At 35.5% G+C, this 72,089-nt stretch overlaps 1 protein-coding gene across 2 annotated transcripts; it reads left to right on the top strand.

The window, feature by feature from the left end:
- Positions 1–38,725: 38,725 nt before the first annotated feature.
- Positions 38,726–47,566, top strand: LOC121268459 (expansin-A6-like). Of its 2 annotated transcripts, XM_041172750.1 has the most exons (4): positions 38,726–38,979; positions 39,322–39,640; positions 40,226–40,551; positions 47,529–47,566. In XM_041172750.1, exons 1-3 carry the CDS (start codon positions 38,832–38,834, stop codon positions 40,533–40,535), a joined length of 777 nt encoding a protein of 258 aa, XP_041028684.1. In that variant the 5' UTR covers positions 38,726–38,831; the 3' UTR covers positions 40,536–40,551; positions 47,529–47,566. The 2 variants fall into 2 exon arrangements, with proteins under 2 accessions (XP_041028684.1, XP_041028683.1); XM_041172749.1 differs by lacking the exon at positions 47,529–47,566 and having other exon boundaries at positions 40,226–40,821.
- Positions 47,567–72,089: the final 24,523 nt, after the last annotated feature.

The raw sequence follows: 72,089 nt of genomic DNA, 5'->3' as shown, positions 1-72,089 counted from the left end.
AATTTATAAATTATAATAAGAAATTATTTCATATATGAATATATAATTATATATATTATATATAAAAATTTCACATAAAAATTTATAATTATACATAATATATAAAACTTATATATATTAATATATATATATATAATATTTTGTATAAAACTTATATATACAATAATACAAATATTATTTTATATATGTATTTTTTATCAACCGGTCCGATCCGGTCCGAAAAATCCTAAAATCGAAACCGGACCGGAACCGGCCGGTTTTTACATTTTAAGAACCGGTTCCGAACCGGACCAGTTCAAAACCGGTAAAACCGGTATGGTCTGGTTTTCCGGTTTGAATTTACACCCCTAGTTATTGGAGATGCAAATCGAGGACTATCTTTACGGGAAGAGGCTCAATCTTCCTATATTGGAAAAGAAGCCGGATAGCATAGGCGATATTGATAGGAACTTTTTAGATTGACAAGTCCTGGGGGTTATTCGGCTGACCTTATCAAGATCAGTTGCACATAATGTTATTAATGAAAAGACTACAATGAATCTTATGGAGACCTTGTCAAGCATGTAGGAAAAGTTGTTGGCGAATAACAAAGTGCACTTGATGAAAAAGTTGTTCAACCTTAAGATGGTAGAAGGTACGTTAGTTGCCAACACTTGAATGACTTCAACACTATCACAAATCAATTTTCTTCGATCGAAATTGAGTATGATGATGAGATTCGGGCATTGATCATGTCAGCGTCATTGTCAAATGGTTGGGAGGCTATGAGAAGGCTTATGAGTAATTCTGCTGGTAAGATGAAGTTGAAGTATGACGAAATCTAAGATATGATTCTTGCTGAGGAGGTGAGTAGAAGAGACTCTTGTGAGATCTTGTGTTCGAGTTCTGCCCTGAATATTGACACTTGGGGCAAGGGACATGATGGATCAGGGTCCAAGAATAGAAGCAAGAGCAAGTCAAGATCTGGACAGCAAATCACTTGCTTGAACTATGGCAAGAAAGGCCACATCAAACGAGACTGTTGGAATCCAAAGAAGACTGAGGATGACGTTGTGAACCTGGTGATTGAAGAAATAGAGGATGCTATATTTCTTGCATTACACAATTCAAATGACGATTGGGTATTGGATTCAGGACTTCGTTCCATACCACTTCACACTAAAAGATCATGCTGAACTATGTTACTCGTGATTTTGGTAAGATGCACATGGCTGATGGAGAAGTATTGGATGTAGTGGGAGTGTCATACTCACAAACAGGAATGTGTGGACTTTGTAGAAAGTCAGACACACTTTCGAGTGGAAGAAAAACCTTATCTCTGTGGGATAGCTTGGCGATAATGGTCATTCGGTTGTCTTTTCTGGAGGTATGTGGAAGGTCACAAAACATGCAATGGTTTTGGATTGTGGTGAGAGAACATATACTTTGTATTTGACATCAGGATCCAGTGATGTGCAGAAAAATATAGAGTTGTGGCAAAGCAAGCTTGGTCACGTGGATTGGAAGGGGAAGGCACTTCTGAATGTGAGGATGGCGAAGCAAAAGGGAGTCAGCTTTGTAGTTCCTCATGAATATGTAAGCCTAGGGAAGGTTCTTGAGACCATGATGCAGAGCAAAGGTGTGAGAGACGAGGATAGAGTGTCTAGTTATCTAGGGTCGTCTACAACTACAGTTGTTGCTCGTAGGGCTCCCAGGACGACTAGACCTCTTCAATGGTATTCACCTATCTTGAGTTATATCATGCTGATTGAAGATGGTGAACCATGAAACTACGATAAAATCTTGCAAGATGGGAGATAGAGCGAGTGGGAGTTAGCTACGAAGAAACTAACTGGACTTCCAGGGCGGAAGCAGAAACTGCACAAAAGGTGGGAATGTCGGCTGAAGATTGAACATGATAGCAATATGAGGAGGGATCAATCACCCAAGTCAGAGAAGGGGGCCTCAGCAATAGGTTCTCAAATGTGTGTCAGGGTCGATACGAGACAATGTATTTCCAGTGTAGTGGGAGTTGTGAGTTGCCCTACTGATGCGTTGACTAAGGGAATTGCATGTGAGGAACTGAAGTTGTGCATGACTTCAATTAGATTTTTGGCTTAAAGACCAGAGCTGTGAGCTGTAAAGTGCTAAGGGCAAGCAGTGGAAATAGTGGTTAACGATTATGGTTGAACCAGTCTCCAAATGAGAGAGTGTTAGCTTTGAGGAGCCTAGTTTGTGAGCTGAGAGACCGTTAGACATAAAATTTATTTGACAGTCATGCGATGAGTCTCTAGAGTGAAGCTCAGTTAGAGAGTTCGCTCGAGACTCGCATGATAGGACGCTCGAGCGAAACTCAGACAGAGAATTTCCTCGATCTCACTCGACAGGCCACTCGAGCGAACATCCGACAAAATGTTTGCTCGAGCCGCACTTGACATTCCACTCAAGCAAATAACCAAAAATATATTTTTCTTGGATTTCTGCTGCATGACTATATATATATATATATTTGTGTGTGTGTGTGTTTGTTTAATTTTGTTTGTTTTTAAGTGACTTCCTGAGGTGGGTTGAATTGCAAAAACAAAGAAAAAAGAGAGAGGCAACCCTTGTCTGTCAGAAAGAGAAAAGGTGAGGGAGAGATATTGTATTGCTCCATAGTGTTCCTATTTTCCTCTGAATAAAATCTTCTATAACTCTATGGACATAATCACGTTGCAAGTAAATCTTTGTGTCATGTGATTGTTTATTTTCTCAATTGCCTGTTATAGCAATATTGTTGGTGTGAACCTGAGTTGTTAATTTTCTCAACACTTGGGTTACTACTCTTTCCAGCCCTCCAAGGATTTCCACGTTTCTTGTCTACATAAGTTCTTTTACTTTTTCTTGTCTATTTGCTAGAACCAAATTGACTATGACTTTTAAGCTCTTTTATGAATTTATTTTAATTGGGTTAACCGCAAATAGTACTTTTTAATATTATAATTGGGTTAGCTGTTTGGATAGTGAGTTGAAACGAGATGAGTTGATATGAAAGTTAAATAAAATAATATTAGAATATTACTTTTTAATATTATAATTGTTTTGAGATTTGAAAATTTTGAATTGTTTATTATATTTTGTCTGAAAATTTAGAAAAATTGTAATAATAAAATGAGATAAAACACTTCTTATATCCAAACAGGATATTTATTACTGTCATTAAGCAACTGTATGTGTTTATGGCTGGCTCTAGGCTAGAGAAGATGAGGGATCTAGATGTGAGTAAAGAGGTGCACAGCTGATCATGAGTTGCAATTGGTTGCATGCAGGGGTTTTGCATTTATCAAATATGCTGAGCCTTTTGGTGATTAATCGGTTTTCTAATGAGACTGTAAGTTCAAACCAATGGTATACTATTTTGCGAGAGCACCAAGATACGTCCAGCGTAACTTCTAATCAACCAATGGGAACTAAAGTTTATCATGCAGGTTCTTAAGATATTGAAACATACAATAAAAGCGCTGAGATAAACTGAACTTCTTTTCATGACAATTCTAGCACAACCCAAGTGGTTGTTGTGGCAATGGGAAGAATCAAAATGCACAATCAAAATGGCCTGAACTTCTTTCCGTGACAATTTCTTTTCTATGTTAAAAGACATATTTTTTCATTCTTTCAACAATATCTATGAAGAATAACAATATAAGTATATAAATATAGGTTCCAAAGTTGAGTGATCTTATCTTGGGTTGTTGACCTTCTAATTAATGCATGTAGCTAAAAATCATATAGTTTAAAATGTTGCCATTCTTTCTGACTGGCTGAATCATCATGGTTACATGAACCTGTTGGGATATATGTGGAGACTAGTTTTAGAGCTGAAAAAGTGTTTGATGAAAGTTGGCTCGACGTCGCTCGGCATACCGCTCAAGCGAACCTCAAGTCCGAGAGTCCTGCTCGAGTACTGCTCGACACGCTGTTCGAGCGAGTGTTCGCTCGACACTCCGCTCGAGCTAATGTTCATTTGGCTATTCGCTCGAGTCACGCTCTACAACACAGAGCCTGCAAATGATCCTTATTTCCGGTGTCATTATTTGAGTTGCGTCCCAACATCAAGATGGAGCCACAACACAGAGCCTACATCTTGCTTGGTACCTATGCTTAAAAAAGAAATATTTTTTCCTTTTTGTCTCTGTAAAAAATTTCCAAGTGAAATAAAGTTGAGGAAAATGTAATAGAAATGGACCAATTTCTTCTTTCCTGAGTATGAGCCACATCATTTCTATTTCAAAACCAATTCTTGATGGGGCAAAATGGTTGGCTTATGTATTTGTATGGTATGTCTGATTTATTTGAATATGATATGTTAATTGTATATTAACTCATAATAAATCAAGAAAAAGAAAAGTGGAAGTATGTAAAACACACATGTTTCTGTACATATTTGAAAATATAAATTTCAAGTGTTTGGCTAGCATTAAGTGACTAAGATGATAGACATCTTCTTTAGTTTGAATTTTGTGAGTTGTTGAATGTAAAATACTTTAAATTTATATGTAGTCTGTAATTAAGGCTTGTTTGGATAAAGAAACGATATCATCTCTTCTCATCTTACTATTACAACTTTTCCAAATTCTCATACAAAATATAATAAACAATTCAATTTTTTCAAATCTCAAAATAATAATAATATTAAAAAATAATATTTTAACAATATTTTATTCAACTCAAAAACCATCTCACCTTATCTTACTATTCAAACTAGCACTAAACGTTTTAGATAAGTCAAAACAAGTAATTTCAAGTCTCAAGGTTCTTACCTTATCCATTGAAGAGTTTTAATTTGAAACAGCTACAAGTCTGTGGAGATAATTTCTTGCTATCAGCAAACCGTTGCGACAGATTCAATCTTTAACTTCATATGACTTGAAAGCTTGCATCAAACTTCAAATGTCACAATATATTCTGGCACTACAAGAGAAGTGAATTTTCCCGACGATTATTTTTGTTGGGAAAAGTCCTATAAAACGCCGCCCCCACCTCTTCCTAGCAATTTACACCTCGCTGCATGCTCACCGGTATTATTCCTCCACTTCTGATCTACCTAACGGAAGCTAAAAATCGTTACTAAAAGGTTATCTTTATCGGCGATTTTATTTATCGCAAAAGTACAAAATATCGCCGCAGTTATGATCTACGATTCAGTTCATAATCATTGGGAAAGACTTTTTTTGGCGATTTTTTACCGTCACCAAAAGGACTAAAATCACCACAAATACACATTTCCAGCGTTCTCAAAACATCGCTGCAACTGACTAATCGGTTTTGAAGAATCAATTGCGGCAATTATAAAATCGCTCTAAATGTATATTTCCCATCCTGCAATTGAGTTTTTGCTTTCGAATATCTAGATGCAGCGATTGGAAAATCACTACTTTTGATCCATTCCCATCGATTTAAGAATCATCGCAAAATTATTTTTGGTTTTGTAAACTCAATTGTAGCGATTCTTAAATCATTGGGAAATATACATATCCAACGATTTTATAATCACTGTAATTGAATTTTCAATTTTCAATTTTGAATATGCAATTGCGGCGATCTTAAAACTGCTACTTTTGATCCATGGAAAGCTTGATAGAATGTTAAAATTAACGAAGCTGTGGATTTAAAAACTCTGGTTCTTAAATCAAGATGACAAATACGAGAATTAATTATTTTAGCAGCTGTTCAATAGCATTGTGCATGTGTGTGTGTGTTTTCAGCAGTTGTTTAGTAGCATTGTGCGTGTGTGTGTGTGTGTGTGTGTGTGTGTTCAGCAGCTGTTTAACATGCCAGTCAAAACTTCTAGATGCTTTATATCATAAAAGTAGTAGCGTACATGAAATGCAATTGCAGGATGTGGAACAGTTGGATTTAACAGCATAACTATGATTTCCTTGATATGTATAAGAACATTTACATGTGCATTTGTTTATGCCAGAAGAATCAGAAAGCTCATCTGCAACCAAATAATCAACTTAAGACAAACTCTTCATAGCTTTTATATGTAGATGTCACGTATTACTAAGAAGCAATGCTGGGGAACTTATCATTTAAAATATGAAAGCGCTTCACATACTGAATTAATAGCAACACTATTTGCCACAAATAGTTGAACATAGTGAGAAACCAATGTATTCTTTGGTTGAACTTTCCATTCCATATTAATATTACCAATTATAGGTTTCAATTCACAGGATTTGGGCCATTTTAAGTTTCACAAGCTTACTGGGAAACATTTTCGTCTAATTTCCAATTGTTATCCTTGCAATAATGAGAGATAAATTGAAGTGATTATATAACTGTTGATACTAGCCACAATGAATCTGCTGAATCCAAATCAAGCTGCTGAGATAAGCAATGGCAACTGCTGATGAATATGTAATCGATGGGGATATATAATTGTTTATATATTCCCACCCTCCCACTAAAAGGAAGAAAATATGGCCATTAAATATAATGTTGGAAATCATCACAACTTTGCACTTCCTAGTTTTACAGATGAATAAAGAGAGAATATCTACAAGATTATTGAACATAGTTATGTGTATTGTAAAACTATCACACCTTGTATTGCATACATGATGAATATATATACACAGCTAATGCTAACATAAAAGGAAATAACATATTAATGTCGTTTTGCTGTACATAATATTACAAGAAACAAAATAGGTAAGTAAAATCAGAGTTAACGCCAGGAATGGTGCTTAGCCTTGATCACAGAGGAATTATTGTGCATAATTTCCATCATCATCTGTTACGCCCCCTCAAGATGGTGCTCCCACAGTGACACCAATCTTGGATCGTAAAAGTTGAACACGTGGCCGTGACAAGGCCTTAGTCATTAAATTAGCAAGCTGGTCATTGGTAGACACATGGGCAACTTGCAGAAGGCCTTGGCTAACATAGTCCCGTATGAAGTGTAAATCAATGGCAATGTGTTTCATCTTCAAGTGGAGCACAGGATTGAGACTCAACTGAGTGGCACCAATATTATCACAGAGAATTTTTGGAGGAGACTTCATGGTGATCCCAAGCTTACGGAAGAGTGATTGAAGCCATGCAAGATCAGAGGTGGTACTGGCGAGTGCACGGTATTCAACTTCAGTGGATGAACGAGCCACAGCTCGTTGTTTCCGAGTGCACCAGGAGATAGGATTAGCTCCAAGAAAAATAATGTAGGCTGAGGTAGAGGTTCAATCATCAATACTCTCTGCCCAGTCAGCGTCTAAGTATGTAAGAAGTCAAGGTGCAGTTAAGCGACGAAGCTGAATGCCATGATAAATGGTATGTTTGAGATAGCGTAGAAGTCTTTTGACTGCGGTCCAGTGAACTTCAGAAGGAAAGTGCATGAATTGAGTCAACTTATTGACAAGAAAAGCTATGTCCGAGCAAGTTAGAGCAAGGTACTGAAGGGCACCAATGACACGTCTGTATGTGGTGCTAACAGCTGGGCTTGAACCATCATTGAGCTGAAGTCGACTTGAGGTGGCCAAAGGAGTAGTAACATCTTTAGCACCTTCCATTCCTATTTTATACAGAAGATCACACACATATTTGTGCTGTGTAAGAAATAGGCCATCTGAGGTTGGAATAACTTCAACGCCCAAAAAGAAATGAAGTGGCCCAAGGTCTTTTAGAGAGAATTGAGCACCAAGTGTCATAATAATATTGGTGATGAAGCCAAAATCATTTCTTGTGAGAATCAAATCATCAACATACACAAGAAAGTAACCTATAATGTTGTGTTTGTGATAGATAAATAGGAAGGGATCCGAAGCAGATTTTTCAAAACCAATGCCACAAAGGCAGTCATGCAGAGCACGATACTAGGCTCTCGATACCTGTTTCAGTCCGTAGATGGACTTTGGAAGATGGCAAACATGATGAGGATAGGCTGAATCAATAAAACCAGCTGGTTGTGCCATGAAGACATCTTCAGTTAACTTGCCATGAAGAAAAGCATTGTTCACATCCAGTTGACGGAGGGACCAACTATTCATTACAGCAAGTGATAAAATAATTCTGATAGTGGCTGGCTTTACAATAGGGGAGAATGTTTCAGTGTAGTCGATGCTAGGATGCTGATGAAATCCCTTCGCAACAAGGCTCGCTTTATAGCGATCAATTGAGCCATCTGATTTACGTTTAATGTGAAAAACTCATTTTGATCCAACTAAGTTATGTCGTGAGTTACTAGGAACCAACTTCCAGGTACCATGGTGTACAAGAGCAGTGAACTCCTCACTCATGGCTTGGAGCCAATGAGGGTCCTTGAGGGCTTGCTAAACACCAGTGGGTTCCAAAGTGGATGGAATGGGATGCTTGGTAGCAAGGTAGAGCCTTTTTGGTTTATGAATGTTGTTCATGAAGCATGTGACTATGCAAGTTGGTTGAGGAGGCAGTGTATCAACAACAGGATCAGTGGCAAAGAGAGTAGGGGCCATGCGTAAGGTAGCACTATCAGAGGAAGAAATCCGATGGGCGACACTAGTGCAAGGCACGGATTGCAGTTGGTGTTGGCCAGCATCTTCTAGAATGGGACCCGAGATAGGTGGACCATGAGGCACAGAAGTGTCAAGTGTCAAAAGTGGTGGGGGTGGTGCCACGGATTGAAGTGGTGGAGAAGTTTGGGAGTTGGAAAAAGGAGGAAAAATAGACTCATCGAAACGAACATGGCGTTATAAGAAAATCCTATGAGTGATGGGATTGAGACACTTGTATGCACTTTGGGAGGTAGAGTAACCAACAAAGATACATGGTCGGGACTTGGGTTCCAATTTGTGTTGAGAATATGGTTTAAGCCAGGGAAAGCACAAACATCCAAACAACCGAAGTTTTAGATAATTTGGGTGAGACTTGAATAGAATTTTGAAGGAAGATTTGAGAGAATGCAGAGGTGTGGGCATTCTATTTATGAGGTAGACGGTAGCCTGAAATGCCAAACTCTAGTAGGTGGGGGGAAGATGGGCTTGATGGAGTAAAGTCATGCCTGTTCCACAATATGCCGGTGACGGCGTTCAACTACTCCATTTTGTTCAAGAGTGTGGGGAGAAGTTGTTAGATGACTTATTCCATGGTGGCTGAGATAGCCTCGAAGTGCAACAAACTCACCTCCATTATTAGAGTAGAGATGTTTGATAGGAAGAGAGAATTGATTTTCAAGTATTGCTTTGAGTTGAGGAAAAATAGTGAAAACCTCAGATTTGAGTTTTATGGGAAAATACCAACAATATTTGGTGTGATGATCAACAAAGAGAACATAGTATCTATATCATTCAAGGGAGATGTGAGGTGCAGGACCCCAAACATCAGTGAACAAATATTCAAGGGGCAAGGAACTCGAGATAATAGAGGCATGAAATGGTAACTTCTAACTTTTATTAATAGAGCATGAAGTACATAAGGAATTGGAGACACGATTATTAGCTGGTAATTGAAAAGCTTTGATTAAATAAGTGACAAGTTGCCGAGAGGGATGACCCAAATGGCTATGCCAGATTTCAGAAGAGGCTCGTTCAATGGTAAAGGCTGCCTTCGGATTTCCAACATGACAGGAAGAAGCTGGCAGTGTGTAGATGCCTTTGTCACATGGCCCTTGCATTAGTGTCGCCCCCAACGTCGGATCCTTCACAAAGAAGTGATAAGGATGAAATTCAAGAACAAGATTATTTATTTTGGTAAATTCATGCACGGAAATCAGATTTTTATGAATTTTAGGAACACAAAGAGTATTGGTGAGAACAACACTTCGAGTAGGTAACTGAAATTTGACAATGCCAAAATGTGAAATTTGCAAACCTGATCCATCACCTATTATGACCTCATCGGTTCCATCATACTCTGAATGTATTGAGAGTTTTGACATATCAAACGTGATATGATGGGATGCTCCAGAATCAACCACCCAAGACTTTTCTACAGAGGAACCAGTAGTAGCACAGTTTGCAGTTGGAGAAGATGGATTCCAAAATTTTCTGCATTGGTGAGCCGTGTGACCCGGTGTAGCATAGAACTGACATACTATGGAGGACCTGTTTGAAGATGAATTGGAGTGTTGTTGTTGTGATGATCGCTGATGAGGCTACGAGTTGGTACTGCTTCGGTTGGGTTCGCCTCGATGAGATGAAGAAGAGGGACCTTTCTTTTGGTGATAGTTGGCAGTAGCAATGGCAGTTTGCTGCAGGGTCTCAAGGCGATGAAGATAGGTCTCATGACTGACAAGCAAGTCATGCAGCTCTTCAAAGGTGAGAGGATTTTCACGTGTGCGAATGGATCCTGCAATATCATGGTATTCAGATCCCAAGCCATTTAGAATGTAGAGCGTGAGATCGTCATTAGTGAGAGGTGAATCCACTAGTGCTAGTTCATCAGCAGTAGATTTGACTTGCTGAAGGTAGCCTGTGACGCTTTTGGCACCACGATTCAAGGACGTTAGCGTGTCCTTGAGTTGCATGACCCTCGTTCTGGAACGATTGGCATAGAGCCAGGTCAGTTTGAGCCAAGCTTCTCTAGAAGTGCTAGAAGCAGCAATAAGTGGCATGATGCTTTCAGAGACTGAAGCGAAAATGCCATTGAGGAGAAGTTTGTCTTGGTGAATCCAGCGATTGCGAGCAGCAAGAACCTCTGTAGTGGGGGAACTCCGAAGCTTGGGACAAGGATTGGAACCATTGATAAAACCCTGTAGATCATACCCAATGACAAGACTGTCAAGTTGAGCACACCATGCAGGAAAGTTGGAGGAGGTTAGCTTGTCAGGAAGTTGGGCATTTGCGTTAATGGCAATGATGTTGGTTTCGGGAGGAGAGATGGGGGAGTTGGAGTTGGTGACAGAGGGGGATGTTTGAGCCATAGCAGAATTAAAGAACAAAGGATCAACTCGTTTAAGAGAGAAGGGCTCTTGATACCATACAAGATTATTGAACATAGTTATGTGTATTGTAAAACTGTCACACCTTGTATTGCATACGTGATGGATATATATACATAACTAATGTTAACATAAAAGGAAAGAACATATTAATGTCGCTTTGCTGTACAGAATATTACAAGAAACAAAATAGGTAAGTTAAATCAGAGTTAACGCCAAGAATGGTGCTTGGCCTTGATCATGGAGGAATTGTTGTGCATGATTTCCATTATCATCTGTTAATATCTACATCAACATCTTACAATTGACAGCAGAAATTTACGTCATGTAAAAGCAAATTAATCATATGGTGTGTTCCAAGTCATTCTAAACTTTCAGTTCTTTTCCAATCCAACAATAATCCAAACCTCCATATCTCTTCACGGTTTTCTTCTTTTCTCTTCCATGAAAGTTGCAAGTCAAAGAAGTCACACAAAATCACACAAACAGCAGGCAATAGAAAACCAAAACAGATTGCACAAAAAATTGAAATAGACAACAACAAAAACTATAACAAATAACAGTAAGTTCTTTTCACTCTCATGTTCTTCAAGTTTTCAACATTTTTCCCTTGATTTCTTTAAACCTAATAAATCAATTATAGTCAAGCAGGTCTTTAAAAGAGAAAAGAACAAAATCAAGTACTGCCTAAATCATTTACAAGCAAAAAAAGAGTTTATATATTATTATCCATATATGCATTTCATCCCTTTCTAGGTGACAGAAAGTTAAATCCATGATAGTTACTGGACTTGAATATAGATATCGATGAAGACAATTCAACATAATAAAACACCAACCTGTATATATCCCATTTTTTCAACATTAAAACATTAGAGGGGACACATCCCTGTAAGGAACACCATTATAAAATACAAGAAAAAAATAGAGAAGAAATTATAATAAATATAAAGCAACAAACATGAAAATAGGAAAAGTAAACAATATCTAGACATCAGACTTTGTGCAGATACTCATATCAAGGACAAACATCAAATCCTTTAAAGTGCACCTTCATCCATCACTATGTTGCAAGCCACGTCCCATCACTCCCATCACGCATCAGCTGTTCAATAGCATATATAGCTTAAAGGCATCGCTACCCCACCTGCCACATAACTTGACCCATACAAGGGGGTCCACAAGCTAGTCCCATTAGCCAACGCTTCTTCGCGGCTTCCATATAATTGATAAATCTTGTGTAAGTCGTGATGGCAAGAGTTGAAGCGCTTACATAGTTGCTTTGTCAACGTCAATCAGTGGGTTTCACATTCCCAATCGAACACGAAGTCACGCTACAATTATGTGTCATCCCGTAATTTGGGCGACAATTATACTACATAAACCACTTTCAAACAATTGGAATTAACAAACCAATGACTTACACGAACACGGTCGATGAGCTCCTCTTTCATGGTTTGTGGGACATCAAACTATCGCTTGTAACTCATGTTGCAATACTGTTTAACAATCCATGATACTCATGTCATGAACATAGAAGTGTGTTCACAACACAGGGCAGTCTCGCCATCGTTTATCTTCAAAAATACTTTCTCGTGCTTCCACAGCTTCTCAAACTCGGTGCATTTAGTGGGCCCACAAGTTCGTTTCCTCTGTTCATGCATTACTACGGCCTCGGTTGGGGAATCCGCAGTTGTATTTCGAAGTTCACTAGATTAGTGTTTGTAAGTGTAAGTAATGTGGAATATTCAAACTTAATAACACATATAAATAGGTCAACACATTCAATATGTATTGGAAAAATACGCACCAGTTGGTGATTGTTCCCGTGCTGGTGAGGGTTCTCGAATATGTTCTAGTGGGGGAATTGGGTTGGCACATGGTGGGGGACTTGAGGGCTGTGTGGAGTCATCCAAGGAGGATTGATTACACTCCTCAGTGCTGTGATATGAAGAGATTTTCACTCCACGTGGTCAGATGTGGCGACCTGAGTACGGTACATGGCGCTTGCATGAATACCTCAAAGTCTCCCTCCGCCACTAGAACTAGGCCCCGATCGGTCACATGCATGTGTACGAGTTAATAACATTGTGATAAATGTCAGGTCCATTCCACATAATAATCTCAAAGTCATAGGTAGGTTTATAAAAAAGATCATTTATCTACCATTTTCAATTACTTGTGGGTAGACTAACCCATACATTATGAGCATAACATAGATAGATGAATAACTGAATTGTCAAATTACATACCTTGATAATTGATAGTGCTCCTCTTGCCTTCAGATTGAAGATGGGATTGCGCTGACATGCCCACACAGCTTACCGCCTGCTAGTTTAACACAGTCATAAGAGGTTAAAGGCTCTCAAAACTTAATTAATTCAAACTCAATATTAAAAATAGAAGATCTTCTCAATATTAAAAAGAGTAGAAATAAATAGCAATACTCAATAAGCCTACATTTCAAATGACAGCAACCAACTACCCCAAAACAAACCCGCAACACATATGCAGAGAAAAGAACCACAACTCAGATGCACAGAAAAGAACCACAACTCAGATGCACAAAACAGAACCACAAAACCACAACTATCATGTGTACTAAAATCCCATTGCACTAAAACAAAACCACATAACAGATTAAGTTTGTAGCGCAAGCTGTCACAAAGGCTAGTAGAATGCAAAAAACACAACTGAAGGCCACTTCTCTTTCTTTATATTTTCGATATAAATTTTAGTAATTTGAAATATAAAATAGATGTTAAACATATGTAGAGGATTTGAAGGCATGTTTCTTATTGTACAAAAAACAAAGAAATGCACTAAAAATATATATAAATATTGATGGGTGGAAGCTCATCTAATATTCTAATGGGATGCACTAACTTTAACAATATTTAGTAATATTATTCATCTCGATGGAATGTGGCAGCTTCTCACTGCATGGGAGTTTTAAGTGATCATCATAAAAGACAATCACTAATATATACTGGTTTTGTTTTCTTGCCTCTTTTGTTTTCAGAAAACATATCATCTTATCTTATCTCATCTCATCTCATCTAATCATTACAACTTTCTCAACTTCCCATACAAAATAAAATAAACAATTCAACTTTTTCAAATCTCAAAATAAAAATAATATTAAAAAATATATTCTAATAATACTTTATTCAACTCATCTCATCTCATTTCATTTGAAAAACAAACGAGACATTCCATGGACTTAATGTAGGTCGATGAAGTATACGAGGCCAATTATCAACATAGACCCTTTGTCCCTACCTCAAATAAAAAACATAGTATATATAACAAATCTTGCAGCTAGGGGCGCAACTACCTTAAGGCTTGGGGGGGCTAAATTTTAAAATTTGATGAAAATTAGGTTTTAGAAGGTGTTTTTATAAAGTAGACTATATAAAAATTAGTATTTGCCCCCCCCCCCCCCCCCCCCCCCCCCCCCCCCCCCGCCCCCCAAACTAGATTTTCTGGTTCTGTCCCTGCTTGCAGCTTCAAAATGAAGAATGAAAAGGAGAGCTTGAAAGAGTAGAAGGATGATTCAAGTTAGGAAATCCATTAGAGACCATTTTAACTTACCAACCACCTGTTTCACATTTTTCCTATCAAACTCCTAGTACTCTTTCTCCCATATCAAGGTCAAGCTTTGAATATTAAAAAAAAAATATTTGTGTGTGTGAGAAATACCTTAACCCAGCACAAGCATCTCGACTCCTGCATCTCAAGTTTGGAAATTCATTCACATGTTTGCATCAAGAAAAAATAAATAACCCTGGAAAGTCATCTACCATCACTTACTTTAATTACATCTGAAATAGATGTAATTAAAGACAGAATCTTTAAAATTGTGGCATGTATTGGGAGGAAGCAGGAAAACCCCATTTATAAAATGGAAATGAAAATGAAAATGAAATTGATTTAAAAAAGAAGGAAAAACAAGCCGCAGCCTGTTTGTAATTTTTGCTCAAGAAAGGACAACAACAACACCAATACCACAACCACCACAATATAGAAGCAGCAAAAATAGAGGTAAATACGCAAACCATGCACTTCACAGTAAAAATGTAAAAAATTCCAGGAAGAAAAATCAGAGGCCAAAAATATGGGAGACCCAATCCAAGCAACCCGCAAGACCAACCACTTGACAAAGTGAAAAAATTGCTGTACAAAACCTGATCTGAAAACTTTATTAGAAATCATTTTAAGTAATCTGATGAAGCTGAAATGACTATCAGTTTACCTAAATGAAGTCGGTAATTAAGATGTACTACTCTGGAATCTTAGCAGCGATTGAAGATTTAATGTTGGAAGTGAACATCATGTGGCTAGAAGTAAAAGGAGAAAGGGAGAAGTTGAGACACCAGGATGTGATAATCAAAGCAGTTAATCTTAAAAGATTGGAAGTTTAATGTGGTTGAGGCAAAAAAACATTGGATATAAGAAGAGCTTGCACAAAATGCACTACCTACAAAAGAACTGGTTATGCATAAGAGACAGGTTGGTCCAAATGATAAAAACTATAAAATCCTTAATACTGATTGGCGAACAGTACTGCATACATAAAGACAATGCCCCGATGCATAACATGTCCTCTGCTAATGGTTGTGTAATGCAGAAATGGACTTCAGAAGGTGGATGATGAACCTTAAAGCGAAAAGTAGAGTCGTCGAAGAGAATTACTCGAAGAAGAGACAAGGTAGATAAAAACAAAGGTCTAACAATGGAGAGTGGCTTTTAAATGTGGGGGTACTATTTATGTAACTATATATATATATTAACATCATAAAATTATTGTTTTATGATGTTACAACGCCTCTAACCTTTAAAAAATTAATTTTATGCTATATATAACATCAAGCAACTAATATATAAATTGAATTTATTAGAATTTAGGGAGGCACAAAAGATGAATGAAGGGGTGGATGCAAGAGAGGTGATGAACAGAGAAAATACAAAATGGATTGCACCAGATGAAGACATCACAAAAGCTAATTTTGATGTTGTAATCGACAATGAAAACAAGAAGATGGGAATTGGTCTAATAGCAAGGAAAGATATGGGTGATATTTTGTTCACAACATGTACAGGTAGACCTTTTGTTGGAGATAATTGCATGGCTGAATGTTATAAAATTTGGAGGGCAATGGACTTATGTAGAGATGTAGATATTAGAGAGGTGATTTGTGAAGGTGATGCAAGAAGTGTTAAAGATGCTTGAAAAGTGGTATAATCTCCCACTATATATAAAGTTGATTGATTAGGATCATTAAATTGGATGCTTTTCATACCCGAGATTTCCATTCATATTCTCCTCCACGGAATTGCTATAATTATAAGAAGATTTTTATTTTTTAATAATGAATCTTATGGTTTTCAATGAGATTATGCAAGACTTATACACTCTAATATAGTTAAGATATATTTAATATTGCTCCTAACTAAAATAACTAGAAATTAACTTTTATGATCTTATAAAATTAGAAAAATATGAAGTTAGTCGTCTAATAAATCTGAAACAGTTTTTAAAATCCATCAATTTGTCACTTATATGAGCTAGCCCTACCTGAAGTTGGCCAATATAAAACCTTTTAGGGGTTTAATATACGAAATTCATTCTAGCATAATATACTTGAGTTGGTTTTTTCCCTTTACCAAATTAATATTTGTTCTTGTAGTTTGGTACATTTTCCTATAGGATTTTAACTGTGAACTCGAATCTGGACAAATTTTGTCGGTATTGCGTTGCAACAGTTCGATCTTGAGCTTACTCCTGATCTAAATCTATATATAAACACTAAACACAGTAATATTACACAAAGAAAACCAGGCATTGTTTTCAAAATCGGCACTTAAACTGCAAAAGTCAGATACACAACATTTTGAAGCAAATAGAGGAACATGCACATCAGTTTTGCATAAATAAAAATTATTGACCAACAAAACTTTTGCAATGCAACCTACACATGAAGGGGAAAAAACAAATAAATTGGCAACAAGAGATAACTGTATGGTGGTGATATTCCCTGGAGCAGACGGCGATTATACTGGACTGTTGCAAAAGTTCAACTTGGGAAACGAAATGGAGGCACAGAACCTCAGTTGTAAGGGAAGGAAATGTAAGGTCACAGGTCGTTACCAGCTGAAACGAAGGGAACTTTATTTTTTCATTTTGCAAGTAGCCGAAAATGGACAACCAACAACGGAAGGGGGAAGGGTGCAGGAAAATGGGACAGTGAGAACAAGGTTTTGCTGAAGAGGGAGGAGATGACGCCATGTGCAAACACAAGGAAGGGGCCAAATGCAGGTGCTCTATAATCGAGGATTCATCGAAGTGCAGAAGCTGGGTGTTGGGGGAAAAAATAAAATTACTCTTCGATAAATAAGAGATTTGGAGCCCCACACAATGTATTGCAACGTAGGTTAGAGCGTTGCAAATTAAATTTTTTTTCAAGCGATTTTAATCGCAAACGTAGGTCAAAACGTCGCAATAGCCCTGATTAATGGTCCCAATGTACGATTGATTATATTTGATTTTAAAACCCACGGCGATTTGGAAATCGATGCAAAAGAATACCTTTCCCAACAATATTATTTACAGCGATTTGGCCGGAATAGCCCAATTTCTTGTAGTGTGGCATGTGCGAGTTAGGATTAGTGCTCACAATATGTGCTGGTGCGAATTTGGATTTTTTTTTTGGAGTTTAAGTATTTTGAAAATATTTTACTACTATTTATTATTTTTTTATTATTTTTCTTCACTATTATTTAATATTCTATTATTATTTTTTTACTATTATTTATAAAATATTTTAAAATATCTCACTGCCTAAATATAATCATATTTTAAGCTGAAATTTAATCGATCTTTGTCTCTTTTAGCACCATCGGCATGCAGACTGACAGAAATTCGTGCCTGACCTTCCCAATAATGGTCGCAATTTTTTAAACTTTTTACCTAATTACCTTCTGGTTGGAAAGAGAGTACGTAGACCTCACTGAATTTAATGCTCATGTGGATAACATTTAGGATTCTTTTGACAGGGAGCTAAAATAATTTTAGATGATTTAAATAAAATTTTGTTAAAATATTATTTTTTAATATTATTATTTTTTTAAAATTTAAAAATGTTAAATTATTTATTATATTTGATATAAAAATTCTAAAAATATTATAATGATAAGATAAAATTAGATGAAATTAGATAATTTTTGTATCCAAACTATCCCCTAATGGCATGCAATATTTATTGCAGTGGAATCTGCATGCAAAAAGTGTCTGAAGTAAATTTATAAGATATCTCAATCCCCTAAGCATAAATTTGTTCGAATGGTTCAAGCATATTGGTTAATTAAACTTTTGTTAATGGAAAGAACCCTATTGGTTAATTCAGTTTTTTATTAGTATTTTCGTTTCTCCAAAGTAATTATTTTAAGCCGATTTTGCAACAGACCATTCTTTGAATTTAGTATTTTACTTTAAAATCCATATTGAGATTCGGGGGGGGGGGGGGGGGGGGGAAAAAAAAAAAACCAATAACACAAATAATTATTGAATCGAGTCCAATTATCCAAATATCAAAATACAAAAAAGAAACTCTGCATGCTATATGTAAGGAGCTAGAAACATTGGAATGATATAGAAACTTCTTATTTTTCTTCCATTTTCTCTCTCATTTTCTTAGAGGAGCTCCTTCGAAGAGAGCAAATCAGTGTTATCTTATTTTAATCCTTAAGGTGTGTTACATAAATTTATCAAAAACTTAATAAAGTTTGAAATTACGCCTAAATCAACGAAAAAGACAACTCTCCTAAACAACAAAAGTGGAGATGAAAAGCAACTAGACTACCAGTGTCTTGCTAACTAGGAATCTAGAATTCACCCACCAAAAGTTTTAGGAAAATGCTATATTGCCCAATGCATTTGATCGATGTCAATAAATTTCACTGGTATCGGTCAAATACATCGATCCCTATGAGGTACAAAAGTATCCAAAATCAATGTTTTAAATTTCATTACGTACTGATTGGAATGGCCGAAATTTCTCTTTCCGGAATAGTAACCGGCACGGTTAAGGGAGTGTTCCGTTTTGGGTCCAATTCCGATCGTTTCGATCCATTTTGGCCGGAATACATATTTCGGTCCAAAATAAATTAATATGAAAATTTGGTAAATATTTGAAAATGAGAGGGGCAAACTTGTAAAACCGATGTCTCATTTTCTCCTCTCTGCGACAAGCCGACAAGCCGACATGTCACATTTCTTTTTCAAATTTTCTCTACTCTAGTCTCTCAATCTCTCCCAAATGCCTTCAGTAGCCCAACCTTCCAAATAGGTTTTTATATTGTTTTCTACTGCATCAAATTTGTTTTTCTTTTTTAAGAAAATATATGTATATTAGATATTCTTAAGTAATCTTTTTCATATATATATATATAATTATTTTTATATATAATTTATCCATATATTGATTATCTCGAAACGGTACACCAAAACGTACCAGTACCAAAATATTTCGTTCCAGTACCTCGACTGAAATGGTCATCAGAACTGACTTCAAAACTTTGCCCAAAACCCAACAATTCCAGTAGTACCCAATACACACGAACCTTTTAGCTCCGCATGGCCAAGGACAATTTGTTTCTTAATATCACACAGATACTCCCAAAAAACCATACAAAGAGTTTATAAAGAGGTCAGGGTAGTAATATGTGACACGACCCCAATACGAATACATCTCGAAATTAGCAGTTTAGGTTTGATGTTAACTAGTTCGGGTCAAAATGGATTGAGCCGTTAAGGTACAATTTATAAATAGGCCAATAAAGGGTCAACCCGCTTAACCTGAAATCAACCCATTTAGATTTTATTTCAAAATTACAATTTTATTATTATTACGTTGTAATATTGATATTTCTCAGTATGCTTATGTTTTTATTATTGTGATTGTAATTTTAGACATTTTTTATTTTAATATTTGTAATATTGTTAGCAATGAGTCTTATTTTTTTAAAATATTGTGTTTACTAATAAATAGAGATTTTAGCTTTTAGTAAAATTATGTTTAAAAGGTCAAATGAATTACGTGTGTTAGCTCTACATTAAATGAGTTTAAATGAGTTGTGTCATGTTGACTTATTTATAATTAATAATTAAACGTGTCAGAATGGATGACACAACACGGCTTATTATCTAAATGAGTTGGGTTATGGTTTGAAAGTTTGACACGTTTAACTTAATAGGTTAGGTTCGGATTGATCTATATAATCAAATATTCATGACTTAACACAATATGAACACAACCCAAAAATACGATTTGTCATCCCTATAAAGAGGCAATCATATGCCTGATCTTCCAATTGTTTGTTGCGTAATTGTTTTCCAACTTCGGCCACATTGGCCAATGATATGATTAACTGCTTTTGGCCTTCGAAAGCTGGAGAAAGGAAATGTAACAAAAATCCATTTAAACATCACGAGGACAACCTTGTGAGTGTAGTGGTGGCTCATAAGGGACTAGTGGCCCAATCTGGCCACAATGGAGTTGACCTTGTAAGCCACTTCCATTGGTGGTCTTCTTGCAAGGGTAGCTTCTTGATTACTCGATCTAGGCAACTTAGTAGTGGCTCACACTAGAACCAACTTGTGGTGTCTTGATCTAGTAACAAGACAGCAACCAACTGATGTCCACCTTTGAATCACTCAAACCAAGCCACCCAGAGATGGCTCAATCTCAACCACCTAGAGGTGGCCTTCATGAGGCAACTGACACAATGGCCAGATCGGGTGATGATATTGGAATGTCTCTTCTGCTAGCCACCACTAGGAGATCTGCCACATGTGGTCATAAGGTATACCCCATGACTAAACTTTCATTTTCGTTGTCACATCTTTTGGTTTTTGTATTTTTAATTTGCATTTTTCCCATGTAGTCTACATTCAAATTTTTTTTATTTTTTTTATTTTTTATTCTCGTACAACTTATGTATTATGCACTACTATAATTATCCTTCTTACTTAGTTGTTGAACTCGCCACTTATTTATAAGATCTCGAAATTATAACTCATTTGAATAGTGAAAGTGTTTCATCTCATCTCATTTCATCTTAGCATTACGACTTTCTCAAATTTCATCACAAAATATAATAAACAATTCAACATTTTCAAATCCTAAAATAATAATAATATTAAAAAATAATATTCTAACAAGATTTTATTCAACTTTCAACTTTCATCTAAAACCATTTTATCTCATCTCACTATCCAAATCATACCTAAATAATAGTAGTTTTTATTATGAGAATTTTGTCATAAATCAATGGTTTGTAAAATTATACTTTTTATTTGTCAAGATCATTTAGATTTTTATTTTTTTTATATCGAGAAAAAGACTCAAATCACTGCCTGCTAACCCTCGAAACTATAGTGTAAAAAATATAATAACAATCTACTAACATTTTTGTCTATAGTCAAATTACAACCATTTACTAGCTAGATGTTATATTTATATAGTAAATTGTGATATTAAATATGTGAATTTTTTGAATGCGGGTTATTATTTATTTTTGCGAACCTCTACCACAAGAAGATGCATTTGTTTAGTGGTAAGAATGTGTTGTCTCAAATTAAAGGGCAGAACTATGAAACTCCACAAGTGCACTTTGATTTATTTTGTGAAATAAATGAAGTATTGAATTTATCTTGTGCATGGGCCAAACAGTCACAACCATTGGGCGGTTGCACTGACCACTTGGCTAGTCATGCCTCTTTGTTTTTAAATGAAACATTACATCTATGGGTGAAAGAAAACCGATGAACCAGACCAAACTGGACTGGTCTAGTTCTAAATAGGTTTGGTTCGGTACCGATTCCATTTTTTTAAAATTGGTTGAGATCGGTTTAGTTCCGGTTTTCTTTTTTCTAATACTGGACCAGACCAGTTCATATAAATATATATACTTTAATTTTTATATAATATAAAATATTCTTATATGATTTTTTATATTATATTTAATTTTTATTTCTAATATATATAATTATATATAAAATAATCTTGTATCATATGCTAAATTACTAATTAAAATAACACTAAATTTTAAAATCCTATATAAATAACTATATATTATCACTATATTATTATATACTATAATATATATATATATAACATATTATATATACTATATATATATATATATAATATAGTACCGGACTAGAACCAGTAAAACTGAAAGTACTGGTTTAAGGGTATAGCTGGTGCGGTATCGATTCTTCAAATCTCAAAACTGGTATATATCGGTTCGGTTCTAAAATATGTCTAAAACCGGACTGAACCAGACCAGTTGCACCCTTAGTTGGATAACTAGTGCAAGTGATATTAAAGCTACATCTAGTTGGATTTTCACCCTTGATAGTCAAGTTGTTTCATGGGCTTCTAAGAAATAGACGTGTATTTCACATTCAGCATTGGAATATGAATTTGTAGCCTTGGTGACAGTAGGCAAAGAAAGAGAATGACTAAGGAATTTGTTATTTGACATAAAGTTGTGGCCACAACCGATGTCAGACATTTCTTTCCACTGTGATAGTGAAGTAACTATGTCTAGGGCTTATAGTAAAGTCTATAATGGAAAATCTAAACATATTACCTTAAGACGTGAATATATCAAGCAATTAATAAGTGATAGTGTTATCACTATTGTATATGTGCGGTCAAGTAAAAACTTGACGGATCCTTTCACAAAGGGACTCTCGAGAGATTTGGTAAATAGTACATTTAGTGGAATGAGTTTGAAATCTTTCTTTTAAAAGTAACCTGTAATAAGAATCCAACCTTACACTATTAATAAAGGAAAATGTCACTCTCATCGAGAGTGACTACCGATAATTCTCACTGATTGTCTCTTTTTTTCTTTTTGCTTAATGATTAAGGAAATGTTTTTTAATAAGTTTATAATTTTTATTATTTTTTGTAAAATGTTTAAGGGGCTTAAAAAATATTTGAGAAAAAAAGCAAAAAAGAAAAAGAAAAAAGAAAAAAAACCTGTTCGGTGAGGATTCTTCGGTGGCTGTAGCAGCCCCTATTAATAAATTGTTTAAGGTTTAATGGGTAATAATAAGTTACAGTTATGTAGCTGAGATAATACTGAAATTGAATTTAATGTGAGAAACCATTTTAGGATGGTCAGTGCTATACTCTTAATAAAGTTCCATAGTTGTATATGTGTCTGAAGTAATAGAGACACAAAATAAACTTAACCTATGTGAACATAAAAGGTGAGGACAATTTCTAGCAAAAGTTTACTTTTTATTTTTATAAATGTTCATGAATGCCAATAATTGGTGAGTTATCTCACTAAAATTGGATGGAATCATGTATATGGCATTTTCGTTCTTAAAATATAAAGTCTTGCAGTAATTGAAGGTTTAAGTCAAAATATACATTTTTGTATGCATGAAAATATTAGTATTTGAGTAAAAAATTTAATATCGCAATTTAAGTGGAAGATTGTTAGATTTATATTATAGATTGTGATATTAAATGAGTGAGTTTATTAATTTATTTTTGTGAAGCACTACCACAAGGAGATGTATTAGTTTAGTGGTAAGTATGTGTTGTTTCAAATTAAAGGGTAATAGTTCGAATCTCCACAAGTGCACTATGATTTATTTTGTGAAATAATTGAAGTGTTGGACTTAGACAAACAAGATGCTTGGGCCGGACAAACCTTGCGCGTGGGCCGAACAGTCACAACACTTTGGTGATTGCACATGGCCGAATTTGAATAGGTGTGAAATAATTGAAGTGTTGGACTTAGACAAACACGATGCTTGGGCCGGACAAGCCTTGCGCGTGGGCCGAACAGTCACAACACTTTGGTGATTGCACATGGCCGAATTTGAATAGGTGCAATACTTTAAAAATTAAATTACTGAAATGACACTTAAGTAGACTAGAACCAGTGCCCTCCCTTCTCTAAGTAAGGCGCTGACCACTTGGCTAGGCAATGCTTCAAAATTATTATTCCTTTCGCTTATTTTTTCAGTCATTTTTTAGAGTGAATGCAGTTATCACCTTAAAGATGATATTCTACACGCTTCAAAGTCGCATGCATTTATTTTTTCAGATTACTGTATCCGCTTAAATTTCTTCAACATTTAGCTAGGATTGCAGGTTTTTCAGTAGTAATGAAATTCAGAAGATAAAATGACCTTGGACTTTATATATATATATATATATATATATATATATAAACAGTTTGACAATGGCGACGACAAACGTGGGCAATCTGGAAGGAGTTTGGGTCGTTGTTGTGATCAGCCTGTGGATGGCTGGCCCCAAACACCATAAATTTGAAAACGAAATGATGATGCATACAGAGATATGAGAGATCACATGCAAGGACGAAGAAATCTGAATTGCTATGGATGAAAGCTCATGCATGGGGGAAAACAGTCTCATTTGGCGTCTATTGTCCCCTTTTGATAAGGTTCACGATCTCTCCCACATGCATGTTTGATCTTTCTTGTCATGAGACTGAAGCCCATGCACTCTTGCTCCAAATATACATGGCATCTCTCTCTCTTTCTCTCTATCACACACATGGGATGATTTCTTCAAGCTTTAACAGCAAGTTTTGGCCCTTTTAATGATTATTTTAGGACTCGATCGATTGGTGCCTTGAATGATTGTATATATATATATATATATATATATATATATATATATATAATAACAAGGGAAAAAATATGTTCAAGTTCGAGAAAGGATCTCAAGTAGAAGGAAGGAAAAGACACATGAAGTGAGCTCTATAAATTTATTATTGCTCCCATGAAATTTTCTGAGGAAAATGCTAATTAGCATAATATTTGACAACTTTTGACAGACCTTTTTAGTCTTTCTTCTTCTTCTTCTTTTGCAATTATTGAATTCTATTAAATAAAATCTATTGACAGACTGAGCTCTCGTTTGTTTTTACAATTCATCTCAATTTATTTCATTTTATTTAAACATTACAACTTTTCTAAATTTTCACACAAAATAAAATAAACAATTCAACTTTTTCAAATCTCAAAATAATAAATAATATTAAAAAATATATATTCTAATAATATTTTATTCAACTTTTAATTTTAATTTCAACTCATCTCATCTGATCTGCGAAAACAAACGAGGTCTGACTGATCTTCTTATGAGAAAATTTAAAATTTTTAAAAAAGGATAAGAAATAAAATTAGCAAATCCATTCAAAAGGTTGTCAAAATGTTACTGGGCAAAAATAGTATTAAATATTCAATAAATATTATAAGATCCATTTTACATATCCATGTCTCTCCCACTAGAAGTCATCGACTCCGAGCTGTAAGAACTCAAGAAAATCTTGACGCGATAATAAGAGATTGGAAGAGCTCTCATCAAGCATGTGGAACTTTTTAGTTTTACCTCCTAGAGAATAATTAGTACTTTGATCAGCTGAATGAAAACAGAGATCATGGGCCAATACAATAGTCTTATAAAAATTGAAATAAAATTGTAGAAAAAGACAATGCAAGAAGACGACAAGTGCTGCATAAGAAATGCGTTACTTAATTAAATACTACTTATAAAGTTGAAGTGCACGTACGATATATAGGCCAGCCAGGGGGATTACATGACATACTACACATACTTCCAAAACATTGAGATTTTAAGTCTTGAAAATAATGATAATCACAGAGTCAAATGACTCAAATGGAATCCTTCGAAAAAAAATAAATATTTTGAAACTCAAAATCAGTACGAGATCAAGTACTGTCATCAACATCAAAATGCATGCATGCATGTGAGTATATTCCAATATCGCAAATTTTCATGAGTACATGTTTACCCGATGAGTATTGCTATAATCATAAAGAGATTATATAAAAATAATCTTATAAATTGACATGGTTTTATATAGTCTGTTACATTTACTTTATAATATGACAAACCACATCATATCACATCAATTTATGAGATTTATTTTCTGTAATCTATTTGTGGACAGAGTATTTCTTTTATTCAATACAAAAAATGTCACCGACAATATATTTCAACAGCATTTGGCGATAGGTAAAACAGGAGCATTAAGTTACAATTTGGCTTAAGGAAAATGATACTTCCACCAATGATTGGTATAACCGACAAAGTGTATTGATCAATATTTTTTTCTTAAAGTATTTGTGTGTATTTATTTTTTAGTATTTTTTTAAAAATACTAATACTAATACTAATACAAATGATTTAGAAAAAAATAAGAAAAAAAATTAACACTATCGATACACCATTCTGTATCATTTATCGATGGCTGTAGCATTGTCCTTGACTTAAAATACGTATTGTTCTTTGCTTGGAAATGTTAAAGAATTCCTGACCAGATTCATGATCAATATAACAATGATCATCTCTCATAATCTACCTGACTTGTATGACATTCTTTTTGGCTCCACCCAACTCATACCCTATAGAAAAGGAAACCTCATGCATGTGTGGAACTTATTTTTTATTATATTCTGAAGACAAATGCCATTAATTAGCCATATATATTATATATTCAAAGGGAGAAAGAGAGAATCTAGTCCACAATCCCGGCATTTCATTCTAAATTTTACATTAGACAAAGTTAAGATATAAATTAAATAATACAATTAACATCTTCCCATCAAAGCAAAGGTCTTGATGAGTTTAAATCCTAATTTTATACTCTATCACATTTAATTAATTATTTCACATATTGAGTCTACTTATTAAGGAGGAGCCTACACCAAACATGAGAGAGTATTAAAATAAAATAAATAATAAAACATACATATTCCGATAAAATAAGACATGATTCTACAATATTTATTATTGTCGGTATAGATTTTCGAACATTAATAAATGCTTAATAAAAAAAAAACTTATATATTATGCAATGTGCAGCATACTCACCGACTTTAATTAAAAAACAGAGGAACGCATGATTAGGTAAATCTTAATGGCATGCATGATCGTCAATATAAGAGTCCTAAGTCCACACTTGGGAAAACAAAATCATAGGATTCCATGTGAGTTTGGATCCCTAGAGGCCATTAGACATAAAAAAAAGTCAAACTCTTGAGGTTAAATCATCTCAAAAGATGATACAAAAATAAGGGGAACAACCATGTTGTTTTGGATTTATCGATGTTCATCTTCCTCGAGTTCAATGCGCGCAGTGAGATAGTTTGACTTTTTTTTGCTCACTTCATTTCTTTAAATATAGGCTACCTATAGCCTTATGCATATGGTATATAGTTTACATAAATGTTTTGAATTTGGTTTCGTAATGGTCGAAATATACATTACCGACTAGATAGTCGGTACAAAGAAGTATATTATTTCATACCGGTCTGAATTTCGACCGATACTGGCCTATATATCGGATTTCGGCCGATATATAGATTTCTGACTTTACTCTTTTTTTTTTTTTCATTTCTTCAAACTGCAGGCTCATTTTTAGACCTTCAATTCAGATCGGACTATTTATAATTTATATATAATTTATATATATTTATATATAATTTATTCATATCTAGATTATTCTGAAATGGTACCGTACTGAAATATCTTGTTTCAATACCTCGACCGAAACGGTATTTAAAACATTAGTTTAGAGTAGAAAAATAAAATCATATATAGTTATGGAGTATGAATATAGTCTAAAAATAAAAATAAAGCTGATTCGAGTTGATCACTTCTCTGAAAAATTCCCAATCCCAATTTTATTTTTGAGAAATTAATAACAATGGGAATTTTGTAAGTAATTATTATATTAATTAAATAGAGAAAATTATTGGATATTTAATAAAACAAATCAGAATATATTATGTCATTAAAGTCGTCTATATGCTATGATTTTATTATAAGATAAGTGTCTACACTTTGAAACTACTCAATTTTAATTAATATGTGACCATAGAGTACGGCACCATGGAACGAGAAGAGTTTCAATCATTTCTAAGGAGAAATGATACTTACAGTCGTGAGTGTATAAATACCGCGTAATCATTTTGAAAAAAAGTGAATACGAGATCTACATGAAAAAAAAATTAATTTTTTAATAGTAAACTCCACTCTTTTTTAAAGTGACTGCATGATATAGCTTGTGCACTCTACGATTGTAAGTAGTATTACTCATTTCTAAAACATTGAAAAACAAAAAATATTGAGTATCGAGTTCTTTTAAATTTTTCACCAATTTTCTTCCAATATAGATAAATTCCATCCTCTCTCTTTTTTTTTTTTTTTTTTTTTATGATCTTTCGATCCGTTCATGGAATGCTTTGTACGTTATGCATTCCATGAGAACTAAGAATAAGTTAAGAAGAAACTTAATCACCTTAATTATACAAACAAGTATATGATATCCCACAGGCCGCCACAGCCGTGTGCATATAATATGTGTGATAATTAAGATAAATGTCATTATATAATAGCGGAATCAAATCACATGCATGCACATGATCATTACGTACACATATATATATCGTACGTTCTTGGAGGTAAGGAATTGGGTCCGTCCGGCCGGTTGGTGACAGGTTCAGTACGTACGCGTGTCCTGGAGGCAATTGGCATACATATATGCATATGCAAGATCATTTGGTGCTGATATGTAGATACATACTTCATTGATCGACTTACATGCATGCATGGGGCCATGGCCGATTCAGTCTATAGATCTAGTTGGGTCGGTGAGTGGGACATGCATGCATGCATTCATGAACCTAGCTCGATCGCTGGCAAGCTTTTTTCAACCTTTTATTTAGGGCCCTTTTACGTGTCGAAGTTCGCCCTCTCTTCCCTCCTTTTCAACCAATTATTCAAATATATACTTTCTTCACGTAAAAGCTTATATATTCATATAAAAAGTATTGATATTTTTTATTAATATAATGCATTCTATAATAAGTATTTTGTTATATACTATATATATAATTACAAGTATATATAATTAAAAATTTAACTTTTTAAATTCTCATTATTACAATTTTTTAAAATTTTCACATAAAATATAATTAACACTTTAATTTTTTTAAATCTTAAAATAATAATAATAATAAAATATAATATTTTAATAATTTTATTTAATTTTAAAATTTTAAATTAATTTATCTCATCTCAATTCATTATTCAAACAGACTGATTTTACATCTTCACTTTTGAGAACTTGCTATCAAATAATTTTTAGAGGAGTGGAAAAAGGTTAAATAATAATAGAGAAAGAAAATGGTGGGGGCGGGGGTGTCCATGCCGAGTTGGGCTTTTGATGGTGAAAATGAGAGTTTGAACATTGAATTAGTGGCAATTCAAGAGGGGTTAAACAGGACTTGGTGTTTCGTTGATGCGACACCATCGATAAGCACAAACCCTAATTCGTAAAATCGGAATAATAATCATGTCACTTTTACTATTATTTTCATATGTTTTTCCCCTTTTAGGGAGGGTATAAGGGCCCTACATTTTCATATATTTTTCTATTTTAGGGTACATGCATGCTTTATTCCTCCATTAACTTCCGCCTTCTTTAATATTTGAAATATGACAAATTATAAAACAAACTACCATATAGTAAATTGACATTATCTAGAACTTTTTTAATTTTTATTACTAAATAATGTTAAATACAGTTTTAAAATACACAAATTTTGCACATTTTTTTAATAAAAAATAATATAATTGATGTAAATACTCTATTTTTTTTTAAAAAAAATGACATAATTGCCTTCTTTTAAAATAATAAAGAAATGACAGCTCACATTGCAGTTTTTTGGGACAGTGAAGGATGATTATTACCCTACTTTTTATAAATGCAAGACAATATCTTCATTTCACCTTTTATTTAATATCTCAGATTGATTCACAAGGATTTCACAACAAAATATTGGATTTAGGTTTGAATTTTAACGCAACAAAGTTTGCAGGTGGATATGAGATGGATTACTATATATTAGGACTGAACAACAACCAAAGAAAACGGCCAACACCGACACATATCAACCGTCGGAACACGGATATGGGTGAGACTAGCAAAGAACTAGTCGGAATTGATGACCGGTATTTCTTCTCTCCAACGGCAGTATGTTCGGTTGTTCCATGCAAATCTCTTTCATTAGTCGGCGTTGATTTTGGTTGAAAATCGCGCCGATAGGATTAGTTTTCACCCGTACTATATATACGCCATCCTACTTTTTATAATACTCTACTGAATTAGGGGGCGAAACCAAGAATTTCATTTTGGGCAGGGAAAAACTATAGAATAATTTTTTTTGAAGGGGCAAAGTGAACTTTGATAGAATTTATCTTCTAAAAGACTCGTAAAAATTGAATTTTTTTTGTATATATTGTAAGGGGGTAAAATACACAAGGGTCAAAATGGTTTTTAAGGTCCAGCTTATCAAGGGGCCATCATTAGAAGATAAACGAAGGGAGAGGAAAAGACTGACAAATAAGGGACATGAGAAGGTAAGGGGCAATGTGTTAGTTGAGAAAATAGGTGATCTGACATAAAATAAAGCAAAGGGGGCAAGAGATAAAAGGGACAGGGTGCCTATGGTTTCAAGGACTTGGCCTTTTGGATGCTTGGAGGGATTTTTGGCCAAGCTTCTTGGGTGGAGTTCTTTTTCGGCTGCTTCTTGAATCTCGAGACAAAAAGTTTCAGAGAAAATATTTTCTCCAGCAAATAGATTTCCAGCTCCCATTGTACAATGAGAAATAAGATGCTATGAGAGAGTAAATAAGCATATTATAGTGAAATCTCCTCTCTCCAAACTCCCGTGAACATAGGCTCAGTGCTGAACTACGTAAATCTGTGTATTCATCTCTTCTTATTTTCTCAGCTTTTAAATAATGTTTACCGCTATAGATGTACGCATGGACACCATACAACGGCACTGGATCACTGTTGGAAGCTCCACATCTCACCACTCGAGGTCCAACCCACCTCAGCGTCTGGAAATGAATCTTTTTTCCCTTCTAAGTTGCACCGTTTTTTGGCATTAACATATATAATAGGATGAAAATGAAACAACGCGGGGCTTGAATGATATTTGAAAAGATTCGTTGTAATTTATCCTTTGAAAATAACCCTAATTGGAATTAAGGGATAGAGAGTGGTAAGAGCACTTTGTTATTTGCTGACAACTTTTCATACATATTTGACAAAGTTGTCATGAGATTCACCGTGATTCTTTCCTTAATAATATTATGCGCCACTAATCTAAACAAGGTGAGCCAAATAACCCCCAAAACTTACTAATCCAACAGATTCCAATTAGCATCATCCATACTCTCTGACTTCTGACCCAACAAAGGAAGGTGGAGCCCTTCCCATGGAGATAACCATCGATCTACATCCTTCAATAACCAAACTCTATGCTATCGAACTTCTCGATTCCGACCTTCATGTCTTCTCCAGCCATCGTTCAACCCCGAATCCTAAGAACCTTAGAGCTCTAATATCAATTGTTGTGAAAAACACCACACATACAATCAACAATAACAAAATAGACAATGAAATAAATGTAAAAATACAAGAATCAAGTACACACACATGACACATAGAATTTTAATGTGGATAGACAATGTGACTATGTCTATAGAGCTGCATAAGATTTTATTCTAGATAAGATAACAAACACACACAGTGAGTTACAAGAGTTTCACTCTACTCACACAAGTCTCAACTCTCTCTAAGACTTTTTTTGTATCAAGAATATGTTCTACATGCCATTTTTCTCTTTTTTGTCAATTTGATAAGTTTCTATTCCAAAACATAACACACACACGCACACATATAAAACGACATTAGAAACCCTAAGGCGACAAAACATGATTATTCGCTCAAGTGAACAGGTTATCCAACATTAGCTTGAGTCAACCGTCAAGTACACCTCAAGTGAATACTAGGGTTGTGTTTCACTCGAGCTTACCGTCGTGTGCGCCTCGAACGAATAATCTGTCTAATTTTCGTTTGAACCAGTCGTTGAGCATACCTCAAGCGAACTCTCTATCTAAGTTTCGCTCAAGCGTCTTGTCAAGTGAGAGTCGAATGAATGCTCGACTTGACGTCTTTCCAACTCAAAATCAGACTCCATAACCTAAAAATAGACCATTTCATCTCTATGTATACGTAAAAGTCCCAATTTTGAGCTCGGATTTTTTGAGGGCGGTGAGCCGGAGTTTTGACCTTTTTGGGGCTGATTTTGGATGGCCTTGCCTAGTTGGAATTGGTGGATAGAAAGTGGTGGGGGCACACGTCTTGGGTGTGTCCAATAAGGAAAACTCTATCTTCAGGCGAGCTAGTGCACCGATGCGCACCAATCTATCTACGTGTACCGTTTATTTAAACGATGCGTTTTAATTTGGGTAGGAACGAATTTTAGACGGATGGAAAAAGCTAAATTAACATAAGACCCATTTTTGAATGGGGGCACTTCCGTCGTTTCCTCTCTCTCCATTTTTCTTCATTTTCTTCTCCTCTCTCGTTGTTCCTTCTCCCTTTCCATTCTCTGCTATTTCTTCTCCTCTCCCGTCGATACTCGTGGTCTCCACCCTAGTTTTTATCTACAGGCAGAGCTTGCAGTTAGGCTTTTGGATGGAGGATCCGGAAGGGAGGTAGTCCTTGATGTTGGGTCGATCCAAGTCCAGCTCAGAGCTTAACGAAGTTAACTTCTCACTGCCACTCATCTCTGTATCTTCTAAATGTGTCGAGTTTCTCAATCTCGGTGGCCACGAATCCTTGGTGCTTTGGTCCTTTTCTTCTAGTTCTGTTTGTATGAGTCATGGTTTTTAATTTCTAGTAATTACAGATAATTACGGGCAGAGTATACATGCGGCATGAGTCGTGGGTTCGACCTTGAACCTCCGGTGTGGGTGAGCGACGGTGTCTGTTCAGAGAGAGAGAGAGAGAGAGAGAGAGAGAGTACTATGAGGGCAAAACCGATACTTAGAGAGAGTTAACGTGGAGAGTGAGAGGCTTATCGTGTAGTCTTGGCAGTGGTGGCTGCCGAGAGTTGGTGTGAAGCTGTGAGACGTGGAGGTTGATTTTGGTGGCTTACGTTCATGTGGATGTGGTGCAACACTATAGATGGTGGAAGTTGGTGGTATGTAGGGTTCCGCTTGCCCTGTTAAGGTTGCTAAAAATAGAGGCTTGTTGAGTTCTTGGTACAGGTGGCTGTGTAAGATAATGGCTCTCGGTAGTTGGCTTTTGGAGGTGCTAGCAGATGGTGGTGGTGAAGCATCCGGTGTAAAGCTAGCTTCTACCGGTGTGGCGATGGAAGAATTACTGATGGCGTATGTGGGAGTGGGCCATGCTCTGTTTTTGTTTCTTAAAAATAGAGGCTTCCATGTTGTGGGTGTAGGAATGATGTGGGTGTGGAAGACATGCGGCGGTAAAGGTTTTCTTTTGGTGGTTTTCTGCTTGGCTTGGCCGGGATCCTCACTCTGTGCACTGGTGGTCTGGTGCAGCAGATTGGCTACGGTGCTCGTTGGTTTCCAGTCGTGTGTTTTTGGGCGGCACGTGATTGTAGGTGTAGAGATGTCTCTGTGAAGCATCCATGTGTGGCTGTGCAAGGAGGTGTTGGGAGGTGGCAAAACTCAGTGCCTTACAAAAAATAAAGACGTTTGCATTGGGTGAGAAGAGAAACCGATTCGTAGGATTAAAGGGAGAGGTCGACGTGGGGAGGTGCAGTGGTTCAGCTGTGGCGATTGAAATGGGGTTGTTGTTTCTTGTGGGCCGTGGGAGATGGTTTGCGGCGGTTGGCTTACGGTTTTTGCAAGGTTGGTGGTGGTCGTAAAGTGTAGACTCCCTGTATCTTAATATACATATATAATTTGTATTCGTCTGTTATTTTTGTTCTTTTTTGTTTTGATAAAAAAATATAAAAAACCACGTCAACGATTGGCACACAATTGTTACGCGATATTACTTGTACTCAGAAGAATTGGTCTAATAAATGTCCAGAATAGTATAAGGAAAAATTTAATTATAAACGATTCTGCACACTAATATGTGTATCTATTCAATATGATTGATTAAAAAGTATATTTTATTAAAAATAATACTAATTTAAATTTAAAATATAAAGATAATAATATTAATATATAAATTAACATGTAAATTTATTTATATATAACAAAACTTACACTATAAAAAAGACCCCACCCCTCCTAACCGCCTTCGTAAACCGTGCGTGGGTGCACAAAGACAGCGCGAGGCTCGAGATGAGTCCCACCTACAAGGAGCCACGGGCCCTGCTCCTATCCTCTACGGACAAACACAACATTTGTTTTTGTCCTCTTCCAGCCTCTCCTGTGTACCTAACGGGCATAACCCTGCCACGTTCTTTGCATCCCTTTTTCTTTTTTCTTTTTGTTTTTTACTTTCGTATTTAGAAAAGCATATTTACTCAATACTATTACGAAGAACTTTAATTACAAGCAATCATAAAGATACATCTTGATGTTTTTGACATATAGGATGTTAAAATTGTAATATTTTTTACAAATTAATTTTTATTATGTCGACAATATATGAAAGGTACATTTTCTCACAATTCATGTTAGGTTTAGTACTTATCTGATGTCGCTACAATATTCAATTTGAATTCTGCTTGGGATTGCAATGACACTGCTTTTAAAAAAAAAAAAAAAAAAAAAATTGTAATAAACTTAAAGCCAATTGCAATGACACTGCTTGGGATTGAAGCAGAAGTCATTTGGAAGATGGTGATGATGTTAGGATCTTATACCTTAAGGTCTCGTTTGCTTTTTAGACTATACTGATATCAACTCAATTTATTCTAATTTTAAAGTGAGTCTAAATTCAAACACACAATTTTCAAACCACTAAAGTCATCTCAAATCAAAATATTTTTACATGTAGGACTTATAATTTTTTTTAACTCAACAGCTTTTTATATACAGGACTTATATTTTTTAAATTCCTATAAATATATCTAAACTTATTTTAATATTCAAATACATCTAAATTTATTTTAAGTGGATCTCATAAAATTTATTCGACCATCTTAACTCATTACTATTTATAAACAATTCAATTCAACTCAACATTCAAAAATAACTTAAGAGTTTTAAAAAAAAAAGGAGACAAAAGAATGAATGAATCTATACCCTTAATAGTTGATGGAATCAGCAACATTAAATCTACTTCTTAATAGGCAGTCAATGGAGTGGTTGGAGCTTGAATTTAATCGCAAAGTTGAACAAGTTGGGAGAAGAAAGTTTGATGCGGTGAAGCATTCATTTTCCATACAACCATTTAATGATCCATATCTTATCTTCCTTCTTCTTCTTCTTGACCTCAATTACGTGGCTTCTTTTTGGCTTCACCTTAAAACTCACTAGAATATAATAATCGTTTCTTTGGAGTAGGAAAAAGTAATTAAATTATATTTGTTGCACCCTCCATTTTTATTCTTCATACGGCTATATCCAACACCCATCAATTATTTTATTTTTTATTTTTTATTGCCAAAAATGATGCTTCAAGTTACACGAAAGAATAATTTTTAAATCTAATTTAAATACAAAAACGATTTCATCTAATCTCATCTTATAATTATAATTTTTTAAATTTTTAAATAAAATATAATAAATAATTTAATTTTTTTAAAATTTTAAAATAATAATAATATTAAAAAAATATTCTAAAAATATTTTATTTAATTTTTAACTTTTATTTAAAATCATTTCTTCTCAATTTACCGGTCAAACGGTACCTAAGGTGGGTGTATTCTTGATTCAACCTAGCTAGCTAATCTACTTATCAGGTTGGTGCAATCTTTTTAAATAAAATATAATAAATGTGTGGTGCACATGGATATTAACTCATGCTCATCAATTTAAAGGCTGACCCATTTGATTTTTTTATTTTTATTTTTATTTTTTATTTTTTATTTTTTATTGCACAAAATCCATCTTGTGTTTGAAAGAGAATGAAAAGTTTCTATATTTTCTCTTTTTTTTTTTTTTTCAAATACTTTTTAAGAGTTATACATAAAATGTTACTCATATATATATATATATTTATGTAACATCAAATAAAAAATAATGATTAAAAGAATGAATTAAAAAAAGTTATTATATCTTCTTATACTTAAAAGCCGCTATAACAAATAAATAGTAATGAACAGTGACATAAACAGTAATATGAAAACACTATATTTCTCCTTTCATTTCTCTCTGCCTCCGCGTCTCTCTTTATCCGAAATCCACGACAAAATTACTACAAAATCTCACAGTAAATCACCATACAAATACCACAAAATCAAAAAATCACCGCACAAATCACCAAATCAACACACAAGTTTCACACAGATCACAAATCTGCGCATGGAGAGAAACCAAATCACCACAAAATCACCAAACAAATACCACAAAATCAAAAAATCACCACACAAATCACCAAATCAATACACAAGTTTCCATACAAATCACAAATCAACACACGGGGAGAAACCTGTGCATGTAGAGGAAGAGAGAAGGCTACGGGCTTCAGCTTGTTGCTGCGGGAGAGAGAGAGAGGTCTGTGAGGACGAGCTCGGCGAGCTGCTGGTGGTGGTACGATGCCGTAGGGGTGGCTAACGGCGGTGCTATGGGGAGAAGCCCGTGTGTGTAGAGGAAGAGAGAGGGCTACGGGCTTCGGCCTGTTGTGGCGGGAGAGAGAGAGAGGTCTGTGGGGACGAGCTCAGCCCCGTGCGTGTAGAGGAAGAGAGAGAGCTACGAGCTTCGGCCTGTTGCAAGAGGAGAGAGAAAGAGGTCGTTGGGGACGAGATTGGCTTGGGGAAGGTCGCCGATGACTGGGCTTGGTAGTGGCGTGGTAGCGGCAGCCGGTTGCGCTGGGTGGAGCCGAGGAGAAGAGATCGAGAGGGAGAAAGGCGTGCGGCTGGAGGGAGGGATGAGAGAGAGGGAAGAGGGAAAATGAAAGAAAAAGTTAGGGTTTGAGATTTTAATCTCAACCCTTCATCTTCAATCTTCATAATTGATCTAACGGTGAAGGTTAAAACATTAAAAATAAATTAACTTAAAATAGATAATTACCATATAAATTTAACTTCAATTTATAAAATATTAATATTTCATCATTAAATAAATGATAGAGTTTTTTTAAATATTTTTAAAAGAGTAAAATCATATAAATAATTAGAATTTTTAATATAATTTAAATCTCATAATATTTTTAATTAATCAAAATCATTTAAATAAAATGATTTTCTACCATTATAATATTTTTGGAATTTTCAAAATAGAAGAGATTTACTTTAATGATGAAAAAATATGAGAACAATATAGAAATAAAAGATTATGTATTTTTTTAGTGCTTCTCGGGTCATTGAATAGTATGGTTAAATTCTACAATTCATATATTGCATGTGAGGGGAAAAGGAAACTTTTTGGGATTTAAATCTAACCCTTCATTATAACTCTCTAAATTTGATCCAATGGTGAAAATTTAAATACTGATTTAAATTAATTTAAAATATATAATTAACATATAAATATCATATCATAAATAAATTATCAAATTTAATTTATAAAATACTAATATTTCATCATTAAATAAATGATGAAATTTTGTTAAATATTTTTAAAAAAGTAAAACTATATAAATAATTAAAATTTTAACATAATTTAAATATGATAATATTCTTAATTAACTAAAAAGAACTACTACAGCTACCGAAAAAGTAGCCCGAAAATGTGTCCTGAATATGTATTTCACTTTTTTATTTTTCTTTTCTTTTTTTCTTGTATATTTTTAATCATCATAAACATTTTTTAAAAAAATAAAAAATTTACAACATTATTAAAAAATACTTTCTTAATCATTAGGTTAAAAAATAAATAAATTAGGCAAACGTCCCTTGGACGTTACTCTACTGCTAGTATTTTCAAAAGGGACCACTAGACCCCGTGAATGTGCCCTTCCACATATCATTTTGCCTTCTCAGTATTGATAACATGTTTTTTTTTTTCTTTCTCTTTTCTCCTCTTCCTCCTCTCCTCCTTTTTTTTAAGCCTATATAGATTTGGTATGAAAATGATGACAAAAAAAGTAAAAGAGTCGTGCTACATTCATTGAAAGTGTAGCCCGACAATGGATCCCGATAATGCCATTTGGCTAGTTTCTTTTTTTTTTAATTTTTATACCCTTAAATATATATTTTTAAAAACAATTCATATCATTAAAAAATATTTTCTTAATCATTAAAAAAAAATTATATCAGAACCCATCCTCGGGATAACTAGCTAGCATTAATAAAAAAAGGAAATAATAATAATAATTAATCACACAACATAAAATTAAGGTGATTCGATAATACGTTTATATATATAGAACTGTAGAAAATTTTATTACGCTGAAAAATGTCAAGATGCAATTTGGGGGTTGAAATTTCACTATTCAGAACTGCTACACTGTTTATTAATTTCATACTTGTAGTGTGACACGGCTAAACTCTAATTTCACAATTTTTAGATTATTTAGTCGAGTGAACTCTGTCTATTGACCCCAGCCTCATTGAAAGCCTGACCAAAAAATGGTGACGAAACTTTGGTGGGTCGGGTTACCACAAATCGGACTTCCCAAATCCAACAAGATTGTTATTTTATTAAAATTATTTAAATAAATAAATTTTTTTAATGAGCATAATGAGATTTCTAAAAATTAAAATAAATAATTTAACGATAAAAATATCACTAGTATTTCCGAATTTGCGTCCCTATTATACTGTGATTCCACCCCCCACCCCTGTTGGCCACTCGTCAATAAGTACCCCCACGTTCTTCCCGATTTTCAGTCGTCCCACCCCCATCATCCTTGCCCAATCATCTCTCCTTTCTTTACAGACACACACACGCACACTCTCTCTCGAACTTGCAAACACACCATGGCTGCAGTGTGTGTGCTCCGCATTGCGTCCCTTCTCTTGCTTTTTGCAGCTGCTAAAGCTAGAAGCCCAGGGCCTTTCACCGGAGGGCCGTGGGAGAGCGCCCACGCTACTTTCTACGGTGGCAGCGACGCCTCTGGAACTATGGGTACTCCTTAATGTTTAAACTCTGAAACTCTCTTATATACGGGTTCTGCTGCTCATGTGTAGTCATGTATTCCCAAAAGCATTCCCGACTTCACCAACCTTAGAGCGCTGACCGTGAAGATCCCAGAAATACCTCTGCACTTTCCATCAAGATATCAGATCAATCGACTTATAATCTCCCTTTTCTGAGAAGCCCAAATATATCTCTGTTCTAACCGCTACTTTTTACCCCCTAAAGGCCAAAACCCATTTCGTTTTCTTCATTTGTGGTTCATTGCATAAATCGCACTTGTATTCCTGCGATTCCAACTGAATAGACTGTTTCTGGTTTCAATGTGTGCAGGTGGTGCCTGTGGATATGGCAATCTCTACAGCCGAGGCTACGGAGTGAACACAGCCGCACTGAGCACAGCACTTTTTAATAATGGGCTGAGCTGTGGTGCTTGCTTCGAGATCAAGTGCGCCGACGACCCCAGGTGGTGTAACCCTGGGAGTCCCTCCATTTTCATCACCGCCACCAACTTCTGCCCCCCGAACTACGCTCTCCCCAGCGACAATGGCGGCTGGTGCAACCCTCCCAGGCCCCACTTCGACCTCGCCATGCCCATGTTCCTTAAGATCGCCGAGTACCGCGCTGGAATCGTACCGGTCGCTTACCGCCGGTGAGTGCACCCCCCGGCCCCTGCCTTATTTTTCTTTACCTTGCCTTAACGCTTTACAGGTCTGCTTTATTTTCTCTTGGTTCGACTTTCTATTTTCCTTTTGACTTAAAAGGCTCCTATTGTTTCATTAAGTACGTTTTTTAGTGCTCTGTTATGTTTTTGTTTTTTTGGGTAAGTTAGCTCTGTCCTGTTTGTTCGGGAGAAAAAGCAAGAAACAAAAATAGATTGAAATCCTTCGGCCATGAGCCAACCGTTTAGTTCACTCTAGGTTGAATTTAAAAGTTGTGAAAAAGATTTGCCGCTTTTCTCGAGAAGCAAACAAGAGATTAACAGTATATCTGCAACCCTCCCAGTGTAAGTTGAAAATCCTTTCAGCTCTACGTCGCTCAGTTTCCCGGAAAATGAGGATAGTAGTCCGTGCTTTCAGCCTCAGAAAATCCTCGACATAGTTCACGTTGTCTCGAGATTTTTGCTGGGGTCCCACAGTCAAACCCACCTAGGGTTTTTAACCGCTCAAAATTTAATAGAATTATTAACTTTTTCTCACCTTGATTAATTAATTAATTAATTAATATCTTTGTGCAGGGTTCCATGCAGAAAGCAAGGAGGCATCAGATTCACGATCAACGGCTTCCGTTACTTTAATCTGGTTTTGGTTACCAACGTTGCGGGTGCAGGAGACATCGTGCGGGTGAGCATTAAAGGATCGAATACCGAGTGGATGAGCATGAGCCGCAACTGGGGTCAGAATTGGCAGTCCAACGCCGTTCTCGTGGGCCAGGCTCTTTCCTTCAGGGTCACGGGCGGTGATCGACGCACATCCACCTCATGGAACGTGGCACCCTCTCATTGGCAGTTCGGTCAGACTTTCACCGGAAAGAATTTCCGTGTCTGAACTCTGATCGATCATGAGTTTTTTTGTTTTTTTGGTTTTCCTTATTTTAGCTTTGCTCTCCCACCTTCTATTTTCTTCTATTTTTCCGAGAAAATTTGAAGTGAAGGGATGAGAATACTTTTAAAGTTTGTCTGTATTATGTAATAGTGGGCGCTGGTTAAAGTAAAAGTGTAGGGGGCCGAAGTGGCTGCACCACGAAAGCATGTAGCCCGCAGCTATATATTATATATATATATATATAGATATTTACGTTACTGCAATATAATATATTTAAGTATATTTTGAATGTTTTTTTTTTTTTCTCTCTAATCAAACTGGCATATTAATAAATAAGGTTTAAGTTACAAAATAAAAAGGGTCTTGGACTCTTGGTTACTATCAATAAGTATAATATTAAAAGGTAAAATAGTTATTAGTGTGTGATCAATCATATTGTTGGTTGAGGTCTATATTGTTGGTTGAGGTTTATTGCGTTATAGAATGTTGTGTAAATTAATTTTGAGATCGATTTATTTTTTTAAAATACTATTTTTTATAAGAGGACATGGTAAGAGTAATATTTTTAGAGATATTTGAATTTTGCCAGATTGGTGATGATCCTTGAATTACTGAGACTATAAGAAGAGAATCACTTTCAATTGTGGCATATGGAAAATTTAAATGTTTAGCTATATTTATTGCAAGTCTTGTTGCAATAGATTCTGCTATTATTGGATTTGTTGTTTCAATTTCTTCTGTCTTTATTTCAATTGCACTTCTTCCACGACTTATTGTAGAGGTGAAAGAGAAAGTAGTCTTGATTGTCGCATCAAAAGAAATGCTTATAGTGTTGAGCAGAGGGTAATGCTATAGTTGTGGTTGTTTTTCTTTCAATTTCATTTGCCAAGCAGATAGATATTATTGATAAAGGAAAACTAATTGATCTATAACTTTTCTAATAGATAGTTTTTTGATTATAGATTATATCATTTCTCAATCTCCAAGTGAAATTTAATATTAAAATTGCAAACAGTTGAAAACGGTGCACTTCCTGTGAGCTTAATCCCAACTTTAACTCTAGATTAAGAATGAATAATATCCAATCCTAGAAAAAGATGTAGCGTTTCTTTTTTATCATTACACAAAGGGCAACTAAAGGAAGACATAGATGGTATGAAGTTCTTTAACCTTCCTCTAGTTGAATGCCTGTTGTTTGCATTAAATAGATGATATTTTTGTTGCTAAAGGTATGTGATCTAGTTGGTATAATTTTCGACTTTCAAAATGGAGATTTAGAGTTAGAAATACTGTTCTACCAAATAAAAAAAAAAAATTATGTTTTTGTTGTTTGGAAATTATGGGTGAAAGAAATGTTTTTTTGGATGAGGATTAAACCAAGAAACAGCAATATAAATAGAAGACAGAACCCAAATGCATGAAACGCTGTGGTTGTGACAGCCAAGCTTTGCTGCTATTAATGTTGAAATAATGAATTTAGCTTCTCTGGCAAAAAGATACCAAAAAGAAAAAAAGTGACATGATTTTCAATTAATTGATAGAGATATTGGAGAGAGAAATGCGTCATGTAGACGGACACCTTTTGGTCTTGCATATTGATGAGAGCCTCTGATTTGCCAGCCATGTGAAAGCCCCTGTCCCATGAGTCCAAAATTGGCCATATTGATAGGTCCCTTCCACCGTCCAGTGCCTGTGTAGAATCTTTTCATATCAATTTATCTAAACAAAGTCTGATTAGAGTATTGGTGTAGGCAAAGTCAAAGATAAGATAAAATTACATGTTTTGTATTTTATTTGTTTCATTTCAAGAGATTTTTATGTTGGATCCGTTAATTAAAATAATAATAAAATATTATTAATTTAATAATAATAATAATATTTTGTAATTATATTGATTATATGTTAATTTATAATTAAATTATTATTTACCAACTATCATTTTTTTTTACCAACCGAATAATATTTCTAAGGAGAGAGAAATAACTCATAAAATATTCAATAAATGGGGAATAGTTATCCTAACTTGTAAGAAAAAAGAATGCATTCGCTTCTTCCAATATAGACAATTTAGCGGGAGTTGTTAGCTAAATCTTGATTTGCATTTACATTTACCTACACCAGTTCTAGTGCTTTAACTTGAGACTTGGACTTGCATTTGCATTCATTGGCTTGGGAGAAGTTTTAGGCCAAATTTGGCCAATATGTCACTTTTTGTCTTATGCCCAATCACTCAAAACTTGGACTTCACATTGAATTAGTTATCTTGCTCTCTATAATAATAAAATCATATATATATATATTTTTTAATTTTTGTATATACTTTTTAATGCATTATTTAATTATTTTTAAAATACTTTTTATTTTCATTTTCAAAATTTCCAACAATCTCTATATCAAAATACATAAAATTCATCTATCAACCTAATCCATACATAAAATTAACTTCATAATCTGTCAAACTGAATTTTATAAAAAAAGTCCATTCATTTCTAGCTACTACATCACTTCATACAAACGTATCAAAAGTTCATACATTTTCATCTTTCAACCTAATACATAATTTGTCAAATTGAATTTTTATCATAAAATCCATATATTTCCAGCTGCTACATAACTTCATACAAATGTATCAAAAGTTCATACATTTCCATCTACCAACCTAATACATAATTTGTCAAACTAAATTTTTATCATAAAATCCATACATTTCCAGCTACTACATAACTTCATACTAATGTATCAAAAGTTCATATATTTTCATCTATCAACCTAATACATAACATGTCAAACAAAAGTTTATCAAAAGTTCATACATTTCTAGCTACTACATAATTTGTCTAGCCATCAAAAGTTCATTTCTGTCCAACGAAGTATAGGTTCATAAAAAAAAAAAAAAAAAAACAAAGTAGGTGGATCAAAACAACAACACAAAGTAGGTGGATTAAAACAACAAGTTACCCCAACCACTATACAAAAACAACCAAGCAAAATATATTAAGATTGAGATGGTGATCCATTCCTATGTTTCTCTAGAATTTCCATTTGAAGTGACCTGAAGTATTCTCACTGCACTGCATTCATATTATTAACATCCAAACTCATGATTTCCATCTCCATCTTCTTCTTCTTCGTAAGGTCTATCATCTCAATCCTGTCCCTTTCAATCCGACTTACCGCTTCCCGTCGCTTAATCATCATTATCTTCCTATCACTTTCTATGTGACTTAACCTTTCATCAAACTCAGTAGGTCAAGATTCTTTACGTTTCCTTTTTATTTTCCTTTCTCTTTTAGCTTTCTTGCCTAGTGGCCTCTCCGCATTGATAGACATACTCTCACAAATATTGTCATCCTTGGCATTGGCAGCTGGAACGGTAGAGCAACGTCCCTTTATCTATGTTGGCAAATTATCCATATGTACCTGCCACTTTTGTTGGTACCTCAATAGGTTTCAACAATGGTCGAAATTTTAGGTGGTTTTTTGTGTCGATCGATACATTACTTTTGCTTTCTCAATCTAAACAACAATCATAAAAATATTAATACATATCTCAATGAAAATTTATAATAATTAGAAACATACTTTGTCTTGTTCATTAGTACCGCTTGGATGCATTGATTTAACTTGGGCCAAGCAACCATAAAACTTGTTTGTGGCTTTCTGGATGGTTGATCATCGATTAGTCAACGAGCCCACAGAACGTTCAGACCTGGTAAGCCCCCTGATAGCGTCTATGCAAATGTTGAGCCACCTTGATACAAGGATGTTGTCTTCCTCCACGGTGAAAGACACACCCTGTTGGAGTTTCTTAGTTCGTGCCCTTACTTCCCATTCGGGTTGTGTCACTTCAACCTCGACCTCAACATTATTGTGCAAGACACTGGCAGGGGTTGTTAATACCTTCTCCACCACTTTGTAAGAGTGTGGTGAAAAAAGGGATCGTTCATTATTTGTGAACCCATCCTTCATAAAACAATAACCATGCAACAAAGTCACAAACCCCACTCAAACTTCATAGAATAACAACCATAAAACTATTCATAGAACCAAAGAATCAGCATGCTAAATCAGCAACCATAAAACATAGAAACATAACCAATCAATTAGCCATAAAAGGGCCCCTAGTAGTCACAGGCTTCAAGCCAATTAGCCATTCTGTGATCTATCCATGAGCATCCATTGACTAAAGCTTGCTAAAATCAGTAGATGTTAACTAAAATCACAAACCATGAGCATCCATTGACTAAAACATGTTACTACTACTATAACATCCACTGAAAATTACACAGTAGTTCATACTTAACAAAAAGAAAGTCACCATAACATCCATTGAATTACATAGTAGTTCACTAAAACACAAAACAAAAAAAAGCTGTTGGGATCTGCTGCCTGTGACGCTGCCTTTGTTCAATATTGGCCCTCCATCCTCCTATCCCTAAGGGTTTTCAACTTTCTTTTATTAGAAAGAGATGGCTTAAGCCATGCATTCAACCTGATATTGCTGCCGGCAATGACTAGGCCTTAAAAGCAGCACCTCGATCACTCTTCGTGTACAGATGACCATCGTTGAATAAAAGTCAATGTAGGAGTATTAGCCGATCATACTAAATATTAATACAGCAGAATGCTAAGACAGGAGATATATATATATATATATATATATATATGTATATAAATGCATGCTATCCAATGTTACTTCATCAATCAAACGCAGCAGAGTTCTGCATTTGGTAGGTATTAGGTAAGGTAAGGGAAACAAAAAGGAATTCTTAGAAATAGAATAAATACCAATCATTTCAAAGTAGCAGCAAAATTAACGAAACAACTTAGAACTCCATCAAGCAATTTGAGGCCCTAAAATCTCTGTATATGACTTTCTTTGTCCAATCCTTCTATCAGATTGTCAGATCTTATATTATTGGCAATAAATTAGAATATTATACTCAAACTATAGGCAGAAAAGAAAACATGGATTAAAGAAAGACAAATTCCATCAAGCAGGATATCTAAGACCTTAAAATCTCTGTATATGGCTTTCTTTTCACTTCATCAACAAAGGCAGCAGTGCCTAGGCAACAAAACTCTCTCAAAAATGCAATTTAGTGGCTGGGTGAAACTACAAATCTCTGCCATTTCCATCCTATATAATGCAAGGAAGAAAAAAACCAACCTCAATCAAGCAGTGCTCAACCTCCAATATTAGATAACACAAGAAAAGAAAAAAAACATGCAAGAAGAGAAATTATACCTGCCCAGATAATGCTTGATTTCAACACGCAAGAATAAAAAGCACCTCTAAGAAGAAGTCATTTCCATCTCAAGAAATTGCAAGAGGAGAAACCATACCTGCCGAATTAGTAGCACACAGAAAACGATAAAAAATGAAAAACCAAACAAAGACTAAACAACCACATTCTACGCATAAATCACGAAACAAGAAAAAGCTGTTAAATTTAAATGACTTGCCTTCAGATCGAAATACCCTATTATTCATTCACAACTTGGTCTTTAATGCCGATCATAACATCAGTGAACAATCCTATGTTCCTTACACGTGAACTGCATCGCTATAGGCGATGGTTGCAATCAGGACGCTATTGCACTACCTATGTGGGTGCTGGGTGCAAGGTATTGGGCAATAAGAAAACATGTAATTTTCAACATGGTGTAGCAATCTTTTTATTCATGTTAGTATCGAGCAATAGATTGTAAATTGGGGACTTTATTTACCTATATTGATATTTAATATAGAGATATTATTTTTTATATTGCAAAAGCACCTACTGTTGTATCGTAATTAAAATTGAAGTATAACATCGAATATTAGTTTTTACAAATTTACTTGTACCAGAGCTCTTACTATTTATCAGAAATTGAAATTACAAAAATTTGGGCACTAAAAATGTGGGAATGTGTCTATATATATATATATATATTGCATTGGGGAATTTTGCATCATGATAGTTTTTATTTATTACTAAATGCAATGAGTTAAATAATTATACTGCGGAGGTAAGTGAGGTTTTTTTTTTTTTTTTTTTTTTTTCCCCGCACAAATATTTTTGTAGTACTTATTAAATAATATGTACACAAATAAGGGAATAAAATGTGGGCATGATGCTGTTATATTTTTATTGATAATTATTTTAATGTATTTTTATAAATTTTGAGTAAGAAAAAATTCGCATACAAAAAGTAGTAGAAAATTATTTTTTACATGCGTTGAGGGAATTTCTGTTTGATTTTTATTATTTATTAGTAAAAGATTTAATAAATTAATTATTCAATAATTACAACAACTTCTCAATCATTGATGGGACTCATACGTTTCAACTTCCTATAAACAAATTTAAAATCATCTTAATATTCAAACACATATAAATTCATCTTATCTAATAAAACTCACTCCACTATTTCAACTCACTACTATTTATAAAGAACTCAACTCATCTTAGTTTAGTTTAACATCCAAACACAGTCTAAACGTTTCGATTTTATAATCTATCAGTTTTTTCAAATTATGTTGTGACTAATCTTAGAATGCACAAACCCTCTATAAAGAGTTTTTCACAAATACCATTTTCTTTAAATGGTTCAATTATAATAAAAAATAAAATAGAATATGAAAATTAGATGAAAGTGTGGTGCATATCATTACTCTCTAAATAATAAAAGACAATGTTTTGCAAAGATAGAGGGAGATAACGGGGAAAAGAAGACCTAACAGCAGAGTTTAGCAGTAGGTGCTCCGTGTACAGACCTCCCACTTGTCGGTGGCTGACAGGTTGTTCTGAACAACATGTACACCTCCTTTGTTTTTCTTGCTACTTTCCGCCTCTTTTTGTTGCTTTTGAAAATTCACATTAATGAAAATGTTGAGATTTTTATTTTTACTTATGTTTTCGTATTGGATTTTGTTTTTCAAAACATATAAAATAATTTAGATAAAAGTTTTTTGAGATTTTTCCCAATCACTTCTACATAGACAAGATGCTTGGTTTCTTTTCTCTCTATTTTTTTTTTCTCTTCTTCTAAGCAAGGTTGCATATTATAAATAAAAATAAAACTATTACAAAAACTACTAAGGGAGGTCTTTTCCACTATCGATATACAAAATAGTAGAAGGGAAAATATCTAATGGAATGCTACCAAACAAAGAGTTTGTAGTTGCCCATTACGCAACCGAGTGTGCAAATCAATTTTGGGATCGATCAATCTTGTGAAAGCTTCTTCCTATGTGGGATTTCAAAGAGTTTGCAATATCTTCCGAAATTGGTTCTATTTGCCAGATCTGTTCTTCTTTATAAATAGAAGAAAACACCAACTGAGAGTTTCCAACTAGATAGATAAATGATGGTTGAGGTGTTCCGCCATTTTAAGAGCTAACTTTGCAGCAAGTGCCTCTGCAATTATCGGGGTTGTAGTAAAATTTGTCTTAGTTCAGATTTCGATGACTTCTCTTGTTGAGTTTCTGCTTACAACTGAAGCCAAGGAGAAATAATTCCTAACTGCAGCATCAAAGGAAATGCATATTTGATTTGTGAGAGGTTTTTGCCATTCCTTCTCCACTTTGGATTCAAACTTTTCTTTCCATACATGAAGATTTTGTTGATAAGAGAGATTCAACTGTTGTGAAAGATTGTGAAGAGAGAGTTCCTTGTGATTATGAACTTGGTCATTTCGAAGCCTCTAGATAAAGTTTAGAATCAGACCAGCAAAAATTTTGAAATGGTGTTCTTCCTGGTAAGTAAGACCGAGTTTTTTCTGGGGGTATAAAATAAATTGGAACCAATCCTTCATTGATTTACCGCTAGGGAATAAAGGTTTAAAGGCCATCTGCTACAACTCCAGAGAATTCTGGTTATGGGGCATTCGATGAATAGATGCAGGAGAGTCTCTTCTTTTTCATCACAGAGTGGACAGTTTATGGAAGGAATGCTCAGAATGAACCTTTTAAGGCGCTCTCTTGTTGGTAAAATATCCCTAAGTATCTTCCATAATAGGAGCTTGTCTCGGTCATGGATCCTGAATTTCCAAATTTTCTCCCATGATATATCTAGGATTGCTTATCTGGAGTAGTTGGCAATAGTTGATGCAAGATGGTGGACACTTTTAATTGAGAAAATCCCATTTTGAGTTTTAGTCCAAATAGCACAATTTGTGGCTTGATCGGAGTTGGCTAAATGAATTTTAAGGATTTCCTTTATGCTTTCTTATTGGAACAGGAATGTTAACAATGGGAAATTCCAAGATTTATCATTTTGAACAATCAGGTCTAAGACCTTAAGGGTAGTCGAGAGATCAGTTGTGTGGGTGAGGGGGAAAGGTTTAAAGTTTTCCAGAGTCGGAATCTAGGGATCTAGCCAAGCTCTCACAGACAAACCATTTACAATTTTGAAATATGTACATTTTTCCAGTAGTGGTCTTGTCTTTAGAATTCCTTTCCAGAGATTCGAGTTAGTTAAATTTTTGGTTGCTAATTCGAAGACGCTTGATTTCAAATATTTCTTGGATAGAAGCTTGTACTAGATATTGTTGCTTGGTTGGCTCATTTCCCATCCTGTCTTCGCTATCAAGGCCACATTTATATTTTCCATCAGTCTTAATCCCCGTCCACCATCTTTTTTCAGTTGGCAAATAGATTTCCATGATTTTAGGCAAAGCTTGTGCTTTTGGTTATTTGCTTTTCCCCACCAAAATGTTTTGAAACTAGTGTTCAGTTTCTTGCAGATTGATTTTGGTAGCATATGTGTTGACATTTGATATTTTGGGATGGCGCTTGCTTCTGATCTGATCTGATGAGCATAGTTCTATCGGCTTGAGAGAGCATTTTTTATTTCCAACCATCCAGCCTTCTATTAATTTTTCCCATCAAATCTTTGTAGTCCTCTTTCCTAGATCAACCAAATGTTGTCAGCATGCCCAAATGTCTTATTTTTGAGGTCAACTCTTTGTATGGCATATTCTCTGAGATTACTCTTCTTATTGCTTGAATGGTATTTTGAATAATGTAGATAGAGGATTTGCTTTGATTGATGCGCTGGCCAAACCAAGCTTGATATTTATCTAGAGTATTATTGATCGCCTGAATCTACCTTCCTTTTGATTTTGCAATGATAATCAAATCATCTGCAAAAAGAAGGTGAGATATTGTGGGACTATCTCTACTGATTTTAATACCTTCTAATTTTTTCAATTCTTCTGATCTGGCCAATAGCCTTGAAAGTACCTCTGTAAATAGGATGAGTAGAAAGGGCGAGATGGGGTCGCCTTGCCGAAGACCTCTTTGTGCCTTGAAGAGACCTTTTGGAGATCCATTGATGATGATAGAGAATGAAGCCGTAGAAATTCGTTCTTTAATGAGATTTATCCAAGTAGAGTTGAAACCCAAAGCTCCAATAACAGCATAAAGAAAATTTCATTCAATAAAGTCGAAAGCCTTTTCTATGTCTAGCTTTAAAGCTATTTGACCTTTCTTCCCATTGTGATGCTTTAGGTGATGAAACATCTCATGGGCTATTATAGAATTTTCCTTGATATTGTGACCAGTAACAAAGGCCGTTTGGAAATGTGAAATTATGGATGGAAGGGATTTTTTAGGCGATTTTCCAAAATTTTTGTGCTGATTTTATAAATGACATTTGTCGGGTTTATTGGCCTGAAATGTTGAGGGGAAACAAGGTTTACTATTTTTGGGATGAGGGCTATGTGGGTGTGGTTTATTTGTTTCCGAAGTTTGCCGCTTCTAAAGAAATTTTGAACCGCTGCGACCACATCTTTTTTGATGATGTGCCATCAGTGTTTGTAGAAAAGAGTTGTCATCCCATCTGGTTCTAGTGCTTTATGATTTGGAATTTGTTTTAGTGCATCAAGAATTTCCAATTCTGAATGTATAGTTATTAGGAGTTTATTTTCATCCTATGAAATTTGTCTTTCGAAAAGGTTTTCTAGATGCTCCAGGAAGATAGGATTTGTAGAGTTATAAATAGATTTAAAATAATCTATGAAAGTAGATTCAATGACATCTTGATCCATTGTCCAAATACTTGAGCTTAGCTTGATTGAGTCGATCTCATTTCTTCTTCGACGGATAGTCGTTGACAAATGATAAAACTTTGTGTTTAGGTTAGTTGTGGTGAGCCAGTTGATTCTTTATTTTTGTAGCCAAAGAGTTTCTTCATTTTTTAGTTGTTCTTGAAGCTTGTAGTGGAGAAACTTCTACCTCTGTAAGCTCCACTTGTTCGGCCGATTACTCTAGAGATTGCTTATCTCTGACTCGAGATGTTAGATGTTGGTCTGGATCTTCCAGAAGTGGATTTTATTCCAATACTTTTGTTTCCTTAATTTTATTGCACAGAATAAAAGCTGGGTTCCCGTAGAATTGATGGTTCCATACCCATCTTAGTTGATCCAAACAACATGTGTTTTTATCGAAACAACTCAAAACTTTTTGCTTTTATCTTTCTTTGTAGAAGTGAATAAGAAAAATGAAAAGATGTATTTTCTTTTAATCTTTTTTCTCCTAAGAATAAAATAAACTCAAAACCTGCTTATCAAAAAAAAAAAAAAAAGTTATGCTATTTATAAGTTTGACACACTATTTATGATCAGATTTATTATACACATAGAAAGAGTTAAGCTACCAATATATTTTATGTAAACTAATGTGACAACCTTTCACAGCAACAATGTGTTTACGTACATTTAAAGATTTGAAATAAACTTTGAGAAGGGGATTTACCTTCTTCCTTGGGTCGTGTGGGGTTCGACCCCTCCCTTAGGACCCAAATCAGCCAAAATTGATAAAGGAAAGAGGATTGGCCTAGGGTCGAGGAGGCCCATCAGATACGGTGGTTGGTCACGTCACCAGCTCAGACTACAACCCATGTCGTTGGACAACGAGCACGCCACATTAAATGATCTGGGAAGCCAGCATGCTATGACAAGGCCAAGCGTCCACTCACTGTGGGCAGGGTAGTGCATGCACCCTCCCACCCCTTACAGTGCCGTAAGGACAAACTGGCAATCCACGCACAATGTGGAGGAAAAGTTACAATGAGCATGCCGAATTGCGAAGTGCGACGGAGGTAAATGCGGCTGAAGAGGAAAGGAGGCAGATGCACAACGAGTTGCGGGGGCTTATGGACAAGTATGCGGAGATGGCCAAAACGATGGGTGTGTCCTCGTCTATGGACCAATTACTCACTAGCACTAACCTACCATATAGTGCGGAAGTCATGGCGGTACCACTTTCACCAAGTTCAAAGTCCTTCAGATGGAGATGTACGATGGCTAGACGAGTTCGTTGAAGGGCACAACGAGAGGGTGGTTTGGGTCGCTGCCCCCAGGGTCAATCGACGGATTCGGAGAGTTAGCCCGCCTATTCTTGACACAGTTTAGGGAAAGTAGGGAAAGAAAAAGGCTGACAGCATACTGCTTTCCCATCAAGCAGCATGACAACGAGAGTCTGAAGGCGTACTTAGGGGTGATCTCGGTCCGGTCCGGTCCGGTCTTGGGTGATATTATGGATCGGACCGGACCTATTCGGTCCAGGAATTCTCCACCCTGGACCAGACCGAGTCACATATAGGGCCGGTCAGGTCCGGTCTATTTCGGTCCGGTTCGATCCAGGGTCGGTCCAGTCGGTCTGGACCTGCCTCAGATGGACCTTTCAGCCCAACTAAATGTGATTTTTTTTTGGCCCAATTTCAATTATTTTTGGCCCATTTCAAATTTTGTACATTTTTTTTTTAGCTAAAACTACTAAAAAAACTTGATCTTGAAAAATACAATGATAAAAAAAAACTAATCTAAATAAAAAACAAAAAAAATAAAATAATACAAAAGTTATTACAAATTACAAATTATAATCCAAAATTTAACAACTTAAGTACTTAACATATAACGGGTAATTTACAGAGCTTTGAAAGACCAAAATATTAGAACCATCTTCAAAGTTCACATCAATGGAAATTTCTAGTAATCTTCAACTCAGGACTGGCCCATATTTCTGTCTGAAATTAAGACACTGTAGTATATCAAGTAGGGCTGTGACAAAAAAAGAAAAAAAAAGTATCAAGTAGGGACCAAATGAAGATCAGGACATAATTTCAGAGCCTAGCTTACCAACAATCTTCTCACCTCTTTAGTCTTTAATCATCATTGGGTGTAGGGCCAGTAGGCATTGAATTTTACCCCTCCACAGAATCAACAAAGTTCGGGTTTCCAATAAGTTCTATCCATAAAAATTTAAAACAAAACAAGTTAAATATAATTACATAACATAGAAGATAAAACAAAATAAACCACAAACAAAGGTAATTTTATTACATACCCATATCCAGCTGCTTCTCAAATTCCTCAACTTCATCCATTAAAGTCCTAAGGCTTATTGGAGTAGAAGAAGAACGAAGCCAGTTTTGTGCACATATGAGACCCTCAACACTCATTAGATTTAAACTACTTCGGAAATGGTCAAGTACACGACCCGCAGTGCTAAATGTAGATTCAAAGGCCACAGTGGATACCGGTATTGCAAGAACATCGCGTGCAACCTTTGAAAGTACGCGATATCTAATTGAATTTACCTTCCACCAAATTAGAAGGTCAAAACTATCATTTTCATCCTCACATCTTTCAGCTAGATATCTATCAACCTCTGACTTAGTTTCCAAACTATCTTCTGACTGCAACTGTTGCTTAAATTCAACCATCATTTTTGCCTTTCTACTAGCCGCACTGTCATCTGAAGGAACTACATCTTCTTGTTGGGAACTTGTGCGCTGAGGAGAATGCCCTTCTTCATTTTCCATGTATGCCTCACATATGCGGATAAATGCATTTTTCACCTTCCAACTGAAATTATTTTTTTTTTTTTGCATGATCATGTGCATACATTTTTCCCAACCTAAAATCAAGATATCGCATCTTGTAGTGAAGATCAAGAAGAACACCAACATAGAGCAACATATTTTGATTTTTCAAGTTCTCCCAATACTTGTCAAACTTTCTCTTCATATTTGTGGCCATTAATCTCACCACGGGATTTCGTTCTTTACACTCCATGTTAATGGCATCTTTAATAATAACCAATTCCTGGAAAAAAACATTACAAGTTATATATTCACCCCCCAAGAATTTTAAAGTTGCATCATGAAATAATGCAAGGAACCTCACAAACAACTTTACCTTCACCCAATCGGATGCATTGGGAGGCCCTAACTTCTTTGACTTTCTCGTATTCACCACATGGTCTACATTTTCATCATCGACATCATCGTCATCATCATCTCTAATACTACTAAGGAAGCACGGATCTTCTTCCTCCAACAGATAAAAAGCCCTCTTAAATTTTGAAGCCCTCTCTAACATAAGATAGGTGGAGTTCCACCTAGTCGGTACATCTAGGCAAACTTGACTTTTAGATTGAATATCTTCCAACCCCACACATTTCTGAAATGTACTCCACCTTTGAGGGGAGGATTTAACATATTTCACAACACTCCTCATCTTCACAATAGACTCATCATATTCTTTTAACCCCTCACGAACGATTAAGTTCAAAATGTGGGCATAACATCAAACATGTAAGAATTCATGTTCCAAGATCGTGTCTCTCCTATACTTTGTTTTTTTTTTTTCAAATAAGAAACAGTCACATTATTAGAACTTGCATTATTAAGTATGAGTGCAAGTATTTTTAGTCGCCCCCAATCATGTAAACACATCTCTATGCCCTTACCAAGGGTATCACCCTTGTGATTTTCAGCCAAACAAAAGGAAAGAATCCTCTTGTGTAACTTCCAGTCATCATCAATAAAATATGCTGTGAGACACATATAGTTTAGGTTTTGTACGGATGTCTATGTATCTGTGGTGAGAGAAACTCGCTGCCCTCGAAAAACATTTCTCAACTTTTGTTTTTCTTTTAAAAACAAATTAAAGCAATCCTTGGCAACTGTCATACAGGATGGAATCCCTATCCACTTAGGGCAAACCACAAGCATAAACTTCCTGAAATCCTCCCCTTCAGCATGCCTAAAGGGCAACTCAAGAATAATCATCTCTGCTAAGGCTTGTTGGCAAGCCTCAACACTAAATGCAATAGGTACAAGTCCCCCACTACCACTACCACTACCACTTCCTCCCTTCACCTTCCAACCTAGAGTCGTCTGAGATTTATCCATCTTCTTAAACGGACATTTCTTACATTGGTGCTCAATGTGATACTTCATGTTTTTCGTACCATTGGTCTTCGTATCACATGCATACGAAGCACCACAATAATTACATGCAGCCCTAGGTTTACTTGGATCACTTTTTGAAATTTTTGTAAAGTGATCCCAAACAAAAGACCTAACTCTATCTCTTTGTGTCCCACCAACTGATTAATCACTTACATTGGATGGGGGTGGGGGGTGGGGGTGGAGACATGTTTGGTGCTGACTCTTGCACATCATTTGTAGAAGACTCCATCTATAAAAAGGAGTAAGGACAAATAAGACAAAAGGACAAAAGAATTAGAAAACAAACATTAAAATATAGATTACTTTTGTGAGCTAAAACAAACATGAAATTTGATGTTGATTGGATGTTGGTGAAAGACTATTCAGTAAGAAATGATCACAAGTCCAAGGAACCATGCAAGACCAATCTATCATCATAAGTGCATATATTGTGTATATATATATATATATATATATATATATATATATATATATATATTATATATGTAAAAGTTGCTTTGATACGTTAAATCAATTACACATGATGCATATATACATGGAATATTTTTGGACATATAGTGTGTATATATATATATATATTATATATATATATATATATATATATATGTAAAAGTTGCTTTCTCCATTAATCAACAAAAGCATTTGTAATTAATTTAGAATTTAAGTGCATCATTAAGTGCATCATTATATACAATTAGTTCAAGTCTTCAACCAACAAAAACATGCAACAAAGTCACAAACCCCACTCCAACAAAGTCACAATATCAACCATAAAACAAGTCATAAAACCATCTTCAACCAACCATAATGCTGGACACACACACACTCACAGGCAGAGTGCTTAGATAAAATCCAAGAGTGCCAAAAATCTCCCACTATTTCCATTGTGCTTCGAGCAACAACAAAAAATTGTGCTTCAACCAACAAAAAAAAAAAAATGTAGGTGACCCTGACCCGTAAGTTTTCTGTAGGGATGTTGTTGGCAATTAGGAAATTATTCAAACTAGGAAATCAAACAGAGGATATATGGGTGTGTAGAGTTGAAGAATTCCACTCATATAAAATCACCATCTCACGTAAACAGATTTTTTTTAAAAATAATAAAATACTAATCCTAATAATACTAATTATAAAATAAAATTCTAAACCCTGATTAAGAACCCGAGTGTTACAACAGTTCTTTAAAAGCACACAATCTTTGATTATCAAAATTGGTCTGTTGGAATTCATCCTTACAATCTATCTTAAATCTAAAGTATAACATAATCATCTATTTGATTTGATATATGTAGGTATTGCAATGGAGCTTTTTCGGACCCTTTTCAAGCTTCTGATGTATTGTGCAGAAGATTAAATACCACAGAGAGAGAGAGAGAGTACCAAAATACGCGATGGAGGGAGGCGACGGAGGGGCTGGAGGAGGGGGGGATGCGACGGAGAGGGGCTACTGGGCTAGGGTTTTCCGTTTCGCAAAATCGTCTTTCAGGGGAGAGGGGTGAACTGGGGAAGTGAGGGGGGGAACTAATGTTGAAATGGCACCGTTTGGATTGAAATTGGACCCAAACGGCGCCGTTTCAACAGACGGTTTATTAAAAAAAAAAATTTGAGTTGCTTGAAACAACGCCGTTTCACGCAACTCAATTTCAAAATTATGCCCCTTCTGGACTTAAATGGCGTCGTTTAGGTCCTGTTTTATACTAAACGGCGCCGTTTTGACTTCTTGGCAGATGAGGTATCTCCCCCTCATTAATAATTTAATAAATTAATACATTAATATTAATAATATTAATTTAATACTATAGACTTATACATTAATATTAATAATACATTAATAATACTCATGATTCATACTAATACATTAATATTAATAATGCATTAATAATTTAATACTATAGACTTATAGTGATTAGTTATTATCAATCATCAATCATGATTAATATAAGTTATAACTATATAATAGATTATTAGTATTACTATTAGACTATTAGTATATTTTTTTTTAATACCATATTCGAGTCTATTAGTATACTAATACTAGATAGGCTTATAGTGGGTGCATATAATACTATATGTTATATAATAATACATTAATACTATAGAGTTATAGTGATTAGTTATTATCAATCATGATTAATATAAGTTATAACTATATAATAGATTATTAGTATTAGTATTAGTATTAGACTATTAGTATATTTTTTTTAATACCATATTAGAGTCTATTAGTATACTAATACTATATAGACTTATAGTGTGTGTATATAATATATATATTATAATGATATAGTGATACTAATACTATATATTATATAATAATACATTAATACTATAGACTTATAGTGATAAGTTATTATCAATCATGATTAATATAAGTTATAACTATATAATAGATTATTAGTATTAGTATTAGACTATTAGTATATTTTTTTTAATACCATATTAGAGTCTATTAGTATACTAATACTATATAGACTTATAGTGGGTGTATATAATATATATATATATATATATATATTATAATGATATACTGATACTAATACTATATATTATATAATAATACATTAATACTATAGAGTTATAGTGATTAGTTATTATCAATCATGATTAATATAAGTTATAACTATATAATAGATTATTAGTATTAGTATTAGTATTAGACTATTAGTATATTTTTTTTAATACCATATTAGAGTCTATTAGTATACTAATACTATATAGACTTATAGTGTGCGTATATAATATATATATATATATATTATAATGATATAGTGATACTAATATTATATATTATATAATAATACATTAATACTATAGATTTATAGTGATTAGTTATTATGAATCATGATTAATATAACTTATAACTATATAATAGACTAATAGTATTAGTATTAGACTATTAGTAATATAGTATAGCTATATGTTACTAATATACTAATATTAGTTATAGAGATTTAGTATAAGTTATAACTATATTTGTATAACTATAACTATTAACTATAGTCTTAGTCTATATTAGACTATTAGTATATATATATATTTTTAATACCATATTAGAGTCTAGAAGTAGAGTCTAGACTATTAATATAATACTTGTATTAGTATAAATATTAGTATTACTATAAAATTATAAATATTACTATTAGTATAAAATTATAAATATTAGTATTAGTTAATAATTACTTAATGGTGAGTTAGTGATAGGATTAGGTTAATTGGTCAGATGAAAATTATATACTTAATATATATATATAAATTATTAAATTATATATATATATATTTAATTCGGTCCGGTCCGGTCCCGAAAACCACTGGACCGTGGTCCAGACCGAATTCATTCGGTCCTTTGAATTTCGGACCGGACCGAACTGGATCCACTCCCGGTCCGATCCGGTCTGGACCGAATTGGCCGGTCCGGTCGGTTTTCTCCGTTCGGACCGCCCGATTCTCACCCTAGGCGTACTTGTCCCCGTTCACTAGGAAATGATGACGACAGATGACCAGGATGAGAAAATTACCTTGGCTGCCCTACTGGGAGGCGTTTGGCCGAGGAACCCATTCATGTAAAAGTTGGCGCTGAAAACTCCCATGACAGTAAGAATTCATGCACAAGGCGGACGACTTCATCAACGTGAAGGACACCTTGCAAGCCCTAACATCCCCCAAGAAAATATAGCTGGAACAAGTAGACAAAAAGGGCAGTCGGTTGACAAAAGGGAATGCTCGTGAAAGAGCTGTGAAAGACTCACATGATGTTAGACGGGAAGGCAGTAGGTCGACCCGAGTGAATGGCGGGAAATGCGTGCACACCAGCCTTGTCGTGTTGGAAAAGCATGCGTTTGTCCTGAGAGAAACTGCCTAGTAAGTATAGAGGGGACAACGATATTGCTTGTACCACAAGATGGACAGGCATCGAACCGAGGACTGCGACACCCTGAAATGGAGGGTAGAAGAGCTAGAGCATTTATTAACCTAGCACTCCATCGAAGACTGATGACCCGTATACTGGGAAAATGGGTGCATGGGACAACGAAGAGGTGAAAGTCCCAAAAGGCATAAGACCAAGAGAAAACTGTTGTGCAATCCCCTGCGTCGGGCCCCATCCCGACTACAAAGTTTCTTAGGCGAGATTTGTACCATAGCAAGGGGTATGCAGGTGATAGCCCACCTCATTGAGACGAAAGGCCCACGCTCGCAGAGCCCGGTACAAGGAAGTGTTTACAACAATGGGGACTCGGCCGGTCAGAATCAGCACACAAGAAGAGTCATTACTACATTCGACGAGGAGGATGAGGAAGGCATCATCCACCGCCATGATGATGCCCTAGTCGTAACCATATAGATTGCAAACTTTGTAACCAGAAGGATCTTGATCAATAATGGCAGCTCCACCGACATCTTGTTCTAGGATGCGTTCATCAAGATAGGGATCAGCCTTGACCGATTACGCTCAGCCCTTGTGCTGCTCAAAGGGTTCTCTGAAGACATAGTCCAACTGGTTGTAGCAATCACCCTATCGGTGTTGGCTAGAAAGGCGCCCAGAACTTTCGCGACCATGACATACTTCTTGGTGGTGAAGGCCCTGTCGTCATACAACGAGATATTGGGGCAACTGACTTTCAACAACCTAAAGGCGATTACGTCAACTTATCACCTCAAGATGAAGTTACCCACCTCGTCAGGAGTTGGCGAAGTCAAGGCCGAGCAAGTACTTGCTCGGGAGTGCTATGACCAAGAGCTGAGAGGTGGGGGCCATGAGGTGTGGGCTCTCGGTGAGGAGATTAGGGTTGCGAGTCCCCCACCATTGCCTAGCTTAAACGACCCTGATGATGAAGTCTGAGATGAAGAAACCCTTCGACAAGTAGAGTCGGATGAGCCTTGGAGTTAGTTCTCGTGTACCAAGCGAAACCGAAAAACTCAGTGCAGATTGGGACTCATATTCGTCTCGAGATGAGACAGTACATGAGGCATTTGCTGGTTGAGCACCGAGACATGTTCACATGGAGCCACAAAGAAATGCCCAGGATCAACAACGCAGTTGTCGAGCATGGACTCTGTGTGGACCCCAAGGCCAAAAAGGTCCGACAGAAGCGGAAAAACTTCAGTGCTGAGAAATACACCGCCTTAGCTGAGGAGGCTCACTACCCCAAGTGGCTATCCAACGTCTTGTTGGTAAAGAAACCAAACGGCAAGTGGACAATGTGCATTGACTTCACTAACTTAAACAAGGCCTACCCGAAGGCAGCTTCTCGTTACCCCGAATCGACTTGATTGTAGATTCCACGGCGGTCATCGCCTACTCAATTTCATGTTTGCCTACTCAAGGTACAACCAAATCTGGATGAATGGGACGACGAAGAAAAGACTGTGTTTATCACCGACCGAGGGCTCTATTGTTACTGAGCCATGCCCTTCGGCTTGAAGAATGAAGGGGTGACTTACCAGCGTTTATTCAACCAAATATTCAAAAACCAAATAGGCCGCAACATGGAGGTGTACTTGGATGGCCTGTTGGTCAAGAGCAAAGAGCCCAAGCAACACTTGGCCAATTTGTGAGAAGCCTTCACAGTCCTCCAATAGTACAAGATGAAGCTCAACCCGCTAAAATGCATGTTTGGGGTGAATTTGGAAAAGTTCCTGGGTTTCATGATATCCGAATGTGGAATCAAAGCCAACTTGAAAAAAGTTGCTGCCATAATAAACATGCCTTCTCATCGGAACCTCAACTAGGTGCAAAAGCTGGTCGGGCGAGTGGCCGTTGAACTGGTTCATTGCTCAATGCCATTCTTCAAGATCCTGAGGAAAGCCCAGGACTGAGACGACGAATGCAACCAAGCATTCGAGAAGTTAAAGGAGAACCTGACTTGTCCACTGCTCCTCAGCCAAGTAGAGCCCAGAGAAGATTTGTTAGCATACCTGTTTGTCTTGCCACATGCTGTGTCGGCAATCCTGTTTATAGAAAAGGAGGGCCAACAACATCCAATTTACTATACTAGTGGCGCGTTCAAAGGAGTCGAGGCAAGATACCCGCGAATGGACATGATGGCTTTCGCCTTGGTCATTGCTGCTAGGCGATTAAGGCCCTACTTCCAGGCTCATCTCGTGAAACTCATCTTGTGGAAGTACTCACATACACTTCCCTCAAGAAGGTCTTGTAAATATCAGACACCTCGAGCCGACTGCTAAACTGGGCCCCTGAACTAAGCAAGTTCAACATTGAGTATTCTCTCTGCAAGACAATAAAGGGGCAGGTGCTAGCCGACTTTGGAGATGAGTTCGTCGGATTTCTCAAGGAAGTGCTGATGGCACTTGTTGGTGAGCCCTGGACAAGTCTACGTTGATGGCTAGTCCGATCGGGCTGGCAGGGGTGTTGGAGTACACATTGTCACGGAAATCGACGAAGAACATAACTATGCAATCAAGCTCACCTTCAAAACAAACAACAATGAAGAGGAGTACGAAGCACTACAAGCTGGACTGACGATGACTAGAGCATTGGGAGAACTAGAAGCAGAAGTTAGGGCGGACTCCCAAGTGGTTGTCAGCCAGGTGCGGGACTAGCTTGCCACCAAAGGTGAAAAATTGAAGAAATATCTAGAGCTGGTAGGTGAGGAGTGCGACTTCTTCCGCTACTTCGACATCTAGCATATATTGAGAGGAGAAAGCCAAGAGGTAGACAAGCTGGTACGAATGACATCAAGACAAGAAGATTCACACTTACTAGTAAATACGATAACTCGGATAGTGGGCATCGAGGTCTCAGTCATTGGTCTCGAGACACCGAAGTGGGCATCAGATATAATTAAATACCTCAATGCCAACGAGTTGTCAAGTGATGGGGAAGAAGCTTGAAAGGCCAAAAACAGAGCAACACATTTCACGGTAATAGAGTGTGTCCGGTACAAAAGAGGCTTCTCTGAACCACTTCTGATATGTGTCTCGCAAGATGTAGTCCAATATATACCGAGCGAGCTGCACGAAGGAGTATGCGACAACCACTTAGGAGGCAGAGCGCTCCCTGCGAAAGTCATGAGGACGGGATACAATTGGTCCCACGCCTTCAGAGATGCCTAAGAATTCATAACAAAATGCATGAAATGCCAGGTACATGCACTAGTCTCGCATTGCCCACCAGAGGAGTTGACGTCAATCACCTCCCTGTGATCATTTGCACAGTGGGGACTGGATCTCATTGAACCACTTCCTCCAAGTAAAGGGAGAGTGAGATTTGTAGTCATTGTTGTCGACTACTTACCAAATGGGTAGAAGCGGAAGCTCTAAAACCTATGACTACCAATGCTCCCATTATTGAGAATGGTGTACATAACTTGGGATCAAGTTCAAGTACTCTTCCTCTGGCCATCCACAATCCAACGGGCAAGTCAAGGTAACCAACAAAGCCCTGATGAGAATCCAAATAAGGAGCTGGCAAACTAGAAGGGAGGATGGGCTGAGGTACTGCTAGGAGTCTTGTGGTCATACCGAACAACCGTCAGAACTCCAATAGGAGAGACACCCTTCGCTTAACATACGACAACGAGGTGGTGATACCAGTGCAGGTAAGGATGCCATCTTACCGAGTGCAACACTTTCGCCCAGACGCCAACGACGAAAGATTGAAAGAACAATTGGATTTATTGGAAGAGAGAAGACAGGAGGCCGAGGTGTAGACAGTGAGCAACAAGAGGACAGTTGAGTGGTACTTCAACAAACAGGTCAAACCCAGATCCTTCAAGGAGGGCGATTTGGGGTAAACCGGGGTCACGATGCAAGAAAAAAGAAATTTGGGACAACGCTGTGAATGACCCTATGTCATAACAACTAGCACCTGGCCAGGGTCATACTGCCTGAACGACGACAAGGGAAAGAGCTCCCCCACCCATGGAATGCCGAGCATGTGAAGACGTTTTTTCCTTGAAATTGTAACTCACCAAGGTATATGTAAACACCAAATTATGGAAATGAATGTATCTTTTCTCTCAAGATGTAAACACCAAATTATGGAAATGAATGCACATTTTCTCTAAAGATGTCTCCCTCAAGCAAAACAAACAAGTCGAGTCCCTTGACTCGCCTTGAAGTTAGGTCGGGCTCAAGTTCCGGGACTTGCCCACACGGCCCATTGGACACAAGTTCATTGACTTGCTGATTTTCATGCTCCAAGTCGAGTCCCTTGACTCGCTACGAAGTCAGGTTGGGCTCAAGTCCTCAAACTTCCCCATATGGCCAGTAGGACACAAGTTCCTTGACTTGCCGACTTTCGTGCTACAAGCTGAGTCCCTTGAGTCGCTGCTAAGTGAGGCAGGAATCAAGTCTTGAGACTTGCCCACACAGCCTGTTGGACACAAGTCTTTTGACTTGCCGACATTTGTGCTACAAGCTGAGTCCCTTGACTTGCCTCAAAGTTAGGCTAGCCTTAAGTCCCCGGACTTGCCCACCCAACCAGTTGGACACAAGTCCCATGACTTGCTGAGCTACGTGCTACAAGTCGACTCCCTTGACTTGCCACGAAGTCAGGCTAGAACTCGGCGGGAACACTCTGTGGTGCCTCAAGGACATCCTCAAAGGGTACCACCGTCATGAAACCCCTCTCGGGTGGGCTTGAGGAAGGCCTTATAGAAAGACATCTGGAAACCAGCCTCCTCTTCACCCAGTTCCTCCCCGAATGTGACTGGCGGGGTAGGAACCGAGGCACACTATATTTTTTTCTCTGTAACTTACATTATCAATATAACAAGGAAAATTCTATATATCATACTAACATCTCATTTTCATCCCACTAAGTATGATGTGACACATTTATTACCGTTAAATGATCATTTATTACATATTTTTCTATCATCTAATAGTGATAAATGTGCCACATACCACTTAATATGATTAAAATATGATGAAAGTGTAGTATATAACATTACTCATGTAACAACGATCATCTCTCATAATCTACCTGATTTGTATGACATTCTTTGGCTCCACCCAACAATTCATACCCTATAGAAAAAGAAACCCCATTCATGTGTGGAACTTTATTTTTTTTATTATATTTTGAAAAAAAATGCCATAATTTGCCATATATTCAGAGGGAGAAAGAGAGAATCTATTCCACAATCTCGATTTCATTCTGGATTTTATACGACGTTAAAATATTAATTAAATACTAAAATCAACATCTTCCCATCAAAGCAAAGGTCTTGATGAGTTCAAATCATAATTTTACATTCTATTACATTTAATTAATTATTCTACATGTTGGGTCTATTTATTAAGAGAGAATCTTTACTATACGTGAGAGAGAGTTTTAAAATAAAATAAAGAATAAAACCTACGTATTTCCATAAAATAAGACATTCTACAATATTTATTATTTGTCTGTATAGATTTTCGAACATCAATAAATGCTTAATAATAATAATAAAAAAAAAACTTATACATCATTCAATGTGCAGCATACTCACCTACTTTAATTAAAAAACAGAGGAATATTGCATGATTAGGTAAATCTTAGTGGCATGCATGATCCTCAATAGAAGAGTCCTAAGTCCACACTTGGAAAACAAAATCATAGGATCCAATGTGAGTTTGGATCCATAGAGGCCATTAGACATAAAAAAGTCAAACCGGCCTTGAGGTTATCATCTCAAAAGATTATACAAAAATACGGGGAACAACGATGTTGTTTTGGATTTATTGATGTTCATCTTCCTCGAGTTCAATGCAGTGAGATAGTTTGACCTTTTTTGTTCACTTCATTTCTTTAAATAGATCAGGCTATAGCCATATGCATATATGGTATATAGTTTAGAGTAGAAAAATAAAATCATATATAGTTATGGAGTATGAATATAGTTCCGAAAATAAAAATAAAGTTGATTCGAGTTGATCAGTTCTCTGAAAAATTTTCAATCCCAATTTCATTTTTGAGAAATTAGTAACAATGGAGATCATCATTTTTTAGGTGATTATTATAAATAGAGAAAATTATTCGGTATTCTCCAAAATATATATAATATTGTGGTATTAATTTTATCTAATCAGAATATATTATGTCATTAAAATGGTCTATATGCTATGATTTTATTATAAGATAAGTGTACTATGTGTCTACTCTTTGAAACTACTCAATTTTAATTAATCCGGCCGTGACCAGAGACGACACCATGCATGGAACGAGAAGAGGTTCAATGATTTCTAAAACACTGAAGAACAAAAAATATCTAGTTCTTTTATATTTTTCGCCAATTTTCTTCCAATATAGATAAATTCCGTTTCCATCCCCGCCTTTTTTTTTTTTTTAATCTTTTGATCCGTTCATGGAATGCTTTGTACGTTATGCATTCCATGAGAATTAAGAATAAATTACGAAGAAACTTAATCACCTTAATTATTATTATTATTATTATTTTTTGTATGCAACTTTCATTGATGAAATAGAAGCTAATATAGAGTCTAGTAATTATACAAATAATTTTACAAATAAAGAGGGAGGGTTCGTTCCACTATGAAAGTCTAGGAGACATTGTGGGATTGAAATGAGGGGGATGCTTCCAAGTTTGAGTTTGGATGCTGCCCATTGTGCCAAGTTGTGCACACATCAATTCTAAGATCAATGGATTTTTTTCACCTTCCAGTCTTCAAATCTGCGTAAGCTGTAATGAATATCCCTTGTTGTGGCTTGCATTGTCCAGTCTGAGGTTGCGTTTGGGTTTGATATAGCTTGTACAACCTGTTTTGAGTCTCCTTCTATTACAATTTTTAATGCCCTTGATTGTTGCTTGCTAGATAGCCATAAAAGCCGCTGATGCTTCTCCTATGTTTGGGTTGGTGTTGTAGATGTAATATGTTTAAACAAAGACTGGGATTCCACTTTATGATCTACATATTGAAGCTAGCTACTTCCTTGATCTCTGACTGCTACATCAAATGTTAGTGAATAGTAGCCTTCTAGGGGAGTTTGCCATTTCATTTACTTTTGAAGTTCTTCTATGATCCAGGCTTTACTATGTTCTTTATGGAGCTTTGTGACTCTGGAAACAAACCACTCAGGAGTTGGGCATTGAGTGTTATGGAGAACTTAGTTTCTGAGAAAGCAGAGATTGTCCACAACAAGAGATGCAAAGAGTTTGAATGGATGAATTTCCTCTTCTGGGATTTTTATGTGGGGGCAGGATTGAGGATTATTTTGATCCAATTAGATATTGGTTGATTGGCAAAGGTGGAGATGTTGATTGGCCATTGAGATTGTCTCCATAAGATTCTTGAGAAGGGACAGTTAAGAAAGAGGTGGGTGAGATTTTCTTCTTCAATCTTATAGAGAGGGCAAAGGGTCTGATCTCCTTATATTGTGGGAATTACTCTTTTAATGAGTGATTTGATGGGTAGGATATTATGCATTATTTTCCAAAGTAAGAGTTCTAGTTTGTCCTACATTTTGAGTTTTCAAAACTTTTTTCAGTTTCAGAATTTTGGTTTTCTGGATAGGGATTTTGAGTGTTTGTTAGGTTGGCATAGGCTGATTTAACTGAGAAATTGCCACTGTTATGGCGAATCCATTTGATCTTATCTTCTTTGTTGATGTAATCATGAGTTGAGAGTGGAATTTTCAGGATGTCATTTACAGTTTCTATGTTGAAGAGCTAGGGCTTTAAGTAGCAATGTGTTCCACCTTCTTGGTTCTTCCAAAATGAGTTTAGAAACTCTCATGTTTTGATCTATGGTAGTGTTGGTTAGATGGTGAAGTATAATCAGCTTAATTATACAAACAAGTATAGAATATCCCACAGGCCAGTAAAGCCGTACGTACGTAAGTGCATATAATATAACATGTGTGATAATTAAGATAAATGTCCATGCATAGCGGAATCAAATCACATGCATGCACATGATCATTACGTTCACATATATCGTACGTTCTTGGAGATAATAAGGAATTGGCATGCATATGCATATGCAAGGTTTGGTGCTGATCATATGTATGTAGATACATACATCATTGATCGACTTACATGCATGCATGGGGGCCATGGCCGATTCAGTCTATAGATCTAGTTGTGTCGGTGAGTGGAACATGCATGCACCTAGCTAGCTCGCTAGCAAGCTTTTTCAACCTTCTTATTTAAGGGCCCTTTTACGTGTCAAAGTTCGCCCTATCGGCCCTCTTTCCAACCAATTATATATTCAAATACTTTCTTCACGTAAAAGCTTATATATTCATATAAAAAGTACTGATATTTTGTATGAATATAATGCATTCTATAATAAGTATTGTGTTATATACTATATATATATATATATATATATATATATATATATTATATGGTACCAAAATATTGGCTAGCTTCGATCTATTTCCTTGTAGAGTTTGGCATACTAGATTTATTAGTTATAAAGAAGCCATTAAATTGCAAGACAATTGTGGATTAGATGAAGAATAAGATAAAGTAATACATGCAGCTAATCTTTAAAACATCTGCCATTCTATTGCCTAACTACGATGAAAACACCACGATTAAAAGTACCATCATGCAATCCATGGATGGTGAGAACATAACATGAGAATTGAGATGATCACTCGCTAATATAAGCTAGTCATACATATATATATATATATATATATATATGGAATAATATGGACCCTTTGTGTTACGTTTCATATATAGAGTACTCATGCATGCATCATGCATTAAATATATTTAAGATGTAGTTTATTATAAGTTGAAAAGGAATTAATAAAACCTCATGATTTTGTTTCTTCTAGCTAGTAGTTGACGGGCAATTAGTAATATCAGACTATATGTATTAATTAATGTTACTTTTCGCCGTTGCAGTGGGGAGGGACCCCATGCATCAACCTTGCTATATAGCGCTAGAAATTTCTATTAGAAAATAGAAAGAGAGAAAAAATAATAATCTAGAAGCTGCGGGCCGGGTAGTACTTGCTATCCCACTTATATATATATGTATATATATATATATATATATATATATATATTATATATATATTTCTACATGAAAATATTTAGTAATTTTTAGAAGTTTTTATCTATATTATTAATACAAAGATTGAGAGGGTACACTGATCGATGAGTTATATATTCTCGATATATAAACACAATCATGTCACTATTTATAGTATTATTGCGACGGTGTAAGCTGGATTTTAATTAAGGTTAAAAATGTGGAAAGGTCAGGACATAGAAAGGTTGATCAAGAATAAATAAATTAGACAAAAATGAATAGTATTACTTATGCAGATATTAATTTTAAATATTTTAATTGTTACTTATAGAATATAATAATCTTAAATACAGTCTTATAAAGATTAGATTATTTGCAGCTTTGTACTAACACGTACATGAATATTTATCACTTCAGTATTTACCATCAAATATATGTACAAATGATAAATATTAATATGATATAGAAGCATCCCATTTCATCTCATCAATTCTTACATAAAATATAATAAATAATTTAATTTTTTTAAATTTTTAAATAATAATAATATTTAAAAAATAATATTTTAATTAATTTTTAACTTTCATTTCAATTAATTATTCAAACCATACCATTTTTTTTTACTTTTGAGGACTTGCTCTCAAATAATTTTGAGGCGGTGGAAAAGGTTAATTAATAATAGCCAAGAAAATGGTGGGGGCAGGGGGTCCATGCCGAGTTGGGCCTTTTGACAGAGAAAATGACAGTTTGAACATTGAATTAGTGGCAATTCAAGAGGGGTTACAGGGAATTAAGAAGCAAACAGTACTTGATGTTTCGTTGATGTTAGGGGTGTTCAACCGACTACTCGGGTATATTCGGTTCGAAACTCGAGTTTTAAATCCGGACCGAATTCTAGCTTGAATATATCCAAGTTATAACCCGGGCTAGAACCAGGTTTAATCTGAATTTTTACAATCTGAAAATTTGGATTCCAGACTATACTCATTTTGTATTCTTCTCTTCTTCTTTTTTTTTTTTTCTTTTGTTTTTCAATAAAAAGTTCATATTTGAGTTTAAAAACCTAATTCCTTTTTTTAAATGCCTATATTATATTAAATACTTTTCAAGAAAAATCTATGTTGAAGAGCATAATTCCCTTTATGTAAAAGCCTAAAAGCCTATATTTGAGTAATGTTGCATGCAGTCGTAGAGTGTATAAGTGTTGTACAGTCCCTTTGAGAAAGAGTGGAGTTCATTATTAAAAAATTTATTTATTTTCATGTGGGTCTTGTATTCATTCACTTTTTTAAAGCGATTGCACGACGCTTACGCATTCACGACTGCAACTATCATTTCTCTTACATTATTTGTTATTTATACATTACATTACATATACAAAATTACAATATATGAATTACAAAATCATTAGCATGGTCTTCTATCAATGATTAAATCTCACACCGAGTAGCAACTTCAAGTGATCTAACTGACTGGAAGAAATCTTGCAAAAAATAAAAGTTTTGAATACTTAGAAAAGCTATGTAGTCTTTTAATCTCACACCAAAATTGTAACGCTAAAATAGTTGATGAGAACAAAACTCACATTGAGATAAATTCCAATTCTTCTCTTTGTGGAATAGCAAGATAAATTACATTTCCAAGCTATGTTCCTCACATTTCATAATAAAAAGAATGACAAGTCAACAACATGTCCCAACATCATCAGAAACACTAGGTAACAAAAGGAAGACACTCAAATAATAAACTAAAGATGTCAGATTCAAAGCTTTTGGGAAGAAAAATGCTACCACCAAATGGACATGTTTATGCCAAGTAAACAAAGTTTCCCCTTCAAGTTCAAGGTGTTGTTGCATTCCATATCATATAAGCAATGGAGTACCAAGGAAATTTTGGAGCTTATTAGAGTATAAAGCAATGAGTATTAAGCATAAAGCATAAAGCAAAGCATAAGTTATATAAATTAATAGAAGAGAATCGACAATGAAGCCAAGGAAAAGAGCCAAACTCTTTAAAAGCTTAAAAGTTTCTTAAAACTTAAAAGCTTACAGTCCCAGTTGAAAGGAGATAGTGTCATAAAAATCCAAATCAAACCCATAAAAATACTCCTCAAACATTGTGATCAAAATAGGGAAACATCAAGCATTTGTTTATATCATAACTCATTGATAACCCAATAATCTATTTCTATCATGTAAAAAGAGCAGATCAAGAGTGCATACTGGAAACGTCGGTAGATCATGAGAAACAGAAGAACCAAAACGTAAACTCTCAAAAACTTAAAAATAAAACCCATGTTTTACTAAAAAAGGGCACATCGAGCAAAAGAACCAAGTATTACTTATACCCACATAAGATTTTTTCAAAACCCGTATCATGTGAGAACTGAGAAGATCAGAAACATAGATCCAACTATAATATGAGACGAATATAAACATAGATTCAACCAAAATTTCTTTTTTTTTTTTTTTTTAAAAACACACATTTATATATATATATATATATATATATATATATTTTATAAGAGTTAAGACCACATGTCCATGAGTGGCCCTGTCCCAATTTTATTAAAAAAAAATCCTCACTTAAGGCGGAGGAATACCGTGGAATCAACATTACAAATTAAAAAAACAACAACATCACACCCTAATACAACTCCCAACATCAAAAAACACAACATCACACTCAAAAAAGAAAAAAACTAAATCCGAACACTCCTTATATAAGGACATCCCATCTTCTCCAATCTAATAATACCTTTAATATCCACAGGTAAATCTAAAAATGAAAACCATACTCCATTGCAACATTCGGCACCACATCGAGCCAACCCATCCGCCGCAGCATTAATCTCTTTATACGCATGATTCGTAGAGAATCTAAGTCCACCAAGTAAATGCAAAATTTCATCCCAATAATCCTCTAGATACCACAGCCCACATTTCTTATCCTGCAACCATTTTATTACTAGCATAGAATCCATTTCAATTTCCACATCCCGAATACCCAAATCCTGAACATTAAGTAGACCATATAATAGACCCAAAACTTCCGCCGCATTATTCGTATTCTGACTTGTAAATTTTGCAAAACCACAAACAAACTCCCCTTTATCATTCCAAATTACACCACCCACACCGGAAGGACCCAGATTACCAAACGAGCTTCCATCTACATTTAATTTAAATCACCCATTCTTTGGCCTTAACCACCTTACTTGTTTCTTAGCCATCGGTGACATTTGTTTAGTCGGCAGCTGCAAATTTTTCAAAATTTCTTCGTCACGCCTTGATATTTCTTTCGACTCCTTCAACCTCAAGACAATCCAAGAGAGCCAATGCAATATCGAACACCATACTGAGCTTTCAGATTCAAATTTCCCTTCCATCATTGCCTTGCAGCGTCGCCACCATAGTCTCCATGTAATCACCGAAGGAATAATACCCAACAGTTGACCCTTTTGTGTGGATCCTCTAGCAATTTGATGCCAACTATCCACACGTCCTCTCCAATTAATCCCAGCCATATTTCTCATGCCAATTCGAATAGCGCACAAGCTCTAAATCTTCTTTGCAAATTCCCCTGTTGCAAGAACATGGCTCATATCCTCATAAGCACCAGATTCACAACAGTCACATCTTGAAACTATTTGTAGTCCCACTTTACGGATCCTATCATCCACAACCAAGCATTCATGCATAGCCTTCCACATTGTGACTGAAATCTTCTTAGGAATAGTCATATGCCATACCCATTTTGCCCAAGGAATTTCCAAAGATCTTACCCGAATACACTACCAAGCACTACCAGTAGAAAACTCCCCACTTGGATTCTGAAGCCATATCAACTTATCCTTACCGTGTTCAGACAGCCCAATTGTTCAATTAATTCTTCTGCCTTTTCTATCCCCACTAATTGTGAAAATAACTCTCCATTCCATCCACTCTCTGTTTTATAGTCCTTCAATAATAACTCTGGCCTCTCATTGATTTCTTGCTGTGCATAAATTGGGCATTTTCAGACCAGTTATTCCTAAAAAAAAAAAATATGTTTCCTTCCCTCACCTTCCATCTTGAATTTTCCATTACCTTAGTCAAAGCATGCATAATACTTTTCCAAAACTTCGATCCTTTATTCATAGGCACCAGAGTTATATGCTTTGTCCCAACGTATTTGTGCCTAAAAAATGAAGCCCATAACGATGTTCCTTGAATCAAATTACAGGCCAACTTCATATGTAATGAGCTCTGCACTTCCTGCAGATTACGGAGACCCAACCCTCCCTCAGAAACGGGTCTACAAATACTACTCCATGCCTTCCATTTTTTTTTTTTTTCTTCCCATCCTTTATACCCCAAAA

Source organism: Juglans microcarpa x Juglans regia, chromosome 5S, assembly GCF_004785595.1.
Source record: "Juglans microcarpa x Juglans regia isolate MS1-56 chromosome 5S, Jm3101_v1.0, whole genome shotgun sequence".
Classification (NCBI taxonomy): Eukaryota; Viridiplantae; Streptophyta; class Magnoliopsida; order Fagales; family Juglandaceae; genus Juglans; species Juglans microcarpa x Juglans regia.
Note: the sequence above shows the minus strand (reverse complement) of the source record. Positions and strands in the feature narration are given on the sequence as shown.

Coding starts and splice junctions, on each gene's coding strand:
- LOC121268459 (XM_041172750.1), top strand. CDS start 38,832: ATGGCTGCAGTGTGTGTGCTCCGCATTGCGTCCCTTCTCTTGCTTTTT. Junction 38,980..39,321: donor CGACGCCTCTGGAACTATGG/GTACTCCTTAAT, acceptor CAATGTGTGCAG/GTGGTGCCTGTGGATATGGC. Junction 39,641..40,225: donor GTACCGGTCGCTTACCGCCG/GTGAGTGCACCC, acceptor ATCTTTGTGCAG/GGTTCCATGCAGAAAGCAAG.